This window comes from Sander lucioperca, chromosome 19, assembly GCF_008315115.2.
Source record: "Sander lucioperca isolate FBNREF2018 chromosome 19, SLUC_FBN_1.2, whole genome shotgun sequence".
Lineage (NCBI taxonomy): Eukaryota > Metazoa > Chordata > Actinopteri > Perciformes > Percidae > Sander > Sander lucioperca.
Window position 1 is genome coordinate 16,594,695 of NC_050191.1, and position 72,089 is coordinate 16,666,783.

The 72,089-nt window shown below is 39.8% G+C and overlaps 3 protein-coding genes and 1 long non-coding RNA gene across 8 annotated transcripts; 3 read left to right on the plus strand and 1 right to left on the minus strand.

The window, feature by feature from the left end:
* The first annotated feature begins 1,211 nt into the window (after nt 1-1,211).
* LOC118493924 lies at nt 1,212-19,831 on the plus strand. Its single transcript, XR_004895974.1, has 3 exons — nt 1,212-1,294; nt 2,701-2,702; nt 19,822-19,831. It is a non-coding gene; the product is annotated as an uncharacterized LOC118493924 (long non-coding RNA).
* A 14,737-nt stretch (nt 19,832-34,568) lies between these two features.
* On the plus strand, nt 34,569-38,417 carry LOC116066162 (ALK and LTK ligand 2-like). The gene is made up of 6 exons (XM_031322048.2): nt 34,569-35,396; nt 36,030-36,390; nt 36,871-36,924; nt 37,137-37,217; nt 37,331-37,405; nt 38,099-38,417. Exons 2-5 carry the CDS (start codon nt 36,102-36,104, stop codon nt 37,393-37,395), a joined length of 489 nt encoding a protein of 162 aa, XP_031177908.1. The 5' UTR covers nt 34,569-35,396; nt 36,030-36,101; the 3' UTR covers nt 37,396-37,405; nt 38,099-38,417.
* Nucleotides 38,418-40,567: 2,150 nt separating this feature from the next.
* acp1 (acid phosphatase 1) lies at nt 40,568-58,836 on the minus strand. 5 transcript variants are annotated; one of them, XM_035995395.1, is made up of 8 exons: nt 58,653-58,727; nt 58,295-58,381; nt 57,914-57,998; nt 57,040-57,153; nt 56,856-56,969; nt 50,948-51,009; nt 49,945-50,050; nt 40,568-40,899 (listed from the first exon to the last, which is right to left on the minus strand). In XM_035995395.1, exons 3-8 carry the CDS (start codon nt 57,941-57,943, stop codon nt 40,822-40,824), a joined length of 504 nt encoding a protein of 167 aa, XP_035851288.1. In that variant the 5' UTR covers nt 57,944-57,998; nt 58,295-58,381; nt 58,653-58,727; the 3' UTR covers nt 40,568-40,821. The 5 variants fall into 5 exon arrangements, with proteins under 5 accessions (XP_035851288.1, XP_031177905.1, XP_035851289.1 ...); XM_031322045.2 differs by lacking the exon at nt 58,295-58,381 and having other exon boundaries at nt 57,914-57,987; nt 58,653-58,836; XM_035995396.1 differs by lacking the exon at nt 57,040-57,153 and having other exon boundaries at nt 58,653-58,722.
* Nucleotides 58,837-68,567: 9,731 nt separating this feature from the next.
* On the plus strand, nt 68,568-71,771 carry fam110c (family with sequence similarity 110 member C). Its single transcript, XM_031322590.2, has one exon. The coding sequence runs from the start codon at nt 68,786-68,788 to the stop codon at nt 69,818-69,820; it is 1,035 nt and encodes a 344-aa protein (XP_031178450.1). The 5' UTR covers nt 68,568-68,785; the 3' UTR covers nt 69,821-71,771.
* The last annotated feature ends 318 nt before the right edge of the window (nt 71,772-72,089 follow it).

The window sequence follows — 72,089 nt, forward strand, 5'->3', positions numbered from 1 at the left end:
TCAGGACTCATGGACATGAGTGATTGTATTGCTGTCATCATGGGAAGTTATCTGAGGAAGGGGAGGAAGAGAAAAGGGTGTGTTATATTGGTGCAGGTGGTGAAGTGTGCATCTCTTTTGCAGAAGGCTCCTACATGACAGCTCGAAAAACTGATCACTTCCAAAGACAATAATTAGTGAACAAGAGCAGGAGTCACACATACACTTTATTAGGTAGATCTCAATTGATGCAACCAGCTCAGTATTTCCAGACACTTGAGTTGTGTCTAAATGAATAAGTACAGTACTCAGACAAGTTTGGGCAGTTCCCTTTTTTCTGTGAAACAAAAGATTGGAGTGGACACAATCCTCCGTATAAATCTCTTGGTCGGACTGATGATAAGTTGCAGCCAAATTTGTCAGTTCATGTATCTCAGATATGGCTGCTTTCCTCTGGTTTCACATGCACAACAGTACAGTACATTGCACAACATCCAGTCAGCTGCAGTCCTGTGGGTGAAAACACTTTGGATAAAATAAAATAAACACCTGTTAGAAAGAGGGTTGAGGAGATGACCATAGGGTTCAGGCTTGAAGGTGGGGAACAGTGTACGTGACAAAGATCATGAGACAACGCTGTGAAGTGCATTTAGAACAAACAACTCATTAAACCTAAAGGGAAGATAGGCTGCCAAATTAAGTCATATTGGGCACTTAGATATCAAGTTGGCCAACTGACAACTGGAAAAACAAGTTAATCTGTCAGTAAATCCTAACTGATTAAGTTGATGATGAGCGACTTAGGCTGGTAATTGGAGGAGGAATGTTATAACAGAAAGTAAGAATAACTGTAAGAAACATTTGGAAAGACTTGCCCAGAAACTGACATACTGATCAAGGATGAATCATGTCAATACATTATGGCATGAGCTGAAGCTGAGGTTGACACAGGTCTTGGAAGTATTTATTATTATTATTATTATTAAAAACAGATTTTATAGCTCATACTGTATACCCTCAAAGAGATATTTAGCTGATTTAAATCCAGCTCTGTGTCATGGAAGTGTGGGCAGTGTGTAGATGAACGGTAATAATAATAATAATAATACATTTTATTTGTATTTTCGTTTAAAAACATCTGTAGTCTGTGGGGCCCTCAGGTGGTTCCACAGCCTCGGAGCAGCAGATGAAAAGGCCCTATCACCCATGCTGTTGAGCTTGGTTCTGGGGACTTGGAGGGTGTTTGTGGTTGCAGACCGGAGGGTGCGTGAGGAGGTCTGGGGGGTGAGGAGTTCCTGTAGGTAAAGGGGGGCATGTCCGTGAACGGTGTGTGCCTTCCCTCCGTAGCGATAGTGCACGAACATTGTAGCAGCCATCGTCTGTTGAAATCCGCCGGTTGAAGTGAAACATCCGGCTTCATCTGAATAAGCAGACCACAGCTGCTTCAAGTTCTGTGCACTGGTGCCCAGGAGGGAAGGCACACACTGTTCATCTAAACACACTGCCCACACATAGATGACACAGAGCTGGATTGAAATCGGCAAATTATTCCTTTAAGTACCTTTAATATTATCTTAGTATTATACCGTGTTTATATATGCTATAGCAGGGCCTGCTGTGTGTTTCCCTGTCTGTGTTGTCTTGCAGGTCCCTGGGCGGAGCCAATCAGTGCAACTGGGAGCACCTGACCAGTCTCCCAGGAGTCTTTTAGACCTGGCTGTCTCAACCCGCTCACTCTCTGTCTCTCTCCATTCTCCTGTCACCACATTTCTGTTTGGTTGGCTTTGGCCTTGTTACTAGTTCAGGTTTTATACTGTATGACACCTTTCACTCATCACCTAACCATACAACCATCTGCTGACACACTGATAACACTGATTAACATTCCTCACAACTTTAATATGCTTTTTCTATATGTTCGGTAAGTAAATGTAATACCTTTTAGTTGAAACTGTGTATCTCCTGTCTTTTGTCATGCTCATGAGCCGGGTCATGACAATATAATTATGTTGTTTCAGCTGTTCATTGAAGCTAAATTATATTTACACTTTTAACCCAACTATCCATGTTTTTAAGCATGCAACACTCCATCAAACGGATGTCATGTGCATAATTGTATACCCATTTCCCCAAAATTCAGCCTGACGTATTTAGTATCTTTGGTAACGTTTGGGTCTCAACAAGAAATTTAAACACAATTCTGTAAGTTTCAACGATGTTTGGATGCACAGCATCAGTTTGTAGCCATAATAACTGACCCGCTGCTTGTGATGGTGATCCTATTGGGGGAACTGCTGTATAAAGCCTTTTGTGGCTCCAGAGGGAGCTGCGCAAAATCTACTAAGTGATGCCTCAAGTGATGTCACTTGACACAGTAAACTAATTTACGTAGACGTTTAATATATGAAAAACATTTCAACCTTTCACCTGCAAGCTATCCTCACAATCACAAATGTCTGGCCTGAAGTCAAGCTTCTCTGTCAGGTTCTATTTTAAACCATAGGCCAAAAACAGTCATGGGCAGTGAGTTCATATCTCGAGTTCATAAAGGAAATGACCTCAAATTATTTTATTTATTAGTTTTTTCCGTCTGTCACAATGTTCTCTTTCACTGTTTCTATACAGTTTATGTTGGCTGCTGCTGTGGTTCTCAACATCTGTGGTTGTATAATCTAGATGTTGGCCAGGACTCTGTTTATTACAATGTTATGCCAATAAAAGCAGTTTCAACCACTTTTCCACAAATGTACGGTTGTGAAAATTCATTCCTGAAGAGCAGAGCAGAGCTTAAAAATGGATTAACTTAAATAATTTTCTCTTTCATACCAAGTTTACATGTAAATTCTACAATGTAAACAACAAACATTCATACATTTTTTTCATTTGAGATTTGAGGTGAAAATACCAAAATTCTAAATGAAGTATGCTACATAAATTCACATGGGGTTAGTTTTGTAATAATATAAAACGGGTCGCTCGTAATGATGAACCTATAGAGAATTATCACCTTAATTTGCAGCTCCCTTGTTTTTACAGAGTCTATAGTGTGTTTCAGTTCATTGTTTAGCTGTCCGGCCCACAACCTTGCTGTTTTGGTTTACTTTTACTGCTCTCTTCGTGTCATTTAGCAACAAAGCTTAAAGAAGAGTGAACATTGGACTTTCATTCATCAGGTGACCTCAAAAATGACTCCAAAGGAATGATCATATTGCTCTGTAACCAAGGGGACAGGTTTCGTTCAACATTTACGATTTTCTATTTCACAACATTAACTACATGTTTGAAACTTAGACTGTTAAATAGAACGTTCATATGTTTAAAATGGCCACCGGGCATTGGTTTCACGACATTTAATAGAATGGTCATATATGTTGTTTTGGGAGTCATTGGCAATTGACCTAGTGTGCCATTTAGATATGAGGACGTGTTGGACATACTGTGGGGATGGTGTTGCAATGTACCAGAGAAAATTATTATTAATACAGGAGAAGGCCTTGCATTTAAAAAATAATGTACATCCCCTCTCCCCACTCCAATCATTTCCATACAGTCCCTTACAACACACAGTAAGAATTAGTGTACATCATACACAATTATATGCTGTGATGTATATTGATGGCAAAGATGTTATACTATGTTATCAAGCATTTGAAGTTAATGGATCCTTTATATTGTTGACACATTAGCAAACACCTAAACTATCCCACTTGCTTACAACTAGATAGTGTGTTTAAAACATTTATTAAATGTTCATATACTTATAAATGCTAATAGGGGGAAGGCAGTTGAAATAAAATGTTAGCCCGTAGCTTTGAGCAGTGAAAGCAGCATACTTTAACCTGGTGGTAGTGGTGGTGTCATGTCGCAGCATCTCTCTGCTGGTTGAGTCACACTGTGACTGGGCATGCTCTGTAATACAATAAAGAGGAAAGAAAGGGAGAGAGGGGAAAAACTGGAATAACTGATACAGAGTAATAGATGACTCACTCGGTGTGTGCCTATGAATGAGTCACTGTGATATACATGATTATATAGATATATTTTATTACACATATTCTGCATACTGGTGATGTAAAAAGCCTGGTACTGTCTGATAAGTATTAAAATAAAATCATTACAGTATGATATACTTTTATTTATAACAGATATTTATCAACATGATATATACTAAATATAAATTGTAGTAATTTAACTTTTATCAATGTATTTTATGAAATGCAATATGTCTCAAGGATACAGCCTAAAAGCCACAAAGAACTTGAACTCAGTTACTTACTCTCAGTGAGTCATCGATCAGCCTGTATGATTTACTACAGTACACGTTCAGATAGATGATGATCACCTTCTTTCATCATGGTTTACTTTCGGAGTAGCTACTGAAAACATCAGTTATAAACATTATTATTCCAACATGACAATCCTCTGTTAATAATATTTTCTTACATTAATGTCATAATAAAAACCCTTAAAGGCGAACTCAACAATTTTGCTTTAATGGTAACAACTTTGAGAGCTATTTAATTGCTATTTAAGAGCTATTGTTTTACAATCAATATGAAAACATGTCAAAATGTATTATACAAGAAAAATTAAATTAGTATACGAGGTATGACAGAGATTTAAAGATAGATACTGATTTGGTGAGCCTTACTTAAAAGTGGCAGTTTACTTCAAACATTGGGGTCTTTATAGAATGAGTTCCCAAAGGACAATCACTGGCTGGTCTACAGGTGTTGTACCCTGGCATGTAAGTGTTTACTTTCAAGATCAGTTACTAAATTCAAGAAGTGTTATCACTGTAATGCAACAAATGTCTCTCAAAATAGATGTGTGCACTTTTTTGGAAGAACACTTATTTACTGGAGTTCAGTATTTTTCTGAAGTCCAGATGAAGAAAAGTAAAACCTGTCAACTACAATCAATTAAAATCGCTAGATTTATGTTTCAGGTGAGATTCTTAGCATACTCCTCAGGGTTCCTCCCCAACAGTGGCTGGTACCTCTCTGTTACAGATATTCTGTGGCATTGTGGGAAGCTGCAGGTCATATCAGGAACTCTATGCCAAGTCTTCCACTGTGGGCCTACATTCTTACAGCACCAAGACAGGCGCCTTGATCCAGGGACCTAATTGTGCAACTACAGTAACAATAAGATTGTACTAAGATTGTGATTAATTGATGTTGCTGTCACGTGATTGGCTGATTAGATATTTGCATTAACGAGCAGTTGAACAAACGTACCTAATTTAGTAGCCAACAAGTGTAAATGAAACTTCTCTTTAGATAAAGCCATTGTATAATCTAAAGAATTTAAGATGTCAAAGTTTAGTTATTAAGTTCATAGAGCAAGGCACTAGTTTATCAAACAGGCAGATTGCTGTTTGTTTGAATATCTTTCCAATGAGATTCTGCCAAGTGTGTTAGACTTACAACACAATGTCATAAATCAATGGGTGGACGCAAACGCACTTACATAAACAGATAAAAAATATCTGAGGTCATTAACTATGGTATTTATCAAAGGAAAACCCTAAACCATAAGGAAAATGAAAGAAAGTCAGCCTTACATGCAGTCATGCCCAATCCTAAAGGAGAATAATAGCAGAATGCATATCAATGGAACCAGGAATGGAGGTTCTGCTGAATAAAATAAGCTTATTAATGTCCATTGTCACACATATCCGTCTGTCTGGACAGTGTGTACACCCAAGGGAAAGTGTCTCCATTGTCACTTATGCCAATTTGGTGCTCCTATCTGAAATGCATGAATCATAGCCCATTATTGTGATGAATTTTAGGACTTTGTCACTTGGAGTGAGAAGCCTTATTTCCTCTGTGCAGCTGTAGTTAGTTCTGTCAGAGAGTAAGGGAAGACAGGTTGAATCCATCGCTTTACAAACCTCCTCAGTCCACCTTTCCTCCAAAATGTCTTGTTGACAGATCAGTGCTTTAAAGCTATAGTGCCATAGTTTCTGTCTCCTCCATGAGAAATTCTAAGTAATGACAACTAGTCTGCCGTGCATCCACATGACACAAGCCTTCTGTGATAGCGCTTCACCCCCACCTGTCCTCCACACAGTTGCTAGTAGCCAAGGATAACACGGAGGATTAAAAAAACATGATAAACGGAAGAAGAGGTAATTATTGTTCCTTGAGTTTCTGTGTGCAAAAGTCACCGGACGACACCTATTCTAAACACAGCCATGCTGAGAAATACAGAGATCGTTTTGTGGAGCCAAAATTAGCTTTGTATCAACTCATTTGGCAATGGCTTGAATGTAACGGACGTTCATTATTATAAAAAAGTTACGCACTAAAGCTTTAAATTGTGTATGACGAAAAAGAGATTCTTCATGGCTTGGCTGAACTGCATATACACACTTTTGATTTAATGACCATCTCGCTTTCAATTCATGCTATGACTCATCGCGTCCCTTATGCAGTGAGAGGAGGTGGGTGCTGGAGGTTGGTGGTGTAGTCGCAGCATATTGTGACATAGATGCGCTGTAATGCAGAACGTCACAGTGAGGCCCAATGGGAGGGGACAGTGGCACTGTCGGTGGTGAGTCATGTAGGAAACCCTGAGGTGGCGTGTACATGTGTTGTCTTGAGAGATCTACATACAGTGGCCCCCATCCCTTATTTGCATACATTTTAATTAGCGACGCTGACAGATGCTAACCGACAGGTTTGTTGTTTTATATTTACATACTGACCTGTTTTCTTGGCAAGCCCTGTGTTTTTTCAGGAAATTTCAAAATGTCTAAAGACTGAACATAATAAAAGCAATTCATATGGGCAATATTGAGTACAATATGGCAAAACAATATATTGAAGCCGTCTTCACCGAACGCATTTACATGTGCGCAAGTATCCCGGTTATGTGATGCACATAAAAACATCACATCCTGGTTTGAGAAACCTGGATATGCTTCCTGCAGTTCTTTGATAGAAACCAGGACACGGTGGCATGTAAAGACCTTATCCAGGTTTCCGAACAGTCTTTGTTGGTTGAGAACAAAGTTGAAGAGATGGTGAGAAATCAAGACACAACTGCACACATTTGATCAGAAACCTGGATACTGTTATAATCGTCAATACAGGGATTTGAAGGAAGAAAAAAAAACTAAAAACCACAATCGGACTCAAAACCGGGATACAAGTGCACATGTACTGTAAATGCACTCATATGTATCAGTTAGCTCTGAGTGGTGGCCAGTCATTCTTAACTTTTGACCAAGAAGAAAATGTTTTGTATTGGCCAACAGAAAACTATTTGGGTTAAATTAAGACTCTTATTTCAAATCATTTTATAGATAGTACATTTAAGGAAATTAAAAATCGCTTTCTTGCCCAAAGTTAGCGGAGAAGATTGATACCACTTTAATGCCTGAGAGTGGTATCAAGCTTCTCTTCTCTGCAAGAAAGCTAGCAAGTGTAAATCCCAAAATAGCTGGCTTTTCCTTTTAACTGCTTGACGGACATACAGATACTCATTTTTATATTTCCCTATTTTGGTTTGTTTGTTATTGTGTTCGGAATATGTTTGGATTCACAAGTATGTTGTTAAGTAGGTTATGCCTACATTTTACTTTTACATAATTTGTTCAATAGGATTTTGGGGTTTTAGAGTGGGATTTGATATTATAGCGTGTGTGTATGTGTGTGTGTGTGTGTGTGTGTGTGCGTGCGTGCGTGCATGTCTGCATGTGTGTCTACCATTACTCCTCCGTTGTGCAAATACTAATAAATTACAATTATATGTAACACAAGCCAAAGAACACACAAGCTCTCACTAATATTGAACAGTGTGAGAGATGAAAAGAAATACGTTGGGTCGCTGATTGTGTTGTGAAGGAAAACATCTGGCTGAAGATGAAGATGAAAAAAGAAAGGGTGGTGCAGAGGATGATGCGATGGTGGAGCTGGGGGTTCAATGCTGGGGCTGTGGTTATCTATTTCAAACCCTACTCCAGCCCACTTTCACCCATTCTCATAGACCACACTCCCCACACCAGTTCTTGGTACCTTCCCCTCACGGAGGTTGGTCCCTCTTCCCACCCGCCTACCCAGGAGTCCCATTCACACATATGCATACCAGGACAGGGGAAAAACATTATATCCCTGCCAATATATGGTGTGTCATTTATTTAAAAGAAAAGTTAAATGTGTCATAACAAAATATTTAAATTTAGGTTCAGATAACAAGTCAAGTCAGTTTTATTTATATAGCACATTTAAAACAACAGGAGTTGACCCAAAGCACTTTCCAGTCGAGGCAGATGGTTGAAGATATGCCTCAATACAGGTAAACAACATTAAAACAACACGTGTAAGTTAAGTCAGCAGTGGTGGCCTAAAGGTTAGACAAACAAGCTTGTGACATGTCGGTTCAATTCCCGGACCAGCAGGATAAATCTAGGTGTAGAAAGTAAAAAAAACATTGCTTGCCTCTCCCTCATTACCACCAATGAGGTGCCCTTGAGCAAGGTCCTTAACCCCAACTGCTCCAGTGGAGCTGGTCAACTGCCAGCAGGTCCACAATGGTGAAAGCTCATTTCTACAGATGTGGGGGTATGATCAGAGTTGACTCTACCATGGTAGTCACAAGATAGAGTAGTATGAATAGTAGATAGATTAGTATGTGAATAACTGTGGTGGACATGCGAAAAAAGAAAGAATACTTTACTGGAAAGGGAATTTAATTCTCCAGTGGTCAATCAAGCCCAGCTGGAAATTTGTGGAAATTGTATGACGTTGGCCGACTTATATTTGTAGATTGTTTAGTGGATGACCTATTGAGTTCTGGGTTCTGAACCTGATTGAAGTCAACTCCAATAAATACAAGGTGATCATTGAGAATAGGTACAGAGGAAAAGACTGTGGAAATAGTTTTTTTGTCATCCCAAATTGGAACACATATTGATGCCAAGATCACAGGCATTTATTTGTCTTTAGACTTTAAAACACTGTCTGTTCTCTTATGTTATGCAAAAATCCATTTTTGAATGTGAAACAGATGCAGAGGCGGTGAATCAAAGTTGGCTGGTAGGCTGCTGTGGTTCATTATTCACAGATGTGTCCTTGTTCTGATATTACAACACCAGGTCAGTAAAACACTTACAAATGCTCTTAAATTTTACATTTGTCAGTTTAACTGGATTAGTACCCTTTCATTTTTATTTATTCTTGTTTTAGAGAAAAAGAGAAAACTAGTCAAATATGTCCCAAACAGTACATCTTAGTAATATTTGCTTAAGTCCAGGACCATGTTTAAGTCATTGGTACAATATGCAAGTTGTATCTATAGCACTAAACACCAATAAATAAATAATCTATTTCCCACATGCTCAATAGGCTGACTTAGGTCTAAATCCAGACCAAAATACAATTTAATCAATGCAACAGGACCAAGACCACCTGAAAGTGACACATTGCTATCACATCACCTCACTTGTAATCTTTCAACCGCTATAGTAACCACGTAAGCGGTGGAAGATGTGAAATTTAAGTAAATTAAATACTGAGAAATATGGATTATTTCAATCTGAGAGAAGCATGACACCATTGTATGTAATTTGCAATAAAACAGTGGAAAGTGGTAAAATAACATGTTGAACCAAACTGTCCCCAGAGCACAGAGGTAAGCTACCAGCAGGATAATTATAAAATCAATGACACAGCAAGGACAGACTAAAATCCACTATTTTACTCATGAATAGGGTGAAAAAGTCATACTGCAGTAACACATCAGGGTTTTTCCATCTGGCCATCACACCTTTTGTGCCAACATTTAAGGACTTGCACATTGAAGGTGTCTCCAATTAATACAGAAATATGATTTGTCACAACCTTCCTGGATTGTGACAAAGTGAACATTTTGCAAGTGAATCTCGAAAACTTGTATTTGAATACCCTTCATCTATATCATATCGGCCTATGGGTGCACAAGGCTAAAATAAGCAATGAAAGTTAATTTTCATTCATGACAGGACCTCTCCAAAAGGACCAACATGAAAGGGATTAAAAAACAGACATGTCATCACACTGACCCCCTCACCTATAAATCATATACTACATATTTTTTTTTTTATAGTATCTTGATGTGGTAAGGGTGGAAAATGTGTGACAGACTGATTCTACACACGTGTTAATGTACTTTTGTTTTTTTACTTCCACATTATTATTATGTAATATTGTGGCCCTGTCTTATAGGTGGGGCCTGTGTCAAAATCCAGTTCTAACACCTTTATTATTTTAGTTTGCATTGCACTTAAATGGTGCATTTTACTAAATAAGTTGTTTCATCAAATTACCACAAACTAACTGATACAAAGTACACCAACAGCAAATTATTGCCCTGGGGCCCACAATCTGGCCATGCCCAAGACCAGTGCATGCAATCACTTTATTTTGTTGAGCAATAGCAAATGTAATGGTACAATATGTAAGTTTTATTTTGCATTAAAACAACAACAAATTCATTGTCTGTATTATATCATTTTATCTATGTGCACATGGCTCAAATAAGCAATGAAAGTGGATGTTTCAATCATGTTCAGACCACTTTGGAGCAGACAGAACGTCTCCAGCAGCACAAAAGGGTTTAAATGGTAGAAAATCTAAGACACACTCATTCTACGCACATATTAATGTAAAACAGTTGCTTACAACTTAATTCTGTTTTGTCTCTTCCATCATCTTATAACTTTTCTTTTTTACTTTCGTATTTTACAACGTGTAATCTTACTATGATTGGCTGTTTGGAGAAAACAAGATCAACATGACTTCCACACCGCAGGCAGAGACTGCTGGATGCCTGCTCTTCTCCCTATAAAAGAGTAATGCACATTGCTGTCCCATCCAGTTATCTGTCATTGTTATCTGTTGTTGTTGTTGTTGTTTTACTGAATTAAAGCTGACTGCTCCCCACTGATCACCAGGGATAGCCGACAGGAACTTGTCACGATGTTTGATCTTCACATTCAGAGCAGGATGACCCACTCAGAGCAGGCAGAAATGGTAATGGTACATTGTGAGGAATTACGAACCTTGTATCAATGGAAAAAAAACTTTTTACTGAGCCTGCCTCTAAAGACTGTTTTAGGGTGTCTGAAATTTATGGAGGATAATTCTAAGAATTATATAGTGAAAATGCAGTTGAGGAAAATTTAAAAACAAAAAGATAACTTTATTTCTTAATTCATTTTCACTATGCATTTTCTTTATATATACATTCATAATTATGCTTTACTGTTTCCCATTTCAGGATTTTAAATTTAATTTTCACGGGAGGTCTGTCAAGCTTTCGAGCGAGGGAAACACCGCACACCAAAGCGTTGTGCAAATCCGATACCCGGTATCCTAAAAGCTTGGACAGGGTGGTGGAATTTTTCCCTTCCCAAAACCTAAAACCCAAGGGGAGAAAGGCTGGGCGTGGATCAAGCAGTGTGGGAGGCCCCATTTACAACTAGCTAAATGTTGACAGTATTAACAAAAACACATACGTTTGCTCCAAGGCAAGAACACGCTAATGTTAGCTAGCTAGCTAACTAACTCAGCACAGCATTGCTTGGAAATAATGATGGTTCTTTGTTCATAATGCATATATTTGAACGTAAAATAAAGACAATTCCGGCGCAAAACGAACCTAGGGGTTAAATAACAGATGTGTACCCACTCTGTCGCTCTCTGGGACATGTTTTCAAGCTAGCGCGGACCTTGATTAGCTTACAACGCTAGTATTCAGGGCACAGGGAAAGTGGGTGGTGATGGCGCAGTGGATATGACACATGCCTTTGGTGTGGGAGACCTGGGTTCGATTCCCACTGCGATACATCAACCAACGTGTCCCTGAGCAAGACACTTAACCCCTAGCTGCTCCAGAGGTGTGTGACCTCTGATATATAGCAATTGTAAGTCGCTTTGGATAAAAGCATCAGCTAAATGACATGTGATGTAAAAACAAATCACTATTTCTACCACTAAAAAGGCTCAAAATATCACCACACTTCAACGGTAGCATAATGAGGGTCCCTAAATGTTAACCGAAGCATTGAGAACTTTGTAAGTGTACAAACAGTTTATTAAAAAGATAGATTATAAAGACAGTCGCGTTCTCGTATACAGGCGGCCGCAGTCTTGGGAGCTACTGTCTTTCTGCCCCGAATACTAGCGTTGTAAGCTAATCAGTGGTCCGCGCTAGCTTGTTCCAAGCTCCAAACACATTTGATTAGCATGAAAACATGTCCCAGAGAACGATCGAGTGGGTACACATCTGTTATTAACCAATCCTTAAGATGATTAAAGGCAAGACAGAGGCTCACTGACATACTTTAAAATATATATTCAGCATTTGTTAATCGCTAAAAATATAAGCATGAGAATGTTCTCATTGCAAAGTGTTCAAGCTAATGTCTTATGTTTATTCCACAAGATTTATGGATAAGCTGTTTGATTTATAATTATTATAATTATTAGATTATTTTCAAATGTCACTTACCCTGATGTGCATGAACATAGCTGTTCCTCAATTTGTGTGTTTCCCATTTGAATGGTCAGTGTATGAGGCGGCTCACATTATTGCTTGACCTATAGGCTTTAGCTTCAATTTTGATGAAATTATTCTCTCATCGGTTGCATATTATGTCGTGGATATATCCCTTGAATGCAGACTGCAGTCCCTTTTGTCTTGCTCTCTCAGATATTTCACCTGTTCCCCAAAAATTACTAATTATCTCCTTGGGAATGTCTGACACCGGTGCATACATACTGTAACAGACGTGCCAGGCACGAAAGCTTGACAGGCGTAGCAACAGTAACTAAGGAGGGCGGGGCTTAGCGAAGGGTCAATTTCCTATTTCCTTTTAACATATAAGTATGTCCCAATCAACTGAGTACTGAGGAAGTGGTCATCTCTCTTTTAACCTCATCCTTTATCACTTGCCAATTTTCAACCCTTCTGAAGTGAGACATCCAACAGAGTTTTACTGGTGGTTAAACACGGACGTGCATCTGCCTTTTAATTATCTTTCCTCCTCAGGTTAACCCCGGTTGGAGCCAGCCATATTCAAAAACACACCAGGCTTACACTTTGGCCAGTTGGCCAGTCCATCACCAAAAAGGAGACAGACATTATTCACTTATGTAGACAATCCCACCCACATGTCTAGGGAATGTCTGGGCACAGAGAGGATCACGTTTTTTTAATTCTGGCCTCTGAAAAGTGACAGTAACCACTAAGACACAGTGTTTCCTTCTATCCATCCCTCCTCCATCTTTGCCATACATTGTGAGTTCCAATCTCCTCTGCTTAAATTTCAGATACCAAATGATAAAGTTCCAAGGGGTCTGACAAGCGATTCTTTTAAACTTTGGTCTGGAAATAATCGTGAAGCTGTGTCTTTCCCTCCGCTGACGCCCCTGTTGCATCACCAGCCATGTTTGCTCAGGTTTTCGTCTGAGTCCAGGAGACTTTTGTCTGCAAAGACATTTCTGTCACACGGGTAATTTCCCATGACAAGAAAAAGTGTTGTAGGTTACTCAAACATCCATAACCTACAACACCTCCTGAAAGCACAAAGGGTGTTCACCCGCTAGAGACGGAGATGAATGGAGAGATGAGAGGGGGATGTTGGGAGCTCAGAGGCCAGATAGAAAATACCAGAACCTTTCTTCTTCTAAAGAAAGCTTTGTTGCAATATTCAATGATGCACAAGGATGAGATATCGTCTCATTTTGCCATGATGTGACACAAACACACACACACACACACACACACACACACACTGACATATAAGCCTGGGATTCATACGTTGCACCTGATGTTCTTTGTTGAATACAAAAAAATAATGGCTTGTGTGCTTTAACCCACCCAGATACTCTAATAGAATTTACAAGATAATAGCATTGGTGGAAAAACAGAGACCTTAACTTTATTTCCAAATTTGAATGAATGGCGCTACAGGAATGATGTCATTGCTAATGTGATATGCCAAGTGGTTGTCTTAATACTGTAAAACCTTTGATGGCATACGATGACTCAGATCAACTAAAACAAAAAACAAGTTGTTATTGTGGAGAAAGAAACACAAAAAACATTCATTCTCCTCATATCTTTACTATGAAAAACTGTGTTTAAAAAGTTTGGCTATTACCACGTCACTATGCTGAAGTTTGCTCAGTTGTCATGAAAAGTTCCAATTTAAAACTTTACGGAATTCTTATTTAAGTAAAAAGCTTTAACTGCTCAGGAAATTTTTTTTAATTTGAATACCATACACTACTACAATAAACCTTGTGGTGAGATTTTTGTTTCTCAACACATTTGAATTGCCATGATGATGAATGATTGATCCCTTTGCATGAAGTGCATTGCTTGTTGCTCCTGAAAACATGTTCAATATCTTGTCAATCAACTTATAATTTCCTTGTAAATCAATGAAATGAAGCTGATATTTGAGAGGTTTTATAGTTCCCTTCTGGTTGTGATTAATCAACATACTCCTCCATGAGTGGTGGTTTAGCTCCTGTCCTTTATTATCTCTACTCTCACTTCATACAGCTCCCCTTTATCTCTTCAAGTCTGAAGCATACATCTTTCCAACAAGGTAAATGTTTATTGTTGTGACTGGGAAACATGTGATTGCTGGCTTGGTAAAGCAGGACTATCAGGCAACTGTCTTATCTACAGTATGTGACGAGACGCTGTCTTTGTCCTTCTTGCCCAAAGTCTCTCCCCTGCATGGGCCTCTGATCTATGGGCACAAAGTGACTCAGCTTATCTACAGGAGAGACTTGAAAGATGGACCTACGGGAAAAAGAAATCTAGAAGAGAAGGGAAGAAAAGATGAGAAAAAAAAATGTGTACAAAACTCTACAGCCATTTTTAAATAGCTCAAAAAGACATGGTAAATAGTGCTCCAAAATTCTGCTTTGGTTGCTTGTTAATTTGAAAATGAATTTGAAGAGAAAACACTTACCCCAAATTGCATCTGGTCTTAAGGGACCTTTAAAGCGAGAATATGCAACTTTTGAAAGAGAGAATAATATAATCTTCCTGTTACAAATGAAAAGTTAAATTCATTAAATAAAACTTCTCAATTCAACACACTCAGGTTTTATTGTAGCAACAAAGATAGTGTTGTGTAATTGACATCAGTGAGTTGGGTCACTATTTGTATTACTCCTCTCTACCTGTGCTACTATTGTTACAATAGCCTAGATTGTCATATCAAGTGTGGTTACACTGGCTGCTGTCCAGTAAAAGTTACATCGCTAGACTTTGGGAAATATGCTGATTTGCTTTATTGCTAAAAATTAGATGAGAAGATCAATACCTCTCTCCTAAGTCTGGCTCTGTCCAATGAATGCATTCATTCTCGCTTGACAAATGCGCACAAAAAAACAAAAGGTTAAAAAAAGAATTTGTGGTTTTGAATGACTTTTGTTTTATTTCTTCAGTGCCATATTTGAATCCTCTTTAACCTAGTATTTTTTTTTTTTGGGGCCTTTATTTGACAGGACAGCTTAGACTTGAAAGGGGAGAGAGAGGGGGAATGACATGCAGCAAAGGGTCGCAGTTCGGAATTGAACTAGCGGTCGCTGCGGCGAGGACCAAGCCTCTGTACATGGGGCGCACGCTCTACCAGGTGAGCTACCCAGGCGCCCCTAACCTAGTATTTTTAATGTATTTTTATCTGTCTTTTCTACCGGAAGTTACCCACTGCACTATTTGAGGTTCAAGGTTTTTTCTTTCTTTCTTGTTACATTGCATTATTCATCTTCTCATAACAATTGCCATGTACCTGACTTCCTGAGGTGAAATGTTTATGTTGTTCCCTTTTTATCGACCTGTTCATCAATAAATAATGAGGCATTTCTTTGGGCTTGCACTGATGGGGATTACATGGCATATTGCAGTGTTTTTTTCTTCTCTGATGTCAACTGGTGAAATGACAATGAGGACAAGAACAAACAGAGCAACCCTAGACTCTTCTCAGGATATATATAAGAAACATAACATTATTATTAATACGACACCTAAAAACAATAAGATGGCCCTCTGAAGAGCCCCCTATTTACTATATTGTGCACTAGTGTGTCCAAATTATCAGTGTGGAATTTATGCACAAAATTGTGCACTCAAAAATTCCCCACAATGCACCAAAAGGAGGCAGGGGGTTTCCAAAGCTATTCAACCATCCGACAAGCAGTTCTGACAAAGTATACTGGCCACTTAACGGTCCAACAATGCAATGTGCTGCAATTACAGTCGACAATACAACTGTTGGTGATGACGGAAATGAATGATGATTCATGAAAATATTGATTCATAATAACATCCATCATAGTTGAGTTCCTATCTGCAAATTTTAAGACAAATCTGCTTGTTGATAAGTTTGACCATTATAAACCAAGCCGCTTGGTCAGTGGCTCTCAGCGTCAGATACTGACGGACAAGGCACCCTTTAGCGTCTGTATGGGACGAAAGACTGAAAAAACGTTGCTAAAATATTTTGTTCCTATGCTTTCATGGACTCTCTATGGGCTTCTTCCTTGAATATGCCTCCACGTCCCCCCCGATTGCCTGCAAGCTTCTCCTTACTATACGGTGATTTCTCTACTGTGCGACAGAAAGTTGCATGAGATACAAGGTAATGAGAGATAAAAGTGTTTCTTTAGAAATAAACAATGGACAAATAGATGTAAAGTTATTCGCTGTCAAAGTGAGGCCAAAATGAATGGGACTCAATGGAATACTAGCGGAAGGTGATGGCTTGTTAGCCTCAGAAACTCCCCATAGGAGGTACACCTTCCGGATGCTCGCTTACCCCCTTGTAAACAACACTGACTCTAGCCGGTTTGCTGCTTCCTGTTTGGTGCTGGAGGGAGTGCACCCATTGGTTGTTGATAATCTTCACGTAATTTAACTTCACTACAAAGTCTTAAAACTTACGATAATATCAAATTATTGAGATGACGGAAGTGCTGCCCAACTCTAGCAAGACTCTCACGATTTCATTCTGATATTGGTAATTTGTCTGCGACAGTGGAATAGCTTGAAAAGTCATTTGGTGTAAGGTCAGCAATAACAAAATAAAGACAAAGATGTCTGTTACTCCCTTAAATTCCTACATGTCATTGCATGTCTTTGCTGAACTCCCTTTTATCTCAAGTGTGTCTCAATTCAGACTTTAAGTTCAAAGTGACCTAAACCACAGTGATGACCTTTTGATAATATAGAGACGGCAGAAATTCATGAGATGATTTGTATGTCATGAATCTTCTCGAAAGAGAGTGAAGAAACCTCCCACTTTCTACACCCTATGTACCCTTCACACATCTTTCTGTTAGACCATATTAATGACCACTAACAGTGTGTGTGTGTGTGTGTGTGTGTGTGTGTGTGTGTGTGTGTGTGTGTGTTTGTGTGTTTGTGTGTGTGCCTGTGAGCGTGTGTGCATGCATGCATGTGTGTGTGTGTGTGTGTGTGTGTGTATATATATATATAAATGATCCACTGTTATCTATAACCTACTCCTCTTCCCCCTTCCAGGACGACCACCAAAAGTAAAATTTCCACCTTCAGATGGGAAGGGAATAGTCATCAAGCATGGAAAACACAATTCAGAACTTATTTTTTGGACATTTACATAATTATTTATATCTTGCACAAAATATAAAGTGTAAAGACTAAATAACACGTGCACACAGTAAATCAGCAGTATGTTGTAGAACATGAAAAGAGAAGCTGGAAAACGCAGAGCGAAATTGGCGTGTGTTTGTGACCACTAAAAGTGGTTTAGCTATAACAAAATATTACACATTAGTTTCCAGCTGTCAGGATCATTTATGACTTCTACCTCTCTTCTTTATGACTGCTTGTGTCTTGCCATGTAACACAAAGTTAAATTATGCTTGTTGACTTGTGTACTTGCATGTGCTCTTGCGTCAAAGCTCATAAAACTCGTTCAAAGCAAATTCCTCTAAAGAAAGTTTGTGCCCTAAGTATGACTCATGAAACCCCAGAAACTTTCACAATTTTACAGCTTAGGTTTTATTTTAGTAGCACAGGTGATGAAATGATTACACTGGCAAACCCATGAGGGTTGGACACTTTGTGCAACAAAAAACTACCAGGCTACTTCAATATATATGGCACTGAATCATAGCGCAAATTAGACAATATAATGTTCCGTACTTTTGGTTGAGGATATTGTCTCTAACTTCCCATATTACCCTGGTGTGGGTGCACAGCTATGCAGTGAGCACACTTACAATAAAGGCTGAAGACAGCAGTTCTCCTTTTGAAGTTTTTATTTAACCAATTGTGAAACTGCAAAAACAGTATTGGACTACATGGTTTGAGAGTTTAAAAGAAGCAGCCCAAAAAGCGAGCTTTAATAAACGTAAGGCTGAATCCAAAAACCCAAGAACATTAGAAGATACACTGATGCTACATTTACATGTGGCCGGCTATTTTCATAAACGGACATTTCAACCTCTCAGTTTTTAAAAATAACATCGTGCACAGCTGTCAGTTTTCAGAAAAGTGTTCGTTTACACGTACCCGTGTATATACGGTATGTCGTAGATGCTGTCAAGAGCATGCCAAACCTGTAGGTGGCAGTGTAACGAGAAGCTCAAGCCCACGTTAGCCAATCAGAATCCCGAAACAAGCAACAACAGCAACAAATCACTTCCTCTCTCTTCTCTTCCTCACTTCCTTTCAGAAGCGAATCCTCCGTTTGTGTGTAAACAAAGGGCACAAACGAAGGGAAATGTCTCAGTTTTTCAAAATAACCATGTACATGTAAACAGGGTATGAGAGCCAGGAACAAATGCAGACAATCCAGCCCTGAAACAACAGAACACAAGGAAAGGAGGGTGGTGATGAGGGACAGGTGCCATGAGGGCTGACGAGGAGGTGAAACACATCAGGGCGGAGCAGATAATCACAAAGGCGGGAAAACACACAAAGCCGGAAGTAAAACAAGACATGGCACATGAGAAGAACCTACAAAATAAAACAAAACCCAGTAGCATGACACAAATTGCATGATTACGAATTTAGAAAAAGATGAGATACCATAAACAAGAGTCACAGTTATTGAAACAATTTATTAGCACAGTAACAAAGAAACTGGATTGAAAAAAGTATAAAATTAGTTATATATTTCAGTCAATCTGTTCACAGTGATACACACTCTTTTGAGTGTCTAGCAGCGATTATAGCCTAACTATCGAGATTCTAATTGGGACAAAACCTTTTTTTTCTACTTCACATAGATCATAAATCCTTGAATATAACAATGACTCATTGAACTCGGTTGAGAAATTTAAATGTTACTGCTTTTTACAGTAGGGGAGACCAGGGATGGTTGTAACATCTTTGACATTCTTTATGTATCTCAGAGCTCTTCAGTGCATTCAAAATATGATACAAACTAGGTAAATATGTCTGTTAATAAATAGTGTAGCTGTTATCTCATACAAACAAAACATGCATGGTTTAGTCTCAAACACAAGAAGTGAAATGTTACAATCCACAATCCCAGTCACAGTAGTGACAGACATTTGAACATTATAATAAAATTTAACAGTATGTGCAAACTTGCACCAACTTCGACAACTGAATGTTGTGTGTTTGTGCTTGTTTGTCTTGCACTCTTTCCTTTGCTCTTTTACATAATTTGATGCTTTAACGTTGAAAATCAACCCCCATCACTCTTTCTCTTTCAAGACCTAGGCATACTGAAATTTAAAAAAGCCATATAAATACAAATTAAAGTTTGCTTGGGGTAGGTTAACATTTCTAACTAACTAACCCAGACTCTTATAGCCATGAATGCTCGGTTACGTTGTAACCTTGGTCCTCCTGCCGCGTCCAACCGCGTCCACCCAGGCTGCTGTGCCACACTACACCCCGTAACGCCCTGCTGTGCCCTACTATGACATGAACTACTATGACTACCATTGTGATCACTGCTTCACTATCTTTATTATGACTATTATTGCCACCATTCACCACTCCCCCAACTGGTGCCGTCAGACACCGCCTACCAAGAGTCTGGGTCTGTCCGAGGTTTCTTCCTAACAAAAAAAAGGGAGTTTTTCCTTGCCACTGTCGCAATAGCTACTGCTAATGCTTGCTCTTGAGGCAACCACTGTAATAGTTGGGGCTTCGTAAAGTACAGAGTTTGGTCTAGACCTACTCTATCTGTAAAGTGTCTCGAGATAACTCTTGTTATGATTTGATACTATAAATAAAATTGAATTGAATTGAATTGAATTGAATTGAGAGAAGAGACTATTTCTCCAGCTGTAGGCCGCTCAGAGACGGTTGCAATCAAACAATCAATGATTTCAAAAATACAGGAGAATCTCAGGAACAACATGAGTGTATATATCATACACATACATATTTATTTCTTATTACTGTTTTTAATGCATACATTGAAGGAACCGACAGGTTACAGTTCACTGAAATTGTACTTTATATGATTCCACATGACAAATAAATAAATTGATTGATTGAGCCCTTCCCTCAGCAATGGTCTTTTCCTTCAAGTGCTGTGATGAGTCTCTAGACATATTTATTTGGCTTCTAAAATCAAACACAAATTGAACACAATAATGCCGTTTAACCATCTGTCCACATTCCTCTTTTCCCTTATTTTGTTCGCTATCAATGCTTCTCTCAAAATTCTTTCTTCTCCCATTTGTTGTTTTATAGTCTCTCTTTAGATTTCTGTTCACTTCATTTGACCATTTCTTTATTTCTTTTTCTCTGGCCGTTTTAAAGGGAGTCAGTTTTGGTCTGGACAACTCAGCAACAGATATATATCAATTAAATTATATAAATTTGAGAAAAATATGTTGCATTTAGGTGCAAACTTTTTTGTCCTGATTCTGTTACTGAGTGTGTTATTCTGTATTTATTTGCACATACTACAGTCTGTGAGTATGCAGTTCGCCACAGACAATATCCTGTTTCATGCGTGAGGTCAGGTTATCCTGCTCTGTCATCAGGGGAAACAGATGTAATGGGAATACAGCACACCCTGACCGTGTCACATACCGTAACCAGATAATATACTTAGTGTACTAACAGTGTGACTGGTACACCACAGAGCTCCATGAACAAACTTTCAGATGAAAAGGATCAGTTACCTCTCAGGAATGAGGGCTTACTGTGACGCCAGTTTTTCCCAACAGGTTGAACAAATGAATGTGACATCCTGCCTGCAAACTCTTGATGATCCAGAAGCAGAAGTGCCAAAAAAAACTGGCATCAATAAATCAACCAGTGAATCAGTTCAATTAAGGTAATCAACCTAATTAAAAAGAAATATTTATTTATATATACATTTTGGGAGGGACGTCAGTTCTTTCTATCTTGCATTGTGTACGTACTGACATGGCTAAACTGCAACACCGCCCCAAAACTCCAGTTCAATGTTAACAAAGACTGTTTGACGCACATTTCAGTGTCAAGCCTCTTTTTCACTTCCATTAAAGGGATGATTGAATGCAAAACCGATTACCTTGTCATAGTTGAATAATGACAGTTTAGTGGGTAACTAGGACATACACAGAACCTCAAAATCCCATTGACACCTCTTTCCTCTGCAAATCTCACAATTTGAAACTGCCTCTGAAAACGGGCAAATCTCAACGAGCCGCCTAGTTGACGTCAGCTCGGCGGCTCCTCCTCATTTGGCTCTAGTCTCTATCTTTGTCACGCCCAAACATTTACATAGGCTACACCACTGACCTGAGATCAGGTAGTCTTCTGAATAGGTCTCGCAGATCTCAGAAATTGTATACATTGTTTATCTGCTATTTTACCACTAAATTCACTTCTGAGACTTTTTTATGCGAGAAATCAACTATGTAGAGGTCAAATATGGGCTGTTTTACGAAAATTGATGGCTAATTGCAAATTTTGTCCGACTGTGTGTCGGAGTTCAGCGGCCGGTACTGCCTGGGTTGCTGCCTCGCCGCCCAGGCCTGCCTTCCTTCACAGACCCCGGCCTGCTGTGAGGTAGATGGAGCTCCGTCACGGCTGACAGCCCACGGCACTCCATACCCGCGCAAAGTCACCGTTTTTTGGGTTAATGGACTACCAAACGCCGCTGCCCTGATAGAGCTCCAGGGCCTGCAGCTCCCCTCTTCCTGCTAAATGGCCGGTGTGTGTGAGTGAGAGCGCGGTCAGCGAGCGTGTTACGCCAGCAATCTCTTACCGCAGGTTCCCGTTAATCTTATAATGTGTGTAATTATAATGTGTTGAGTTATTTAAACAAATGATCGGGGAAATAAACGCCTCTTGTCCGCGAGTCTCATTGATAGAGCCTGCGGCTGGATGGAGCTCTATCAATGAGAGCTAGCTAGCCTCCTCTTAGAATTCCTCTGAAATTCACAAAAATGCATTAAATTGAAATCGGACACCATTGTTAGCTTTATAAGACCTTGAGGTAGATGTTATATAAGTGGCGTGACGAAATTCAAACTGTAAATATAGCTACTCTAGTTATGCCGGCAGCTGGCAGCCAGCCAGCTCCATGGAGCTCCATGGAGCTCCGCGAAGCCCCGAGTATTCCAGTAGTCCAGTACCCAGGGAAACGGTGATTTCACTGGGTATGGAGGTTGCTGCTTTCTCATCAGACTGTGTGGAGCTCCTAGCTAAAGTCCGACACATCTTACCAAATTTGCAATTAGCCATAAATTTTCATAAAACATATTTGAGCTTTATATAGTTGATTTCTCGCTTAAAAAAGTCTCAGAAGTGAATTTAATAACGAAATAGCCCGACAAACAATGTATAACTTTGCAGTGTCTGAGGCCCTGTTTACACGATGACGCTCGCGGGTGAAAACAAAAAAATATTTTATCGGCTGTGCCTTTCGTTTATACGGCGACAGCGTTTTTGGAGCTTAAAAACGCAAAAAAGTGAAACCACCCTCCAGAGTGGAAATCTTAAAAACGCTCCACCGTCGCATTACCGTCTAAAGGGTAAAAACGCAAAAGTCTGAAGACAGCGGTGTGGAGAGAGACGAGAAAAAGGCGTCCAGGTAGTCTGTTGTTATGGAGTTGGCTACAGAAATTATAGGCTCCTGTTATCTAAAAGATTTTCAATGTAATGGCTCAATATTTAAATGATTTCGACAATGTAGATAAGGTTGTTATAGTTTGATGACCATATGTAGGCTATTCATTTGAGCCAGAGTAGGCTACAACGTTGCGGATGAAGAGAAAGAGAGAGAGCGAGTGGCAGCGGCCAGCGGTCAGAGGAGGGTCTGCTTCAGCCTCTCGCTCTCAAGTAGCGGCTGAAGGGCTCCGAGGCTCAGGATATTGGTAGTGCTTCTGTGGGTGCTGTGGCTTATCACGGTCGACTGTGCCGGTCATCATCAGACAAACATGCAACTCCACCTCCTCGTCTTTCCAGACAAGCTTTTGTCGTTCGCTTCGACATGTTTTGGTTTTGTGCTACTAAGGAGAGAACAGTAGAAGGAAGGTTCTACGTAAGCGCGCGGCCTTGGCAGTGTTGTGTGGCAGTGCCACCTAGCCACCTGGCGTGCATACTACATCGAATTTCACACACTTTTGCGTGACCATATGCACGCAGATTTCCCCCCCCAAAACTCCCATCTAATCGTGGAATAAAAAGTGAGAACGCAATGCCACTTTTGCGTTTTCTCTTCAGATCGTTTCCGTCTAAACGTAGCCTGAAATATGAGACCTGCTGTCTCGTCTCCAATGTGTTTCTATGTGGTTCGCTCAAACCAATCAGCGTGCAGCTCATCTAAATATTCATGAGCATACCATATTTGGAAGAAAAGCTCTTGTTCCAAATAGAGCCATATTCACAGGGTAGTTAAGGGCCTAATAAAATAGCACTCGGGCAATTTTCAGCCCAACCAATGTAACATACCCTATTAGGAGACCTTAAGGAACAGTGTAAAATACCCTATATAATCATTCAATCACCCCTTTAAAGTGGGGCCTTGTATTTAACCTCCTACCTTTAACCAAATGGATAAAAGACGATACCGACATAGGCAACAAATAGTTAAGACATCCGTCAAATGTAAGTAGGGTGACCATGCATGATTCAATAAAAAATCCTTCTGGAAGTGGCTGCCTACAAATAACTTCTTCTTGTAATCCCTCCATGAGGGCCATAGAGGCCCAACTGTATTCTGTCAGAGGATTATGACATCAACCTGATCCGCTAAATAATGTCTGCACTGTGTTTGAATTTCTTCAGTAATTTCTCCATAGTTCAGATAAGGACTATTACTAGCCTCTTATCATCAGAGCACAAAGTTGTGGGTTAGCTTTCTTGATTAGATTTTAATAAAACCGTTGTGTATGTGTGGAGTACTAAATGTCATCTGGGAATCGTGCAGTCATACATTATGGTAGAAGTACTACAGTTCTTCTGAGGAACTGGCTTCAGACGATGGCTGCAGCTACAGTAACTGATCCATGCATCCTGAGTGCATTTTCCGTACAGCAATGGTGAGGCCTTTTCTAGAGAATACACTGTTGTCTTCTAGGAATTAATTAATATATCTGATCTAATACCAAATCAAATCCTAAATGTATTCCATGGAGGGAAATTAAGTTTTGTTTCTTATTGAAACTCTTCCTGTATTTCTTCTCTCTTACATTTTCCATGCTTGACATATGACATATGGATGTATGCTGGCACAAGAAAGCACACTTTCCAAAGTAATTCAATACAAAACCATACCATTTATTCTCCAAGGGAAAATTCCATTTACAAAGCTCTCACTCTCTCAAACATTTACAAACACTGAGCTGATGCAACCTCATTTCTCTCTCTCGCTCCTTATCCTTGCCTTAGTCTTTTTTTCTCTCAAGCTTTTAGATCCCATGTCATGGATGTTGAGTGATTGGGGCCCTGCAGGAAAAGTGTGTTAGTATCAATTGCTCCAAGAGGAGAAGAACATCTGGGATGAGCTCCTTCGCCATCAAACATACAGTGTGAGTTGGATGCTGGATACAGAAATGCAATATAGCTTTTCAGGCATGCTGCGGCAGATTATAAAAGGCCAGTTAGATATCTTGACTCTCAGGAGACGTTGGATCATCAGGCGATGAGACATGAGTAATCATGTTTGAATACCAAAGAAGAGACACTGTGTGATTCAAGCGCTGAGATCAGGGGCTACTGTGAGGATGCTCTCAATGGCATACATTTCCCTTCTAAAGTACTGGGTATTGCCTCAGCACAGTTTTCTTGTCTTTCTGTCATCTCTTCAACTCTCTTGAATAAGTAAACATGGTAAATCTGCTGTCCCGGAAATTGGGAGACACTGGAGCATTCCGCCTAAACAAACAAATTCCACAGTGTTGTCTCATTTGTTTTGCGAGACTCCGCTACTAAACCAACAAACTATCCAACACGGCTTTCACTCATAACACCCTTACTGTCTTGCATCTTTACATTTCATACAGATGTGGGAGACACTTCAAAGTTTGCTGAATACAGGGCGCAACAGTAATCAGCCATTTGTATTAATAGCGTGCTGCAAACATATGTTCTCTCATTGTTGGCCAACGACAGGATCCCAATCATGTCTGCAGGTTCAGCCCAAGGATACCACACAGGCACACAGTGGGACAATAATCAGATAATAGCAAACACACATTAGTAGTTATTATGCATAGACAGGCAACAAAAACAGAAATCTTCATGATCAAAAGATACAGGCAGCCAACAGAACTGGCTCAGGCAGGGATTATTTTCTTCTTCCTAATGTTTTTGTTTTGGAGCTGGCTGAGAGAACATGAGATCCATGCCTTTACTCATACAGCATTTTACTTTGCGATTTAAGATCTGTCTGGGCCTGTATTGACCGCTTGACTCAATGAATTTACTTGATATTTCAGAATATATGCATTCAAAACCGGGAGAGAAATTGTAAATGGCTAGTGCTAGTATATTCACGCAACCTTCTTCTGAAATTCAGTAGGCTAACAGCTGCTTGCCAAGATGACAGGGATGATTGTGGTCTCCTTTCATTATCATCGTCACAAATGGTTCACAAACTAGAAGGACACTTGGAGAGTGCACACCTTCGCCAAGGCCAATAGTGTTAAAATATGGTTGTGCTTAGCAAAAGCCTTATCATCTCAGCTGTGCATAGGCCTACTTCTAAATTGGCAAATACTTCACATACTTAACACACATTTGTGAAAACCAAAAAGCATTTTATTATCATGTACGTATGTACAAATATCAAATGTTTAGACTGAAATAACATCACGCACACGGCAGCTTTAGTGTCCAGGCAAACCAAACACAGCACATAATATGACCTCCATATCATCAACCACTGCACAGCAAGAAGTTAATTAATGCTAGACAGCCACAGATTACAGTCATCGTGATTCCTAACAGAGTTTAACAGAAGAGCCAGCAGTCAGGACCACAATTAAAATATGTTGCATAATGCACAATTTGAGGGTGACACTGCGTAACGCTAATACTATAAATATAACATGATAATCAAAAGTCACGCCACGCCAATGATTACTAATGCCCGTGAAAAAAATATTTGTGTATCTTCCCAGTGATTTGGATACACTCCAAAATGTAATGGGTTCTTCCTTGGCCAATGCTACAAGATTCCACCAAGTTTCATGAAAATATTTCTGAAATAACTTGAAACTGACAAAGTAATTGGCATCCACTATTGTTTATTCCATATTTAATAGAAATCCGATGTTGCTTTTGATTTTTTTATTCAACATAATATTTTAAATAATAAAACAAATGAAAGTGGCATGGCCAAAAAGGATGAGACCTTTAACCTAATATTTTATTGCACAGCCTTTAGAGGCAATCACTGCAATTAAACGTTTTCTGTGGCTCTCAATGACACTCTTCCTGAGCAAACTGCTCCAGCTGTTTGATGGGTGCCTTCTCCAGAAGTTTCATCTCCTTCCATAGATGTTCGATAGTACTCAGATCAGGACTCATAGAAGGCCACTTCTGAATAGACCAATTTTTTGTTCTTATCCATTATTGGGTGCTTTTAGCTGTGTGTTTTGGATCATTATCCTGTTGGAGGACCCATGACCTGCAACTGAGAGAGATTTCTGGCACTGGGCAGTACGTTTCGTTCCAGAATGCCTTGATAGTCTTGACATTTCATTGTGACATGCACAGATTCAAGGCACCCTGTGCCAGGTGCTGCAAAGCAGCCCCTCCTCCAAGCTTCATTTGTCTGTGAACATCTAGCTGATGTGACTAGCCAAAATGCTGCAGTTTTGACTCATCTGTCCAAAGAATCCTCCCGCAGAAGGTTGTGGCTTGTCAATATGCATTTTTATTAGGTTCCAGTATGGATTTTTATATTTTTCTTTCACAAGTGGAGTCCTCCTGGGTTTTCTGCCCTGAAGCCCATTTTTGTTAAAAAAAAAAAGCGATTGATGGTACGATCAGAAACTGAGCTACCTTGACATTGGAGTTTAACTTATCTCTTTGGCAGTCATCCTTGGTTCTTTTTTACCATTCGCACTATCCTTCTGTTCAATCTGGGGTCAATTTTCATCTTGCGGCCGCACCCAGGAAGGTTGGCTACAGTTCCATTGACCTTGAACTTCTTAATAATATTTGCAACTGTTGTCACAGGAACGTCAAGCTGCTTTGAGAGGTCTTGTAGCCTTTCCCTTTACCATGCTTGTCTATTATTTCCTTTCTGATCTCCTCAGACAACTCTCTCCTTTGCTTACTCTGGTCCATGTTCAGTGTGGTGCACACAAAGATACCTAACAGCACAGTGACTACTTTTTTTCTATTTAAATAGGCTTAATGACTGAATTGTTTGAAATATTACCAACAAATGTGTCCAGGCCATTTTAGATTATCTTTGGAGAATAAGCAATAATGAATCTCTCTTCACAGCTTCTTTGCTTTATTCTATGACATGCCAAAGGCATCCAATGACAAAATAGCTATTAATTTCATGGCTTTTCAGGAGGAGTGAAGCATTATTTCAATGAGCTGTAAGGGTATCAACAAATTTGAGCACGTCTGTTTATGCTCACATAATCCAAATTGTATCTCTGCTTTTCCAGGAACGAGTGCTTCAATACAGACCTGCAGTGATTATGGTCATATGATAAAATGTATATCTTTTTTTTCAAGCCTCACACACTGGTCGAAGAGAAGGGCATTGTGCTCTAACAGAAAGTGTCACATTAAGACAAAACCTGATATAGATAGATAGATAGATAGATAGATAGATATGCACCAGATGTGAAGACATCTTCAACAAACTCCTTCATATTACTAATTCATATAACTAATGCAGAAGAATGACCTCTGAATTCTAGTGAGGCATTAAGATAACACACAAGACTGAACCCAAATGATTAATAATCCCCTTTATAATACTAGTGCAGTGCCCGTTTGGAGTGCGTGGAGCACGATTGCATTAACTCATCATTGTGAAATTGTGTCCTTTACTGAGACAGTGAAAACAATGGCTAACTTCAGTGAAGTTTCAACTTCAGCTGCCATTATCCAAGGGTACAGATCCTGCAGAGGCTTTTGCCACAGGCTGCTTACTGATGTACAGTACATGCACTTGAGAGGCAAACATTACGTATGAATTGTGGAGAGGAGGCATGCATTTACAAATTTACAACATAGCATTTGGTGAGAATCTGTCTTGGATGCATTTACACTTTTTTTTTTAAATATCCGATAGCTGTCAGATGATACACAAAGTGTAAATGGGGGCTCATGTATTGGGGTTGAGGCACTGCAAACCTACTTTAAAGTGCCCATATTATGAAAAAAATCACTTTTTCTGGGATTTGGGGTGTTATGTTGTGTCTCTGGTGCTTCCACACACATACAAACTTTGAAAAAAATCCATCCATGCTGTTTAGAGTGAGATACGGTTTCTGAATGTGTCCTGCCTTCAGTCTCTGGGTGAGCTGTTCAAAATCGGCACGGCTTGTGATGTCACAAGCCGTGCCGAGCAGGCTAACCTCAACCATTAGCTCGTAGCGTTAGCGTTAGCATGCTAACGCTAATGCTAACGCTAGCATGCTAATGCTAGCATGCTACCTCGTTCTCAATAGCAAAGCACTGCTACAACACACACAAGTTCACCATAATCTACAAAAGAACTACTTACATGTGCGCCCTCATTTAGAAGTCTCCTAGCTAATCCTGCCTTGTAACTGACTGAAGTTGTAGAAACAGCCTTTCTTTTACTGTCTATGGAGCTAGCTAGCTGACATGATCTACATCTGAGCTACTGGGCATGTGCAAGTGCAATCAAAGATAGTACAGAAGAAGAAGAAGAAATGAGGTCTCACTCTGTAGCTAAAACAGAGACCAGCTGAAAAGAGGATCTGCAGCAGTGAGAGAGAGCACTGCAGTACAACAAAAATATGGTGTTTTTTGAAAATGAAACCATGTAAACCTATTCTGGTACAACCTTAAAATACAATATGAACCTGAAAATGAGCATAATATGGCTGCTTTAATATATTGCCTATGTAGTTGTCAACAGACAGTTCTTGCTGACCTGAGGAAGAGTTGCACGTGCTGTTTTTCCCAAACCGTTCTCACTCCCGACTCATCACATACTGACGCTTGGTCAGTGGCCCTCAGCGTCAGATACAGACACACCAGGCACGCTTGAGCATCTGTATGGGACGCACGTGCTGTAAGATGACATAGTATGAAGAGCAACAATGGTAGGGAGTAGTATTGAAGACCAAAACTCTGCATAAGGAGTTAGGTTGGGGTAGTGGACGGGTGAAAAACCAAAGGACTTTTAATCTAGACCTGCTAATGAAGTGTCTAGAGATAACTTCTGTAAGAATGTGAAGCTATATTAATAAAATTCACTTAACTTAATGCACGAACATCACGGTCATCGAATATGTGCTTTGAACCACAATTTTCAAATCCATGTATTTTGTTTGTGTATTTTTCTCTCCCATTGATCTAAATGCACTTGCAGACTTCATTTAAGGGTGGCATGAGTTTAGTCAACATGGCGCAAAATTAAATGTTAAGAGTCTTTGGCAATTAGGCCCATTGCAACATTAAATTTATAAGGTGAATAGAGGCCATGGATATACCATGGCCATGGCATGAATGTGCAGAGTCAGTTGATTAGATTGGAAGAGAGAGAGAGAGAGAGACAGGGAGAGAAAGTGAGAAGCATAGAAATCTTCCTGAATTAACTTACACTAAACTTCATGTCACTTAAGTAACCAAATTAGTAGAGTTTTGACTGAAGGTCTTGCTCTCGATTCCCAAATAATTGGCCTGTAATAGCACGATGCGCACAAGTGTATTTAATCACACAACAGCTGCACTCCATTCAAGTTTACCAGTGGCAGCTTAATGAGCCACCACAAAGGAATGGAACCATCATTAATGTTATTTTTCCACACCTTTGTTTTTCCTGCTCCGAGAAGTCTAATTGTTCAGTGCAGTATGGACTCATTTATTCATATTTTTATTGTATTTGTGACCTAGAAAAGTCAACATAGAAAATTATTTTTGCCATTAATATAAATCGATATACCTCCGGTGCAGAGGTACCCCAAAACTGAATATCTTGTCTTCACAGCAAGAGTTTGTTATACGAATTGACTAAGCAAAACTGAGGCCCCCACTCCTTGTCAGACAATAAAAATGTCAAATCAACCAAAAGAGTGGTCTCAACTAGTGAAGATCCTGTGCCAAAGGTCAATTACACTGACAGCTTAGTTGTTATTCCTGAGCAGTGAGCTAGTCCACTATGATGCAGAGGAAAGAATAGTTTAAAAAAAGAATAAATTATGCTGTGTAGATTTAAATATTTTTTTGCGTGTTATCATGATTTGCATATTTCCATCCTTATGTGAGACTCACTGAATGAGCTGCTTAAAATAAGACAGTTATTGTTGCATGACTTGACCTAAATTGCCCTTCCAATAGCACTGAGCATGTGTTTTATTTTAGCTGCAGTAAGTAAGGAGTTGTGCTGACCGCAACCCAGTCACCATCAATTGTCAACCATAATAAAGCAGTAAAGAGGCTGATTTATCTGAAGGTACAAAGTGTTAAAGAACACTATTTTGACCCTCACTCTACTGGCTCCAACCGCTAATAACAAATATGTGTATCTTACATGGAGGAAAAATGTTTACTTTATATTTGTGGATTTTTTCCAACCACGAGAGGAGGAGTAGTGTGTGGTTTTGAATTCCTATTAGATTGCAAATACTGTACAACAAAAGAAATTACTTCCACAAGACATTTTATAATAGTTTCTGCATGGACTGATGTTTTATTACTTGTTTTGAAGCCCCATGCCTTTTCTAACGATGTAACATGTAAAATATTAAGCAGCTATACTAAATATTTTATAATAACAATAACCAAATGACCATGTGTAATATGAAAGGGGTGACAAACTCACAGAGAATTGTTACTATGGAGCTAAGAGCATTTTAGCCACAATTAGCTCGTTGTTGTGGTTTTCCAGCACACAACTTTACTTGCAGCTGTTTTTAGCTAAAAACTGAAAACACCTGATGATTAACTGTCCATCACCAAACAGCAGACAGACACAGTAAGCGACTAGCTAACATAGCAGCATATTTACGTGTTAAAGAGCCTGATAGTTTTCTCAGGAATACAAAGTAAAAAAAAATCTGAGCTAAAAGGAGAGTGACTCCAAATTAATTCTAATGTATTGCTGTGTTATTAAATTTTAAAAATTAAAAAAATTAAAAATGTGTTAATAGAGATTTGATTTTAGTATTGAAATGAAAACTTGCAAGACTTGTGCTGCTGCTTCTGGCAGTTTCTCCTCTTTTTAAGCACATTCTCCTCCATCCAGCACCAGATGAGAAACACATTTCTTGTTGGCTCAGCTGTACCAAAGTTCTTTCTTGATTGCAATTTTGCAATAAACTAATTTTTCATTTTTTGACAACATATGATCATAACACTTTGAAGTTTGTTGAAAAACATTTTGTATAAATTGCATGTTTGCAGGGTGAAATTGTCCAAGTGAAAGGCAACATTGAGGATCAAGCCAATTTCTTTTAAAGTACACATGTTGGCAGGTGCATGAAAAATCTGTTCAGAACCTCTAGACTTGGCATATTTTATTCTGTTGTCTACTTTGTTGTTCAAGATATTACTTGTGACGCTCGTTACAACTCCTGGTTTCATCTTTTACATCTCTCTGGGAGACAATCAAGCATCGTCTGCACTTGCTCATGTCATAAAATACGACTGATCAGGCAATGTAATTAAAAAATTAAAAAAAGAAAGGTTTTGAGCAACTCACGTTAGCAGTTGTTGTTTACGCTATACGCCATTTTCCCAGTCCAAAATAGGCGATCTCAGAATGCGAATGAACGGACTCCATAGGAGGAAATGCCATTCCTATATGAGGCTCCTTTTTCAACTACAAGGTCAATGTTGTTTTTCACTAACGACAAAACAACTAATTATCCGTGCATTTATATGGAACTAAGCTTTAGGAGCTTTCCATCTTTATTCTCCTCCCTCGACTATTTTTGACTGGCTCGATGGACGGCGACCGGAAGAACAACAGCTACAGTGAGTTGCTCAAAACCTTTCTGTTTAGTAAACTCAGTGGACACAAACAATGCTCGAGTTCATGTGTAGAGACCCTGGTGATACTTTGAGCAAAGTTTCATGTTGCATCGAGCCTTCTTAGTGTTTTAAAAATAGCTATTTTGAGGCTAGCATAAAAGTGCCCCTAGCACTCCCATTCAAAAGGCCAGTTGACCGAAAAACGAGAATATGGTAAATCTTAAAAGTGACGCTTCCGTCCTAAATATGCTTTTAAACGAAAGTTTGACTTGGGTACGTTCACAAAAAGACCCTAGGTTGCATTTTGGCGAGAGTTACGCTTTAAAGCAGGGTTTCTGCAGATTTCACCAAGTCAAATTTAAGACTTTTTAAGACCTTAAGACCATTATGTATGAAATTTATGACCTATATCATAACATAAAAAAGACTCCAGCGCCCGTACACCCAACGTTCCCAGTTCAATTGCTTTCTTGCATAAGAAGCAGTAGGCTTCAAATACGTTGTTAGCAATTGGCTTTAACCAAGACCTAAATTCAAGCCCAGTATCGCTAAAATTGCACTTGTCCATACATGAAGAATAAAATCTGTTTTATGTCTGTGGTACAATCCGAAAGAGATTAGCGCCAATAACACGAAAGCTGATTGGCTACATAGAGGTGCATGAAGTAAACTAGGTTATACGTCTGTTCACAATTTCTGCTGTTGTCTTCACATTGTCAAACTTTTCAGAGAGTACACGAGAAATACTGATCTCCAAGACAATTACAGAGCCAGTCAAAGGTGAGGACAACCCACTGAACATGTGCCAAAATACACAGTTTGAATAGATATTCTTCTGTCTCAACTCACCAGCTTGCCAGACCATTTACAAGAATAGTGACAATAATGAAAACATCAATCTTACTTTGTCTTTATTGGCCAGTTGAACTCATAATTTCCTGTTTTTGTCCTTTCATTTCATGTTGTGGTGTAAATTGAGTATGTTGATTTATTTCGCACAATGATGGCACTTTCCTTTTCCATCTATATGTAACGATTTCAAGTGTAGAATCCATCCAAAATGCTGGCTAAGTCTTTGTTATTATCACAAGAGGTATGACTTATACAATTATGAACATTTTGAGGATTTGAATGTGCAGTGGTTGCAGAATGACGCCCCCTGCTGAAACATCTGCCTTTCATTGTAGAATATTCCAGTGAATTCAAGAAATATTTATTTATATTCTGATATTTATTTGATGAATGAAAGAATACTTGCTCTTTAGATTCAGCAAAAAAACATAAAATATCTCTTTTTCAGAGAAAAATTCCTATATCAAAGTCGTAGATGCTGCTAATCATTGCACTGGTTTCTGCGCATCAAAGTGCAGCAAAAAACAATTCTATTTTCAAACCACACAGCTGATCAATGTTATTGGATATCTCATTACAAAAAGTTGGATCTATTCCCTGTGATCTACAAAAAAAACATGATAAATCATCCTTTTGTGTATCACCAGGAAAACCAAATATCCATATTTTTCGTCATCGTTTTAGTCGATACAATTCATCAGCATAGTGTTCTGACAAAGACAACCTGTCTGCCATTATACCGGAAAGCACTAAAGTTCTTCGGAGAAAATACAGAGCCTGTTCAGAGAAGAAATTTGGAGACGCGCTGTCCTTTCAGCACCAATGTTTTACACACGGCAACAACAGTTTGCAGTGAAAAAACCTGAGATTTTGGTGAAACACGTTACATTTGCGGTATTCCCGTGAAGACTGCAAGCAAGTTTAGACATTTTGAAAAAAAAAGTTTTGAGGAGACTATATGTACCTCCTTTCGACTTGTGGCGCTGCATTAACTTTATTTTCATAGTTCTGAAACATGCTGACGGTGTTTTTATTATAGAGTAAACTACTCATGTCTCACGTCAGACAGATTCGAGGGGTGGGGGGTCAATTGCACGCCCAGGCTTAAAGAAAGCTGTACTAATCTGAGGAGAAAACTTCTGTAGGCTAAAACTCAACTACGCTGTGTGCATTCGGTTGTTTTAACCAGAAACTGCAGTGCAATAACTTTTAAAACCCGTGCGTAATTCATTTTCAAAGAATGATCCTTAAACGGCGGTGCGTAGCCTAATTGGGTTTCAATTCCCATGATGGATGTAAAGTGCGCAATGGCTCTAAATGAAGTTATGAGAATCAGAAGGATATGGGCACGTTTCCACTAAGACGCCAGTATTTGCACAGTGTACTGTGCTGATTTGACATTTCATTGGAAGTGTTAATGGTGAAAACGCTTCCTGTAACTGCGTATCGCACAGATAAATGGAGTAACGGAAAGGAGGGGGCGCAGAGAACTTTACACGGCGTTCAAGTGATGGTCAGTCAACTCAAGTGGACTTTCCGCTTCAGGAGTGCCAATACCGTCTTATTATTATCACAGGCACAGCGGAGTAACCCACAAGGGACAGGTCACCGCGTCTGCGAGACAGAATAAAAAGTGAGCTGGCCCGCTACTTGAGCAAGGACGCACACGGGACTTGGACCACCGGATCTTTCAGCTGTTTGTCCACTCTCTCCATACAGTCGACCGGTGTTCACAGGATGACAACAGATGTTCAGCGAATACTCATATGACTTCAGAAGCTTTGACTTTTTTCCTACAGAGGACCAGGCTATACGGGGACATATTTCGGACTGGACACAAGCAGGAACCTAAAGTTGCGCACAGTTCTTTCCAATTATATCCTTGTTGAACGCACGCAACGTAATCACACAGTATTGGAAAAGGCTATATCGACCTGAAGGTAATTACATTTTTATTATTCCATCACTCATTTCTTCCCCGAATTACTTAATTTGGTCAACTAAAAACATCATGTTCTTCATATGTGTTGATGCTCTTACAATCACGTGTAGTATTTGTAATTTGTTCTTAACTCTCTTTTGCAAAAGAAGAAATCTTGATCTCATTGACATTTCCTGAATAAATAAAAAACACTAAAGCCACAATAGAGTCATCAAGACATAGACTACAGGCTAAAACACCTGTAGCATAGGTAGGCTACTTCTAGCCTATTTATTTATGGCCAAAATAGCATCCAGTGAATTGCCTCTACATCGATTTCTAAAGAATGTATAGCAAAACTGGCTACAATATGATGCGGGGTTGTGATATAAGCTAGTTTAGAGAACGAATAACGTGGAAGTGGTGTGTTCTGTGTTTTTACTTGTTAAATTAATGCAAATGTGAATTTCTTTAAATTAAGATGAAGCAAAATAGCAAGACGTGGAAAGCTTTGTGACTCACAGTCGAAGTATGGTCTGCAGATCAGCAGTTACAATACTTCTTCACCATGTTCTCAGCGGGTCTAATGGTGATCTGGCTCATTAAATGACATCAGAAGCACTTTGACATCCATGCTCGATCTCTCTTGCAGGTCTCCGGTTCAACTTCTTTCCCCAGAAGCGTTGGAGAAGGAGTTCACTTTTTCTCTCTCTCCACGGGAGCTATGAGCGGACTGCGTAAGCACGTCACTATGCGACTGGTGCTACTGATATGCACGCTGACCGGCCACTGCAGCGTGAGTGCGCCGTCGGCGGCTCCGGCGCCTGCTGCAGCCGGCCGGGGCGCGCAGCAGGACTTGATGCGGATGGTAGAGATCGTAAAACACGTGGAGGAGAGCCGTGGTCGCCACAGCGCAAAAACGGAAGCCCCGTTAACATCAAGGTCGAGGAGCTCTCCGGTGGAACCAAAGGATTTACACAACATGAAAACAGACAGAGGGGATCAGACTGTCGGTGAGTGATGGCTTGTCGTCGGGGCGGGACCCATATGTTCTCTCTCAAGAGGATGATGTAGCCTATAATGAAGGATGTAGCCTACTGGGATATGTCTAATATTCAGATTGCCAAGTCATTGTAGACTGATAGAACTAACACGGGATAAAGTTAAAGGGTTGTTGCACCCAAATTACCAAACACATTTTTAACCTACCTTAAGTGCTGTCTAGCCATACAGATATTTGGTTGGAGGCAGAAATCTCAAAAAATGTAAAATTTAAACGAGAAGCATCCTGTTGTTTCATTATGATTTCCTGTTTTCTTGTTTTTGTTTGCCTCTAACTGGATATCAAGGTTTACCCAGGTTTTAATTTACGGTACAAAGGCATTCCTGCTCAAGGTGATGTGACAGATGCACCCTGAGAAAATCAATTTAGGTAATAATGTGCTATTTTAAGGCAGCTAACACTTCTTGTCCCATCTTCTCTCTTTCCACAGCCGTATTCCCCAGAGATCTCAGAAAGAAGGAGAAATTCCTAAAACATATAACAGGTAAGGCTACTTCTGTGTCACTGGTGCTTGAGTGTCAAAAGTTAGAGGAGGAATGTTCTGAAAGAAACAAAATGTTATGGGATGGATGAAGGCAAAAATACAAAAAACTGAATGATAACCTCACATACTGTGACTATGACTTTAAAACAGATGTCAGTGCTAGTGGCTGCAGAGCTGGAAATGTTCTCACAGTCTGCTGTCTTCCCTTTCAGGTCCACTTTACTTCAGTCCCAAGTGCAGGAAGCATGTGTACAGACTCTACCACCACACCAGAGACTGCACTATACCTGCATGTAAGCCCTTACACGATGAGAAATGACTCTCTGTCAGTCCAATGTCAAAACACTTTTTGTGTGAAAAAAAAATCCACTCATACGCAATGTCTCTCCGGTTCTTCTCTTCTTAGATTTCAAAAGATGTGCGCGGCTTCTCACCAGACTAGCCGGCAGCCCGCAGTGCACAGAGGGGTAGCACACACAAGGTACTGTAATATATTCACATTTTATTCAAACAAATGATATGTGCTGTTCAAGGATAAAGAGATGTGTAAATAATTTTGAGTGGTTCTTCTTAAAATGGTCCATTGTATCCCTCTACTCCACTATATTTCAAAGGGAAATATTGTTATAGTGACTAGTTACTTTGATGATTCATATTTTACATACTAAACATGAACACTTTATAAAAATGATGCATTGTTTGAGATTCAACTACCCAACAGCAAAAAACTGAGAGATCACCTTGAGCAGCGACAGCATTAACATGCTGCTTACACATGAATGCCAATAATAATAATCCAATAATATACTACTCAAAAAGGGGCCATTCTACATCAGTAATTTCACTTTTGACACGTTAACTCTATTTTGCTGATATGTCTGTACTTTCATGTAAGTAAAATTCTGAATGCAGGATTTTCATTTGTAATTAAAGAGTGTTTTTACATTGTGCTATTGCTACTTTAAGACAGAAGTCTGTGCAAGTAACGGCTGAAGTTTACAGTGTAAAGATCTAAATGTTCACAATGGTGATATGCGTGCCGTGTCGGTACACACGTGCCTTTGCAGCAGCACAGCGAGTTTGATTTATTGAAGTTCTTTTTGTAAAGCAAATCATTTTGTCTAGTGCTGCTAAGTTAGTCACTGCGCTGAATTTGACTTCCTCTTCATTGCAGGTTGAAACCAAACACAAGTTTTACACGAGAAAACAACTTGGGAAAAGGACAGTAAGAGGGAAGCCTAAAATACTCTGACCAGCCCCAACTGACATTAGGCACAGTATTGCCCTTCAGTGAGGCCTGCTCTGCTAAGGCATGGATTACTGCCTCTCACCGCTCTGGCTGGGGCTCGATGGTTGGCTGTCACCACGAGGAAGGCAACCAGCCAACAAAACCAGACCAAGATAAAGATAGTGAAGCTGAAAAGTGGAGAAAGAAACAAGTGGCTGAGAGAAACAACCGTGAGCCAATTTTCCTGCTGGCATCCATAAAGATGTTGCTAAGACAAAAAAAAAGGGATTGCATATTTTAATTCTGTTTATTTCCTCTAAGAAAAGAGCAAAATCCAAATGTACTATTTTTCGTAAGAGTTGATTTCTTCTTCTGATTGGTTCGCTCTGTACGAGTTGTTATGGGTTGAGCCCATCCTTTCTACTGCACTGCAGCTCTCACAGTCCCATGGCATCAGTCACGGCATAGTTTCGCCCACTTGTGCTCCCACTGAGAAAGAACTGTGATTAAATTATTAATTACATGAACATTTCTCTGCAAGACATGTTAAAAAAGGAAGTGGTGGTTGTAAGTCACAGCCCTCCTGTGGATCTTGGTAGAGCGTGGTAAAGTCTATATTTATATATTATTTGAGTTGTCACAAGGTTCCACTGTACAGACTATAGGCCATATGAAACAAGAGAAATATGATGTACATACTGTAAAGCAAAGCATAAGGATATCCACCTATCTACCATAAATTAAAGTGACTGGCATTTAAATGTCATTAAATGGCTGTTAAATACAAATATATCTAAAAATGAAATATATTTAAATAAATTATAAGATTGGTACAAATATGAATGGTCTTTGTCTTATATGTTCTCTTACCTCCCTGTCTTGCAATGTGGAATGCTTCTGCGACTACAGATCTGGTGAATGTCCCACTGCAGTTCAGCATATTTCAGTCATAAAAACATTCATACTGGGAAATAAGCTCCTTTAAAATATGGACAGTTCACCAAATTATAAAACAACTTATTTTCTCACTTGACTCCATTGAACTTGTTTTAAGTTTTGAGATTTGTGTCATTTAGGTACATCCTGGTGGTTGACTGGTGGGGTTCCCTGTTTTTCCTTTCTGGTTTCTTTTTTTTAACCAAAAAGAAATGATGAATGTTTAAAAAAACTCCCTTTCCAAAAACAATATCCTGATAACTCATACAATCCATAGACCTCACACTAGAACACTTTCACTGGAAGTACTTCATACCAAAAAAATAGAACATTGTTGATAGTTTAAGTTGTAGTTTTAAGATCCTGGTTTATGTATGGATTAAAAAAGATTTAACGTGCCAATTAGTGAGCTTTAGAGGTGCTGGTAGGCACATTTTGTTGCCGTGAGACACAGCAGGGCTACTGACTTCCCCCTGCTTACAGTCTTTAAGATAAGCAAACCGGCTTGTGAATGTTTATTTGGCATATTTAGCGTACATATGTGAGTGGTATCAATCTTTGTCATCTAACTCTCTGCAAGAAAGCTAATAGTCATATTTCCCAAATGTCAAACTATTCCTTTAACTGAACTTCGTAGCCATAATTTGCTTGTACCGGAGTGGATTCGTACAGGTTTGGTATGAAATATTAACTAGCAACTACTTTGTGCTTGATTTCAGTACTAAATAAAGCTCAGATTGGACCACATTGTGTGACTAAGACACACACAACTCACCAAGACCAGAAAATAGATACATCTGCCAAGACGCATTCCATCTTTGCTTCACATGCAAGTTCCGTCATAGATAAGGCCCTATGACTTTAAGGAAAACACCCTAACACTAAATTATTCAACAATTGGAAACCCTCCAGTCACCAGTTGGTTCATCAAACCTTTGACTCCACCTTTGTTTAATGATTTACAGCCCTTTCTCAATGATCTATCACTCACTAGGGTGAACCACAACTTCACTGTGTGGAGATGAATCACACTGAATGCAATTTGTATTGGCTATCATGGGTTTACCACCAGTAAGTGTTGGTTGGCGCACAGCTGGATAACTTTTGTGTATGAAGAGGAGTTGAATGTTACATTAATGGGAAATGAGTGAAAACAGATCCTGTTTTCCTATTTCCGTTTTTAAATACTTATGAGATATACGTTACATCTAAGGATATCTTGGGGTAATAGGTCAGAATTAAGGAGCTGTATACCGAACAAGCAGTATAAAGAAAACAACCTGTCTAACAAAACATCCAGGAAGATTAGCATTTAGGCTAGCATTACTTTTGAAGCGTGTCAGCCTTTGACCTGTAAACCTCAGAGATGTCCAGTCATGCATTATGGTCTGCAGGATATCTTCATTCATATAAATGCTTTAACATATTCAAAATGTAAAGATTAATGATTTGTGTGTAAAAATAAGTCTCTGACAGTCATACTCATTTATCTATTTTATTAATCACTTGGATTTACAGTCTACAAACTTGTCCATGCAGCATCTTTCTAAATGTACACAATATGTGGTTTGTATAACATTTACTACACTGAAACAAATGTGTTTCAAAAAAACAAATGTGACATCAACAAGAGGGTTATAGTGATGAGTGCTTGTGTGAAACACTCAAAGCATTTTTGGTACATTTTTCATGGTAATCCAAAAGCTTCAGCAAAGATTGTTTAAGGTCAGATGTTAAGAGTTCATCTCCAGGAATGCTTTGCAGCAACGTACACACTGTTCGTACACCTTTTCAAAGTCTTTGTCACTCCCCTGAGAAATAAAACAGAAAAAAAGAGAAATTAAAATATGTTTCAGCCAAGTACTGATAGCTGAATCATTACATACATCTGTTAGATCTGTTTTGGGGTGCAACTAAACAAATATCAAATACAGCTGTAGCAGATATGTAGGGCCTGTTCTGTGGTCAGTTTTTTTTACTTAATAATTACTATATTTTCAGCTCCCCTTCTGAGTGCAAAATTGTTGTTGTGGCGAAGGAATCAGATCCCAGACTGATGTCACCTGGCTTCAACTGTACACTTAGTGTGAGCTTAAGCACCAAACTCAAATTTGGATAAATAGCACTTCCTCAGGGAGAAATACAGTGCCATGAGAAAGAAAGTGGATCTTTTGGAACTACCTACATTCATGCACAATTCATCCACAAAATGTAGTCTGATCTTCATCAAAGTCACTATAATAAGGCATATTAAATTATCTTTACTGTTTTATGATGCAGAAGATGTAAACTGTCAAGAAGGATAACGTGAACCCTTTGGAATTAACTACATGTATGCACAATTTAGCAATAAAATGTGATAATTTAAGTCACTGTAATAGATAAACACACTATGTAAACTAATAACACTCAAATAATTGTTCCATTTTGTATAGGCTTCGCCCTCTAAGAGCTGTCACTATTGGGTTAGGGCGAACCTGATGTAGTCAATGCCACCTGCGACACAAGGTCCACAAGCTACGTCTGCAGATACTGTATATAACATGAGTGGACCCGTTGTTCATCTCCCAGTTTTTCTTCAGCGCTAGCTGAATGAAGACTTCTAACTCCAGCGGTGTCCGCCTCTGCCCCGGCTGCCAGACCGGCTATATCCTGCCGGAGGATCTCCACCCCTGGTGCGAGTCCTGCCTTGGCTCCGATCACGCCAAGGCGGCGCTCTCCTCTCCGGCCTCCTGCCCGCTTTGAGTCCGCCTGCCTTCTAAAGAGCTAAAGCGGCGGGCGGACGCCGCTCTGGCGCTTCAGGTCGTCGGTGAGGGGGATGGCAGCTGGGCAGACCGGCAACATGACACCCTGGACCCGCCGGGAGAGGACTCCTTCGACAGGCTCGAGTCCGATGACTTGATTTCCCCCAGAGGATGGTTCTCTCTTACGTTTTCCCTCTTCCCCCCTGGGGAGAATGGACCTCGAGACGGGGATCGACACCCTCCCTCTGCGGCTCTCCCCGTCCCCGGAGCAGCCAGGGGCAATCTTCCCCTCTGCCACAGGCGGCTCCACTCTCGACCGCCAAAGCTCTCTTCTTGGACCTGCTGGACATCATCAAGAAAGCGGCGGACCTAAGAGGCATAGCGATGCTGGCGGAACTCCCAGCCCCTGCTCGCGGCCTCCTGAGTGGAGAGGTTTATACACAGGAGCCGCCGTCCAAACGAGCCCCGCTGTGGCCACGCTTCTCGGAGCTTCGGCCATTTGTGGAGGAGGCGTTTTCCCAGCCCGGAAGGCTCCGGTTTCCCGCTAATCACCTTTTACCCGGGTTCACGGCGACATGGAGGCGGGTTTTCCTTCGATCCCACCTCTAGAGCAGCGCTTGGCGTCCATCCTGCTTCCGAGAGCCACCTTCTTCGGGCACCTCCGTCCCCCCGAGACCAAGTATGTGCGCAGATTACTGACCACTCGCACCAGACTGCAGCCCAGGGCCTCGCGGCACAGAATAATATCGCCTTGCTAGCTTCTGCTGTCTCCGCCATGGCCACCACTATAGCCACGGAGATTGGCAAGGCTATGACCGCCATCCTCACTCTGACGACGGCATCCACGGTGGCGTTGTCTCGGATCATGGCGTGGCAGACTGTGGCCCAGCACAACATCTGGCTCCACATGTCACAGCTACCCGCGGAGGTGAGACGTGAGCTCCTGGACGGCCCCATAGTTCCCAATGGGCTATTTGGGCCCCGCCTACAGACGGCCACGTCCCATATGAGCCAAGCAACCGAGGAGGCAGAGAGACTACGGAGGCTCGGTTCATGGAGAGCGGCACCCCCACCACAGCGCTGGCACCACGACAAACGCCCTAAAAGGAGACGCCCCGCAGCCACTGCTGTGGCTGCTTCTTCCGGGACCTTAGCCTCTGCTCCTCCGCCCCGCCTTCCTTCCCCGCAGCGGCAGCCTGCTCCACCTAGTCGGCAGGCTCCACAGGGCCGGAAAACCATGCGGGCGGCTCCCATCTGGTCTAACCCGCCCCCCGAGCCATCCCGCAAGCAGCGGCGACACTGGCAATGACGGGGCGCGGGGAATGTTTGTTTCACTCCAGTTGAGAGCGGAAACCACAACGGCCCTTTTAAGGGCCACTTCCCTGTATCTAAAGAGCAGTTTCCCCTCAACCAAGCAGCCTTTGTTCCCATTGAACATCATGCTGACAAACAAACAGTCGTTCCCCACACAAGCATACACTGGCCCTCCGCTGCACACAGAGTCCCTCCACTCTCTCGTTGTGTAGGCAGCAGGAGTGAGCGCCCGCTCAAAATAAGCGGCACCGCGCAGACGCTCCTCCCGCCGCCGCTGAGCGGGATTGCCTGGAGAAATTAGGCTTGCCCCCTGCCGTTGTGCGCACTATCCAAGGGGCCAGAGCCCCCTTTACTACGGCATGTTACGCAGGGCGGTGGTCTGCTTTCCAACGCTGGTGTGTGGAAAAAGGTGCAGAGCCCACATCGTGCCCCCTGTCCCTCGTGTTAACTTAACTCCAAACATTAGTGGATAACGATTTGGTTCAGTTTACAGTCAAAGCCTACGCGGCGGCCATTTCATCCTGCCACGAAAGCTATGGAGAGAGGTCGGTTTTTGCGCACCCACTGGTGAAACGTTTTTTTGAAGGGGGTCAGGCGACAGAAGCCCGCTGTACGCTCTCTCACACCCCAGTCGGACCTATCCTTGGTGCTTCGAGCTCTGGGGAAACCCCCTTTCGAACCTTTGGCACAAGCCTCTCTTAGGTTGTTGTCACTGAAAACGGCGCTTCTCCTTGCTCTGACGACAGCTAAGAGGGTGAGTGAATTATGCGCGCTGTCGGTTTCACCGTCCTGCCTCTCTATTAGAGGGGACGGGAGCGCAGCCACCTTACAGCCAAACCCTTCATTCATGCCGAAAGTCTTAAGCTCTTTTCGGTCACGGGTGTTTTCCCTCGAGGCTTTCCGCCGGCTGTGCCCGGTGCACGCGTTATCACAGTACGTTTTACGCACGGCAGACATCAGGCAAACACAGCTGCTGTTCGTGCACTACAGAGAGCACTCCTGAGGCGCGGCCCTTTCAAAACAGCATCTTTCACACTGGCTATGCGAAGCTATCACTCAGGCTTACAGTACAGAAGGGGCGGAGCCCCCTCAGGGCATCCAAGCGCATTCTACGAGAGCGCTGTCAGCGTCTGCAGCCCTTTTTAAGGGCATGGCTGTAGCCGACATCTGCGCAGCGGCCTCCTGGGAATCCCCATGCTCATTCATCCGTTTCTATCTGCGTGATATGTCCGAGTCCTCCATGACCCACTCGGTCCTATCCACACTCAACGACAGATGATACCCTGCTGCAGGTGTGTTTTGCCTGCGGTCTCCATCCCTCCTGCACTTGTGGCAGAGAGGAATGTGAGTACTCCATAATTATTAATTATCATAACAAATATTAATCATAACAATTATCACCAATAATGCACTTCCACAATCATGACATCAAGTATTAGGCCAATTAATAATCATGACAGGGTTTTTATTAAAAATTAAAATAATATATTATTTGATACATTGACCTGTCAGTCCAATTAGGAGAGGAGTTGGTCTATGTCCCGCTTGTGGACCTTGTGTCGCAGGTGGCATTGACTACATCAGCTTCGCCCTAACCCAATAGCAACAGCTCTTAGAGGCCGAAGCCTATACGAAATAGAACGATAGTTACGAATTGTAAATCCAGATTCTATGAGTATAGGCAAAGCCCTCTAAGAGTCGGGCCACCTGCTCCACTAACAATGGCTGAAGAAAATGCTGATGTTGGGAGATGAACGGGTCCACTCATGTTATATACAGTATCTGCGGACGTAGTTGGGGCCCGTGCTGGACGCAAGGGCGGGAAAGAAAATCTTCACGACTGTGCATGCGCAAAAGGGATAAACCCAATAGCAACAGCTCTTAGAGGGCTACGCCTATACTCATAGAATCTGGAGTTACAATTCGTAACTCATTTTCCTAATTGGCATATTTATTAAATCTCAATATCAAAAATTCAAATAGGAAATAGTGTGGGAACCCCTTCACAATTGACCTGTAAATGTGAATGCTCTATTATGTTACTGGGACAATATTCTGTGAAAATAAAATATTATATTTTGTTGCAGAAACAGCTTACACTTGGAGTAATACAAAACAAATAGCCTTAACATCATCCTTAAACTGAAGCATGGAGTAGAGATCACCATGATCGGTAGTCGTTTAAGAGGAAGTGTCATCTAATGCTTAATAGAAGTTGGGAAGTTGGAAGTTATATTCCCATAAACACAGTGAAATATAAACTACAAAATGTCTTAAGATATAAGAAAAATAATGTTTCAGAATGATTAGGGTCAAATGAATTGAAGAGAGCCATTCATGGTCAAGACATTCCTGAAATATCAATATAGTTAAACCTTTTGTAAGGGGAAATGGCCTAAAATTCCTCTTGGCCAATGTGGAGATGTGACCGTTACATGCAGAAAACATTTGGTTTTGATTTTACTGCTGTAAAACTTACTAAAAACAAGGGTTCACTTTCTGTTCCAACCTGACTTTGTATGTTGAAACAAATTATTTAATAAAAACACCAAAACATGCAATTGTTTTTATGTTACCATTTCAGGCATAAGTAGCGTGTCCCTTTTTTTGTGAATTTGAAGAATATCAGATCCGGTAAATGAATCACCGCTGATCCAGAATAGCCTGTTAGCAACACAAATTACAGCTAATGCTGGTCATTATGTCACAATGTCATTAGTTTTGCAAGTATTTGATCATAAACCAATGTACTAAAATGTTGACCTGTTGATGGTGCTAGATAAGAAGTCAGAAGACCAAAGTCATTACAATTCATCCTCTGGGGAACATGGGTGACTGAACCAAATTCCAAACAAATCCATTCAACAGTTGTCAAGATATGTCAATAACAACCAAAAATGTCAACCTCGTGGTGGCACTCGATGATAGGATAAGAAGGATATCATCATAGTCGTTAAAATGAACCCTCTGTACAACTTAAAATATATATATATATATATATATAAAATTTCATGACAATCCATCCAATAGTTGTCAAGATATTTCAGTCTGGCTTAAAATGGTGCCATCCTTATAGCCATGCCACTAGCATCTAAATGACAGCCACGATAAGTAGTCAAATTGTGGTTGGTAGGTATTCAGGGCCTTTAAAGCTAAATTTAAAAGTGTTTAATCATAAATTATGAATTAAACAGTCAATTATGTGTAGTAATGACACTATCACACTATATGGACGAGAAAACATCTGTCTCCATTTATCTTGACACATTAATAGTGATCTGGCTCCTCTTTGCTCACTTTGCTGTCTTGCCATGTGGCGAGGGACCACAATTCAATACTGTCAAGTATCCAAACCACATCGACTGTAAAGAACATTCAATCGCCCCTTTTTCTGGCAAAAAGCTACCAGTAGACACACTTGTGCTGATCGCCACATAAATAAAAGTGGTGTTCAAAGCCAAAATCTGAGATAAATTATAACTGACTACAGTCCCATCAACTGTTGTCCACCACAACCTCCACATCACTGATTATTTGATGACTCTTTTAGGGTTCCACATAATGTAACTGCAGTTGGACACACATACATTATCATAGGGCCAACAGAGCTTTGGCTACACATCTTCCATCAAAGCCACTCAGGAAATTAGTACTTTTTGAGCTGCATTATTTTTTATTATTTATTTTTTTTGGTGGGGGGGTAATTACGTTTACTCAGTAAACATAATACAACTTTTTTTTTGCCACAGGGCATCGTTTTGTCATTGATTACATGCCACTTTGCAGTAATACAATAGAGACCTTATTTATTGATATTGATTGATTTCAATATCGATCGGTCCAACACCAAAGATTCTTTTGTACCTTAAAATAATGTTTCCAAAATCGTTTCAGTGGTTCATCAACTCGTTCGAATGAGACATAAGAATAATGGTAATGATAACAGTAATGGACAATTCCGCCTCCAACCTGTAGGGGGACCAAAAAGGAAAAGTGCTTTGGTGCCTACTGTAAAGGTGCTGGTTGACAAGTAGCTAATGCTAATGCATGGTCTATAACGTTAGCTAATTCTTGGTGGGTAACATAAGATTACGACATCGTTCAACATGCTCAGTTATTTTTAGTATGATTATTTTGACCAAGGTTAACAACTCTGGGCTAACCCACAAATTCATCAGTAACGTTAACTGTACACATAGACGACTAATCTAATGGTAATTTAGCCAGCTCGCACACCACTGTCTGTCTGCCTGCCTCACTCTCCCGGCGCTGCCAGGCTTCAGTCGGGATGAGAGTTGACAACAGCCCCGGCCCGGGGACACATCCACAGACAGCCCCCAGCCAGCTAGCCGCCAGCCACATTCATTACAGTAATCCAAACCAGGTCAGCACTTAACTCCGGTGCTAAGGACGCTAACGGCAGTTTACTGAACCGTCGGGAAACAGACTCAGGCACCCGAGTCAGAACAGCGGCCATTTGTAACATTACACCTCTGTTGGAAGGGGTGTGTCGCGATTCTGCCTTGACACAGGTTCGTGGATCTGAGTGTTGTGATTTTGGTAAGTTTAGGTAAGGATTGACCGATACTGGTTTTTCAAGGCTGATACCGATTATTAGTAGTTAATGAAACTGATAACCGGTATTTGGAACCAAAATGCATAAGTCAAAATAAAGATTTTGGAATGTTACAAACTCCAACACAAAACTTTGTTTAAATGCTTTAAGAAATGATATAATAAATTAGAAACGTTCAACATAATCCAAAGTAAAAGATAGTCAGATAGTGTTGTGGGCGGGACATAAGTCAGACTCAGTGGTGAGTGAAACCGAAGCAGAGGGACAGACACGTGGTCAAGTGGTTACACAATTAAAATATATGAAAACGACATTATATAAAAACGACATACGAAACAGGCTGCATTTAGTGCACACACATGATATGCTCCGTAAAGTTCAGCTAACACATGGCTAGCTACTAGCATTAGCGCCTGGTGGGCTGTATCACCGAGTATACAAATTTGCGTGTAATGTAGAATGGTCGGCATTTGACAGTCACAAACTCCACCAACAGTTAGCAGTTAGTTGGATACAAGCACCCCCATTTCTGCACCAGGCAGTCCGTGTTAACACAGCCCACCTCCACTAGTCTTACCCGGCGATAGCTGTTGTTCAGCAATGTTTCCACAACAACAAAAACACAGCAGTCTCTGAACTTGCGTTGGGAGTTTTGTTGAAGTTGGATGTAGTCCAGTTTGTTGTCTAATGAGCAGACACTTGCAAGCAGGATTGATGGAATAGGTGGCCGGCTAACGTTAGTTTTCCACCCGCAAACTCGTTCAACGTCCCCTGCTGATGATGTCCCTTTACCGGCCAGAGGCTTCGAGCAGCACCGCTAGTCTCCATAGCCGGCGGGCGAAGCTGTGTCGAGTATTCCGTCCGTAATAAAGTGTCCTGCATATTCTCCGATCTGTACCAATGTATCCCGTTGGTACACGTGTGCTGTAGTTTGAATGCACATAATTGTTGTTCTAAAATTTCCTTCGGGATGAATAAATCTATCTATCTAAAGTTTTGATGCTGAGAAGCCACTAAGCTACGCGAGGATTTAAGATGGCTGGCACTCGTTTTGTTTCGTAAAATTTCGGAGAATGCCGGAGTCCAACCCCCTATGGACGGGTTGGAAATATGCTGAAGTTGGACTGCAGTCCATAGGCTCTGGGCAAAAAAGCCTCTTATGACGCAAAATAACGATTTTTGCGTCATAAGAGGCTTTTTTCCAGACCCACAATACAGAGATCTCTCGTCTCAGGGGGACATGAGGGAGGGAAGCACGGTCATTCAAAAATACTACCGGGTTTCTACTGATACAAAGCTTAATGCTAAATCGGTGAAGTATCCCTTTAATTCACTTTATCAGGCAAATAAAACGGCGATACAGATAATCTGTAAACTGCCAAAAAAAGGGCAGATAATTGGTCTATCCCTAGTACTGGGCTCAAAGGGTTCAAAAGCATATTTATGGTTAATGTTTAGCCATTTATATAAATTGAGTTAACAAAGAACCAACAGTACTGTCATTTCACCGTTAGTCAACTCGGTTTTGTTGTGAGAGAATATTACATATTATATTTTTTTGTTATTTACAGACACAGGTCACTATGCACAATCAAACTGTTTTAAGGTTAGTTTAAAAAGCCCTGAAAAACAATTTTCTCAATCAGCTACCATGAACAAAACTTTAAGAATGGATTAAGAACAGAACTTCTCTCGCTAGCTAGAGTGCAACACTATGAATGTCTTCCAGTAGAGTCTGAACCCCGCCCTCCAGTGTAGCCATTCAGAGCAACTATGAACACTCGATTTACAAAGCGGTCGCAAGAATTAGCTCTGATCAAGTATACCCACACTGCTTAACATTGAGATGGTATATACACCGTTATCTTTTCTGCAAATACATGTACAATTGATGACAACAGTGTCAAATGTGTCAACACATGCATTTTGTGTTTCCAATCTCTTCTCCAGATTGTCTATTTAGTCTATTACCACTGATTTCCCCAGTAATATATTAACCCAATATGGGGATCATTAGGATAAAATAAGAAGCTTTTGTCATTATATTACAATGAATACAACACAATTGTGAATGCCCCTCCCAGCGGAGCTTAAAAGAAACTATAACTATATTGCACACATCTGTACAGTATATAATAATATAACATTACAATCTAACATTGGAGGAATCATCTTAATTATGATTCAAAATTCTTAACATGAGAATTTACTTGAACACTTACATAATACGGGTCTTCGATGATGAGCTGCTTCTGTGGGTCATATGAACCAAGAAGCTCAATCTTTGAATGGTGGTTTTTCACAAGTTTGGCTTTCCTGTTCAACTCACTGTAAAGACAAGAGCAAGCATGTAACTCCAGGAGAACAGAAGAAAAAACACTGTCACCTGTCACCACTAGACCAGAATAAAAATCAAGTAATATTATACAGTGTTTTCAGATATGATGTGGAACATCTTTCTTACCCTATATGCAAAGCTGCCACGTTAAAACTTCCAATAATGGACAGAATATAACAACCACATGACAATGACATCCAGTGACAGTGATTAACCTCCCCCTAACAAACAATGGTATAAGCTTAAATGAACTGAAAAGAAAGTGAACAGTTTAAACCAATGCAATTGAAAAACTAAAGGTCAAACAATTAATAAACAATTTCAAAGTGACAACAATGAGATAGGTTCTGTTAAAAGAAAACTAAACATGGACAAAGTTCCTTTTGTCTAAGACAGGGTCTCATTTTCTTAGTCTGGTCAGCTTAACATTTGTGGAGAAAAAAACATAATGTGGGAGAGAAAGGGTGAAAAAACCTGCCCAAAGAGCAAAGACGAGGCATCCAAAGAACTCAGTAAGCTGCTTACAGATCAGATCTGCCATAGGCATGTGATCTCAAAATGATCCCTAAACGTTCAAAGTATCAAAAAATATCCCTCCCCCTGACCTTTGGAAAGAGCTTAAGAAAGAATATTGCTAATTAAAAGGGAGGCATGTTAGTTAGTTATAGCTCAATGTTACCACCATTTTGATGTGCATGTAAAGGGGTAGAACATATAATTAATGAAGACAGTAGACAACCGAGTATGACCCTTTTCAATGCAAATGTGTGTTTTTGATCCCAGGCAACCATTAATAAGTGAGACATCACACCAGTGTTTTTAGCGACTCTGCAAGCCACATTCACAGCAATAATAAACACTGCTGCTGCGATCTCAAATAACCGTACCTTAAATTGTTCTCATCCATGCAGAGAATGTAGTCAAAGCTCATGAAATCATCCTTGGTTACCTGGAAGTAAAGGAGAAATACAGGACAAAACAAGTATTACTTCTGGTTCTGTGTGGGAACACTGTACAATTCATTGGTACCGCCAAAAATGAAGTAATTTTCTTTTTTTTTTATGCAATTTAGATATGAGGTGGAACATCTATCTTATCCTATATGCAGAGGTGTTATGTTACATACTTCTAATAATGAACAGATTATATAAATCTTATAATGACATCCATGGGAATAACTTCTTCCCAAAGCATTAACAAACAATGGTATAAGCTTTTGTTTATACCTTCAGAGAGGATTCAATGACATGCAGTAAAAATCAATCATTTCTAATACAACAATAAAGATAGTTTGGTCATTTAAAGTTATAATCCTTACATTTTTCATGAAATCAAACAAAATGTTTTTGATAATATTTATGGCCAGCAATTTTTCAGGGATAGACAATGCATTTACATTCTGTTATTATCACACTACATAGAAGTTTTCATTGTTAGCAGTGCCATTCCTGCACTGGATTCCAATTGCTTTCACAGGAACGAGGGATTTACAGGAAACGAGGCATGCAGGTAATCCATTGTTAAAGTTTTTATTTAATTAAAGCCAAAGTTTATTGTTTGCTTTTTTAACCCTATTTTAAGGGTTTCCTGTGGAGTTTTTTTTTTTACCTCTAGTGCAGAAGGACTTAACAAAATTGGCTTTGAAAATGTTTTGAAATGAGGAAAGAAATGTATTTGTTAAACCTCAAACACATAATTTGTTGGAGGAGTAACACTGAAAGTAAACATACACGTTGTTTTGTTTGTTTGCACACCTAACTCCTCAGCAAGGTAACCAACTTTACTGTGACCTGCTATGTGGCAAAATGCTTGCACCGTGTGCAGCATGAAATGAAAAAGTATTAACTGAATTCGTTGTTAAAATGACTGCACTGCTGCACTGTAAAAAGATGCATGTTGATGCCATATTTCTAACAAAAAAGCTGCTCAAGGAGTTTTTGATGTAGTATTAAACCCCAGTTGCTGTTACTATGGTAACTACAGCTTTTGCCAAATCAACCAGGGCTGAAATCTTAAAGATAACAACTTTAACATGATTCTGAACTCACAAGTAACTGGTGAAAGGCATCGCAGCTGCACACGTGCAAGCATATGGAGGGGTGTTTAGCAAAGTGATTACTGTTCTCAGATGGTGATGATTTAATGGAACAAGCGGAAATAAAAAAAACAGGCAGCACCCTGAATAGTTTTGAGAGTCAGTTTATAGGAATGCCAAGATCAAGGCAAGGGCAGCAGGAGCCAAATGAAAAAAGAGGAACAGAAGACAAGAATAAAACTCCTGCGATGCTCTCTCACAGAGACAGCTGTGACCATTCATGTAACAGCATGAAAAAAAAAAAAAATTGAATATAAATAAATATATACATTATAAATAATAAAAATTGAATATATATATATATATATATATATATATATATATATATGAACACACAGAGTGGTGGTGGTGATAATCACAGCAGCTGTTGATCTCTCTGCTCATGTCTACCTTCAATTGCATCTCACACACTAACTGAAACAGTGAATGAAAAAAATGCTTTCTGATTTCTGAAATATCTGGCTGGGAGTGAGCTGAGAGGCTGTTACTGTAAATGAGGAACGAGGAGGGAGACACACATAACAAGTTCAGAAGATAAACCCCTGAGAAAATGTGAAGAGGCAATATTGTAAAATTGTGTATAATTTATCAGTAAAAGGCGACTGGGTCCTGCATGCTGACTCACTGTCACGGCTTACTGGGACACTTGAATATAACAAAGCCATAGATATTAGTAACACCTGTGTTTTTACTAATACTATGACAAGTCAAAATGTCAGCTGTGAAAAAGGCATATTGCCTCAAATAAGTTATTTAGAAAAAAAACGGTTCTTAAAAATACTTGGCAATAATTTCCTATATATGTGAGGTGGCAGTATATACACATCGAATACATTGTTTATGACCCAGTCTAATGTAGTTATAAGGTAGTGTTAGTTTTACTTGTTTTTAATGTGCTTGTTTATTGTAAAGTGTCTGAGAATTATGAAAAACTATATAAATAAAATGTATTATTATTTGTCAACATCTATAACTCTTGTGTGCATTCATAAGTGAAGGCTGGTGTAAAACAAATAATGAATGACTGTAGGAAACAGTTGTAATGAAATATGTCTCCATAGAAGTTATAATTGTTGACAAATATTACATCATTAAACACTTCAGTGTCCTTATATCTGCATAATTATAGTATACATGATTATAGTGCGTTATAAACCATTTGTTAAATGTGTTTATACTGCTTATATATGCTAAATAGGGGGACTTGTAGTAAAGTTACCAAATATTTGAAAATCAAGTTTCAAGAGTCTATATAATCTATGTAATATATGACATCAAATGACAAATTAAATGACAGTCTAAAGAGCAACCTTTGGCTGTCTCTGGCTTTTGTTATAGTTAAAAAATTGGCAACAACTCAATGATAACACATTGATAAGTATGACATCTAAATTTCAGCTGTATAAATCTAATGTTGGGTTGTTAATTTCTGATAAGAAAAGAATTTGTTATGGATTACTTTAGAGCATGTTTGCTTTATTAAACATGTTTGTTGATGTGGTTTCCCAGCATCTCCCAGGCTGCTAATACTCACAGCCGCAGAAGTTCAGTTTAGTTCAGAAGTAAAAACATTTAGAGGAATATAGGAAAATAGAGTGTGGGAGCAAAAGCCAGTGATAGAAATTCAAGGGTGATAAAGGAAAAAGGGAAAGAGCAAAAGCTTGTCAAAGCTCATTGTGTGGATTTAGCTGGGTTAAAGCCATGGGTTGAGCCCCCCCATCCTCGCTTTGAGGAGATTAGACGAGGGTCTGACTGAATAGTTTGCAGAGAGACAAACCAACGAGACAGAAGATCTCATGCAACCTCCCGAGTTCTCTCAAGGAAACATAAATAGAGTGTTTTAAGGACACAGAGGATAGCTACCACAGCATAAGGCCTTAAGGTCCTACATGGAAAAACATCTTGTTGCAATTTCTGTTGTGTTTCAGGATTTGAAACACGTGATATGACAACTGCTAGATTGGCTCCATCAATATTTCATACTCACAGGTGCCATCATTTTACACAACAGTATAGGCACAGGCCTGGCCAACAGGTTCACTTTCACAGACAATCAAATACACATAACAGATATGTTCAAGATAATAGCACAACTGTCAGTTCATATCAGAAAACCTGTAAAATAATGAAAACTGCCATTTTGGTTGCCATTATTCAGTGATACTTCTGTATTCAATACGAGCAAAAACACACACAACAAAAAAAAAAATAAGTGGCTTGCCACCTTTCTTCCATGACTACACTGTAGAAATATCGTGGTTTAAGTAAAACTGAAGTAAAGCTGAAATGTGGAGGGCAGTTGCTCTGCCATTAGATTGGCTGCAGTTCATATTTTAAGACAAAGTTTAAACCGGTGTCTGGAATGAGACATGTGTTCTCATAACCCTATTGTTGTGTGGGGATGCCACGGTGAGGAAATTTTACCACCGATTAATAAACTTGTGACAACTGTGATGACCCTCCCACTGGGTGGCTTTTGTCATTTTCCCTGTGAGCTGTTTAAGAGACAGTCTGAGTGTCAGAGGCGTGGCAGGAAGATGAGCCACACCTGAGTCCACTCTTCCTGATTGCCCTTCTCTTCCTACTTAAGGGCTGGAGTTGCAGTTCAAATGATCTCTCTGTCCACACAGCCAGCAGAGTTTGTTTTTGGTTGGGTTTGTCTTTTGGGTTCGGTTTAGTTTTCCACACACACTCACCTTCACAGATGCACTTACTACACTACTGAAACTACTGAAATACATGTTTCATACTATTTTATAGTAACTAGTGCAGTGCCTGTTGAAAATGGGCCTGTTTGGAACGGGCTGATTGATTGGCCTGTGGTATTGCTGCTTGTAGAATTCATCAAAACCAAATTGTACCCCAAAATTACTTACAGAAGGACCCCAAACCACTTCATATGCAACTCCCCTGTATACCCTACTACTAACTTACTGATTTACCTGACCGAGAATGTTGCAGATTCAGAATGTAATCACAAAATATCACAATAAAAATGTGGAGTAATCAGACATTAGCGTCTGACTCATGGCACTTTGCACATTTTTGTGGGTCTGAGGTGTATGTTACATTTTAGCTGCTAAAGCTCTGCTGCTTTCTTCGACTCTCTCTGTGTCTGGTCCTGCGCTGTGCAGTGTGAGAGGGGGAGTGGCCAGGAGCTAGACCGGCAAAAGCCAATGTGTGCTTCTTTTACCAATATATATTTAACAATATCTTTTGCATTTCTAATCCAAACAACGTCAAACTTGGCACTGCACTTTATCGTGCCCGTAGCAAGACACCTGTCAAGTTCGAGGTTCGAGAAATATGCGCATAACACACAGACAGACGTTCCTGCAATTTATAGGTAGATATTTAATTTGGGTTAAATACATTGGTTTTAATTTAATCCTTAACTATGTGTGGTCTCCCTTCTTTTGTTGTGAATTTGAGCTGGTTCTGTATAGCGCTTACTTTGATCTCTGGCCTCTACGGTCAAGCTTCTACTGCAGAGCCGGTGTTCTGTAGTATTCCAGCTGTGAGATGGCTGCCAAAGTTTACAGTTTACAGATTGCCTCATAAAGGTCATCAGGTTTCCCTATTAGCATTGTGTTTAAATCAGAAATATTGCATACAGGTGCTTTTCACTTTGACACAAAACCCTCTGCCATCATCTTGTCTGTGAACGTTCCTTACGCTCTATGTGACTCCTGATGCTGTGCTGTGACTTGCTGCTGCTGTACAGAGCAGACACTTTCAGTTCATAATTGTAGCATCCATCGTCTGACTACGTATTGATAACACGCTTAGTATTTTCAAATTAGAGGTTTTCTTTACACCAGTTGTGTTGGTAATGGTATTTGTACGACTTTTCCCTCGCAGTTAAAAAATAACTTTACACAAAATGCACCTTTTTTAGTTTATAAATTATTTGTCCAGTAATTTTATTACACCATTAATTGATCCCAGAGTCAGGGTTTAAATAACTTTTCATCTATGATGGGGGTAGCAGGATTCATTTAGGGGCCATCCACACAGAAACGCTTTTTGGTGTAAACGCAGGTTTTGGCCGATCGTCCAAACAAATCCTGTAAACGCACTGCCTGAAGATGCACTTTTTTGAAACCTGGTCCCAGGGTGAAAAAATTCGAAAACGCCGCCCTTGCGTCTTCGTTTGGACGGCGAAGTGGCATACTTGCGTATCGATGATGTCATCGCCACACCCCTCGACCTCTAGCCTTCGACGTCTTATCCCGCGTCTCATAACAACAACAACAACAATGGCGGACTACATGCTTGTGTAGTTTCTGGTTTCCTTGCACTAGCCATTTTCGTCATTTTCTTCTTGTGTTTGGTTTCTTCTTCTACTGTCTGTTTGTATACAGCGCGCAAGCTTTATGCGCATGCTCCGTCTCTTCTTCGCCGTTTTTGGTGAATTTCTGTAGCAGAAACAGCGCCACCTATAGGCCTGGAATATGAAGTAGAATGTTGAGTCATTTACAAATGGATCCGTTTGGACGCTAATATTCTTGAAACAATGCCAGGGAAGACGGGGGGGAAAAAGATCGTTTTGGTACGTGCAGACAAATCTTTAATGAAACAGGAGGCTTAAATGGAAAATCTGAAATTGAAAATGTAAAACTTATTCCCTATTATCATTCATACACACATAAACATAAACGTGAATGAGGTGCAAGGAGCCACGGGACATCTTGTTGTACCTGTCGGGCCCTGTGGCTCGTCTCAATGCCATGCTTCCTTAGGCAGGCCAGACCACGGGCATCCGGTGAGCTGTCTATATTCCAGTCAGATGTGGCACCACTGTCTATGACCCACTGCAACAACAGAGAACAAAAAAGGGGGCGCTAGCTACTGCTAAGAGAGATGTATAAGTGGGGGTCGTACCTGCCTGGCCACATGCTTCATGGACACGCCATGACTCTTCATGCAGGCTTGACCGCGGTGGTCTGGAGGGTTTCCTATCTCATAGGTGGAGGTGGCAGCACTGTCTATCCTCCACTAGGCAGAGCAGAGCACGGGGAACAATGACACAGCAAAAATGATTCACTCTCAAGTACAGTCAGATACTGTATGTGGAAGGTGATGCAGAATTTGCAGCACAATGTTGTACTCTTGAGGACAGGAGTGAGACTGAAAAGTCGGAATTTAGGACAAATGTTCTGAAACACATCCTGCCCTCAGTCATGATCTTTAGAGGCTGCAGCTGGGTTATTATGTATTATTAGGCCTAAAAAATGATTAACTAGTCTACTTCAGTAATCTTACTCCAGTTTAGACATTCTTATATCAATATATATATATATATATATATATATATATATATATATATATATATATATATATATATATATATATATCTCAATAACCAGGTGATGTATAGAAATATCTTCTTTTTTTTTTATATAGTTTGTAATTATTACCCTACTAAATCTCCATGGATAGTGTTTTTTTTTATTATTATATGCCACCAATAATTACAGTATCTGTTTCCCACCAATATCAGTTACTAACAGTGGAAGCATGCTTTGAAAAATGGTAAGCAGTAATATACAGAACATTTCATTTGCAACAAATGTAGTTTCTATGTGCTTAATGCTTTATTTCTGGTGCTAATTTGATAATTGTGATTTTGAAAAAGCTCTCTTTGTAAATATATTAGCCGAAGATTGTCAGTATATGTTATATTGGGCCAATTATAATGACCTGTATTATAAATACTGTTTTGTACGATGTAATAATACATTAATTATGACATTACCTTATCAACAACGCCAGCATCTGTTGCCATCTTCCTAAAGACTGCTTCAGCAATGGGGGATCTGCAAATATTCCCTGTTCAAAACACCATGACAAACTTTAATGCCATGTTTAAAAAAAAAAAATGTAAAAAAAAAAACTGCAACGCTTTTGAACTGAATTTCCAGTGAATACACTGTATCAAAATATATGGTGCTACATCATTACACCAAACGTTAACTGCAACTTCTGAACTTGTTCAGTCAAGTTCCACATACGTTTTGCAAGGGCATAGTGTTGACAGGATTAACAACTACTACAAACACTTTGCAGATAAGTAAGAGTCAAACCAATAGACTGTGTATGAGAGTCATAACCGAGCAACTTTCACGACGGACTCTGACCTGTCACAACCTGACATGGTGAACTTCCGGGATGCTGTGTCACCCAAACTGCTCGCGTCCAGGTATTGTAACGTTACTCAGCGTTTCTATAAAACACACTAAACTGTTTTACATTTTAAATTACCAGTTTACTAATTAAAGTGGCTAAAAGGTTTATATAAAAGCTCACCGCAGCGACTTAGCTATTGTTAGCTAAAACATTTCAGCTGACGCTCTTAAGTAAACCTAACAACAACTAAAGAAACTACTAAAGTCTATAAAAAAAATGGTATTCTGATCGTATGTGATATTCGTTTTATACTGCCAAACTCTAGGAAGATAACATGAGCTTATTTGTGGTAAAATGATGTCTCTTACCCAAGCAAACGAACAAAACCGACTTCGTACCAGTGGCCGCCATGTTGTTCTGAAGGGTCCTATATGACGCCGCAGGTGGTGGCCAACTAGTGCCTGAGCAAAACGTTTTGAAGTTTGAAAAACTCGTGTGGATTATTAAGGTATTATGAAAATGCTGCAGATATGATAGTCATTGTTTTTAAGTGCTAAATGTGTTTTAATTTTAGAGAAATCCCAAAATTAAAGGGGAATACAACCTAAATATAAATTAAAAAAAAATCCAATATGTTATTTCTATGGCCTAGAGAAGTTCAATCAATATTTGTGAACATGAGCTAGTCTCTCTCAAAACCAGAAACAAAGTTGTTACCGTCATAATCCTCCTTCAAAAGGCGACAAAGGAATAAGTAAATAAGTGTTGCCATAACAAACTTGTGATGTCATCAAGTACAAAATCTGGAGCTGCTCCAAATGGCGTTTTTCCATTACATGGTACCTGCTCGACTCGCCTCGACTCTACTCGCCTCGACTCGACACACCGTGCGTCCGTTTTCCATTGCAGATTTTAGTACCACCTCAGCGTGGCTGGTCGTCGCCAGCTCGATGCACACACCAGCGCACAAGTATAACATCAGGCCACTTGAGCTTGTTTTACAGTTCTGTGGAGGCTCCACGCAGAGCTTTCGCCATAGCCTATGTAATATGTGGCCTGATGTATACTGTCAGCTGGTGTGTGCGTCGAGCCAGCATGTGTGTGTGTACTTAGGATACAGCGAAAGCTCTCATATCCGCAGAACTGTAAACAAGCGGCGCCGTAGTAAACTCCCGTGACCTGTGTGTTGCCAGAAGACACATTTTATTTCAGAAGAAGCTGGAGGCAGCAAAAAAAACAGCTGGCTAAACTGTTTAAAAATAGCGGGTTTGTTCAGGACACCCCGTCTGTCGCTTTCACGTCACCTTTTCGGCTCGCCTCAGCTCGCTTGGAACCTCGACTGAGGAGGTACTAAAGAAAGTACCTGTTAGCAGGTACCAGGTACTTTTTTCCGTAATGGAAAACCAAAAAAGGCGAGTCGAGGCGAGTCGAGCTGGTACCATGTGATGGAAAAGTGCCAATAGACAATGAATGGGAGACTGATTTTGTTTTTGTTTTTTTATACCTAAATGAGCTTTATTCTATTGTAGTGTTCTCAGTCCTGAAACAGAAAATGTACTAATATACTAAGAACATTCTCATCTATAACATGTATTTTCCAATTCATTGTTTGTAAAAAAAAAAGGTCATGAGAAAATCCTGGACCTAGACAGAGTAAGACATTCCTAACAACAGACTAGAGGGTGTTGTAAAACATTCTCTCTGTTGCCTGGAATGTGAGCTTTTGCCTCACATTTATGGAAAAATCCCAATTGCCAACTGAAAAAGAGGCTCAGTAATTCTTGTTTGATGTTGATGTAGGTTCACCACACCAACAGAGTCTGCACTGTCAGTGGATGCACATGGCCACCTTGCTAAAGTGTGTACTGCCCTCAGCATCAGCATCTATGGCGACAACATTTTTAGAGTTAAACACTTAATTTTCCGCATTCTAGAAACGTCTATATTTATGTTCATGCAGCAGGTGACAATTCAAAATGTAAAATAATAGCTTAGATGTGTTTCAGCAAGATTCCTGCTCATGTTCATAACTTTCTGCACATTCAAAACATATTCCACATATCTGTGTTTCTGTGTTCTTTTTTTCCCAACATTTTTAACAAATTTGCTTTTAAAAAGTGATAGCGACAAAAGCGACCATTTGGGGACATGTCCCCAGCGTCCCCAGTGTAAATGACAACAATGGTTCCTACTCTTTATCGGACACAATAAAAAAGGGGGTTCCTTAGAACTATGACAAAGTTACTCCAGTCCAAAAACGTCTAATGAAGCATACACCCAACACACAGCAATAAAAAACCCAAAACATCAATCAAATCAAACCCCTGCCCTATCACTAGACGCACATGTATCCGCGATTGCACAAGAAACAGCTAAATTCCTCGCATTGACTGGTTTAATAAACCACTCAGAACAGTGCAGAGAAAACATACATATTTGAAACAATGTCTCACAGAAAACAGCTCTCTTACTTCCAACAACAACAATAACAGACATACTACAACTACATAAAAAAAAAAATTTATGCACAGTGCATACAGGATTACGGCTGCCGGCGCCACTGCACAGAATTATTAGCCATAGGCCTTAAAACAGCAGCAGCTTGTTTCAAAGAGCACCGGAACTGGATCTAATTCTGGGTAAATCTAGAACACCTTTGCCTAACGACCTATTGACATGGTATCTGTAGAGAAAGCAACATAATAATGAGAGAAGAATGGTTTTATGTTTTTAATGGCTGTCTTAACTGTTCTTAAGAGAGCATTAACTTGTTATTGGAAAACGTTTCCACATTGACTGTGAAACCCAGTAAATAGCAGCTTGGCCATAATATCTCATTAGTGTGTCCACATTCTCAGAACCTTTTAATGCCGTTTTCACAACTCTATGTGGTCAAAAATGTGAATGCAGGCTATGTCCTCGAAATGAAACCAACTAAAATCAAATAACACAAAGTTCAAATTCCACGCAGACTTGTTCTCTCTCACAATCAGCCTCCACCTTTACTGTGCACATCTGCAGCACACTAAAAACATTTACACACCCTTTTCTAAACTCTTACAATTACGGTCAAAACCTCCCAAGTCGAAGTTCAAGTTTGAATTCCCTTCTCTCTTTTTGTGTTAGGAAATATAAATTGTATTGATAACTGGCAACTGACATTCAGAATATACTTTTCTTGATTAGGTTAAACATGGTAGGCTTTGACATATAGTCAATCACAACCATCACCTGGTTGTCTTTATCTGACTTGTATGAATGCACATTACAGATGTTCTTCTACAAAACCTATCCATCTACCTATAAACACTTCCATTTGATGTCACTAACTATATCCACAGGGTTGTCAGGGAATCACTGTCTGTTGTTATTGCTGGCGTTTTTTTTCATAAATGGTTTAGAATTTTTGTCCTATTATTGTAGTCAAACGAAAATACTTTATTTATCATCCAAATCAATCAATGGAAGCAATGTATATGGGTGTAAAGGTGTTGCTCTATGAACCAAAATGTTATACCTGGATATAAATAGTGCATTGTAACCAGATCTACGTGCAGCGTATGTGTTGACTAGTGGCAGTGTCCAGCATGAGGAGCAAAAACTTGACAATTGGAGCCTAAAACAATGGGGCTGATTTCTCAATTAAGATAGCCATTGCTGCAACCGTAGCTGGCATTCCCTGCATTACAAGAGGCAGCTTAGAGGACCAGAAAGCCACCAGGCAGTTATGAGAGCCATGTTTCTGAACCAAGACGTCCAAGAAGTTGTTTTTCTCTTGCACATAGGCTACAGTTGAATAGGCAGATCATAGTCTGGCAAGCCCAAAGCTGGTGCTAATGTGAGAGCAGCCCTCAAGTCTCTCAATGCAGATGTCATGTTTTCAGTTAATGGAATTGGTTCAAGTGCAGAGTCCAGAGTTGCATCATGAAGGACCCAGCAATAATTGATCATGCCAAAGAGGGAGCGTGTCTCTGTCTCTGTGCTCTGTCTGGTGAGAGGAGCCGGTGACCATTTCTCAAAATGTAGCCCAAATAGTTCACTCTTGGCTGACAAAACAGTAGTACGGCAAGGATGCTGTGCGACCTCTTTCAGTCAAACATTTCAGATGGAGAATAGAGTCTGTTTGCATTCTTCCTCAGAAGCAATATGCTTCCATCAGGTCACACGGTCTCTCTTTACCTTTGGCATTAATTGTAGAAATAATAATGACAATCAGGATGCAATGGAATGAAAAAGAATGCTGAACACAACTATGTAAAATTTAGAATTAGCATCAGTCAAAATTGTGCGTGTGCGTATGTGTGTGTTATCATGGCAACATGGGGTCCTCGAGACACCTATTGTAGCAGAAAACTACGACAGAGGCAGTTTTAAGTACTTTGCAAGGTGTTTATGTCTGTGGGTAGATTTTGCAGCTGCAGCAATTAATATTAATGTTACATGATGTCACTATTTTAATTAAAAACACATTCAGGCTACAGAATAAAATCCATCAACATCTCAATGTACGCTGGTGAAACAACATCGTGCCTCGTGATGTCCCAACCAACAATATATTAATTTGATGAAACATTTGTAGCTTGTGCTGAAGTGATTAATATCTATAAATATACAACCACCTTTCTCATAGTCTTACTAGAATTAGCCAAAAAAGAGGATAAAACTCAGACAATTAGACAAAACAACCAGCAACAAATAAAAGCTATGAACACTGCAACAATGCCTAATGCCTAATTTTTAGCCTATTAGGGTTAAGAAATTAAACAAGACAGAGACACAGAGCAATGTTTAGCATTCACTTCAGTCATGTTTCTGTCCACCTGTCCAATAATCACCCTCCTTTTAGCTCTGTTTTGGTCTCCACTAACTCATGAGGGAAATGTTAGGCTCTTTAGCTGCTCCACTGTGTTCACCAGCTAGTCACTACCTTCATCTGTCTGTGGTTTTGTGCTTGGCAGGTAGCATACAGTGGGTTTATCACAGCTTTTTCATTAAAAACAGCTGCCAGTTGCAGCTGAAAACGACAACGAGGGAGCCAAAACAGTAAAGAAATAAAGTACTAAATCCGCTCTATCGCATAAAAGAGCTGAGAGGAACTTCAGAGTTGAATGGTTTTCTGTGGATTTGTCACTACGAGCGACCCCTGTCATTCATTTGATCATTGTTAATGTCAAAATGTGACACCCACCAATGTGTGATCACATTTGTGTTTAGGTATTCTGTTTGTATAATCAACATGTTTTTAACAGTATGTACACAATACATTCTACCTTGTAGCCAGCAGGGGGCACTTTAGCCTTTTACTTCGCGCTAGCACAGTCTTTACAGTGAGATGTTGTTGGCGAGGCTAAACAAACCGAAGCGAAGTTGCCCTGTCATATTAATTTCTCCTGTCTGGTTGGTAAAAAAGTAATTTAAGTAAACTATCTAGATTTTTCTATATAAATATGTTGTGTAATATCAGAGTAGCCAGGAAATTATCATAAGAACATATTGATGTGGTTGTGTGTAACTGAGGATTTTTTCCGGGGTCGTGTTTGTTACAAGATGGTGCCGCGTCAAGCTGTAATATTCAAGTCACTTCAATCAGAGTTTTATTTTTGGCCCCAGGAACATTTGGGTAGATCATAATATGTGTCTAATGTGTTATATATAATGTATAAGATTGTTAAAATGTTTAGGTAGATACATTGCAGAACATAGAAGCACCTAAAAAGTTAAAAACATTAAGCTCATGCATTGAATGGTCATATACAAATAGTAGCAGCATGCTAGGTTTTATTTTGAGGTAATATGAGACAGCCTAGAAGTGTGGCAGCAGATATTGATATTTTATTTTACTGAACCAACAGAATGTATTAATCAGTAAATAGACTGAATGCTGAAATGTGTAAATAGGCAATGTGAGTGATTCTGTATTTATTTGTAAGTCTTTTTCATACAAGATACAGTATGACAATGCCTAAATAAACATGTCAAAACAATGTAGTAAAAGAAAAAAAGGTTTATATTGCAAATTGTGAATAAATTGATTCTGATGAGCACAAGCAAAGTTTTTGTCTGCAGAATCTATTATTTGTCCGCTACATGCCAGCCGCTACCTAGAAAAAAAACAGCATCTTTAAATTTCGATAACTTTTGATGTCAGTTTTCCAGTCTGTGAATAAAATGTATTCTCCTCACTGTGTTAGATGGAAGAAGAGTGTGTTACTTTCTTCAGGGCCAAAAGGAAAAGATTAAGTAAAAGGAAATTAAAAACCTCTGGTGTACCATGAAAAAACAGTTGTTTTCTCAAATACAGTAAGATGAGCTTGTGATGAATAAACACTGACTAATTGAGTGGGAGGTGACATTATATTCCTGGTAATTAGCACTGCATGCATAATTACCAATTATCAGTTACTTTACATAACAGTCAAACAATAACTGCAAGCAAAAGATGCCTGCAGCAATTATATCTCATAATTTGCAAGTCCTTTTTAATTGGGTTAGCCAGTTTCATTGACGTCTCAAGGATGAATGGCAATTATTGTGAATGACTAAATAAAAACACAATTAGCAGATGATGCAGTGTCACATTAAAGTGTAGAATATGTTTTTCCAACTAGCGGCATGAGTTACGAATTAAATAAAGGTGAGAGGGCTCAGGGGAAAAGGGACTAATGGTGACAATGTTCATGTTTACTCTGCTCCCCTCCATCCCTCCCAGAGTTTGCTCCCTCTATGTTTTTGTCCAATTAATCAGAAACTAATTTCACCAGTCAGTCCGACAACATGCTAAATGATTGCAAACGCTGTCATTGCACTTAGTTTCAACTCTAACATTTCAAAAGATTTGTGAATATATATATATATTATATATGTAAACCGTTACTGCTTATTAAAACCTTGATGTATTTGGTTTGCACATGAACTCAATGCGAATACTGATGATTATTGTGCAACAGAAAGACACAAAATTAACATTTTGAGATGCTTGTTTTTGATTGCCCATTTTTATTAGCCACACAAGCAACATTGCTCTAGGGATGGTAATATTGGTCAGTTGTTCAGTGAAATATCTCAAACAACTGCGTGATGGATTTCCATAAAATTTTGTACAGACACTCACTGTCCCCTAGAGGATAAAACCCTGACTTTGGTGATACCCTGACTTTTCCTCGATCATGAGGTTTACATTTGAGGTTTTGAGTGAAATGTCTTAACAACTATTTGATGGATTGACATGAAATTTGGTACACACATTCATGTGCCCCTCGGGGGGGAATTGTAGTAACTTTTGGTCATCCCTTTTCATCTACTGCCATTATTGGGTCACATTTTATGACCAAATACTTCACAAAGTCGCTAGCTACAGACTCGTATTGTTCAGACAAGAAGCCAGATTAAACACTGTATAAGAATGACTTGCTTATTGACACATCGTGCATGCCTCAGCCTAAACACCACACCTCAAAATCTGTGAACTTGTCTCAAGGAGATCATGATTAATTTGAAGCTTGGGTCAAGAAAGGATAAAGTACAAGTAACACGGCAGAATCCCCAAGTGAACAACTCAGTCGGATGGAAGCCAATCCAGAATAATCCAAAATGAAATCATATACTGGAAATAAATAAGTGCAATCACCACAAGAAACAGATGTGGTATGATTGTTGTGTACAAACATTGCAAAATATGAGTCCACTTAAATGATTTCAGAGAAATCAATAAAAACGCCTTGAAGAAAAACCTAGTAATCTGATATTTTTAAGGTTCAGTTTGTAAACAGATGTTTCAGATTCTAGTTCAGTGAATCTTTCCAATAACACAAAGAAGCAGAGAACAGGGAGTCAGTTGTTACCTCTTTACTTTGCATTCAAACCTTGATCTTGCGGCTATCATAAGCCAACAGGGTTTCAACAGTGTTGTGAGTGTTGTGCTTGAGATGTTTCTAGTCTGAAGTGAATATTATAAAAAACATGTCTTCAAGTTTGTGTAAATCCATGCTCATGCTGCTTTCTCTCTCTCTCATCTAAACCCTGAGTCACACGTACCTATGTCCTGTTAAAGAGACAGTCAGAACATGTTTTTAAGCTCATTAAGGGAGAAAGGAGATGAATGGAAATGTCACGATTGACCATTCATTCCTGTAACATTGGTCTAGTTGGGTTTCAGGAGCAGCATTGCCTGTGGGACCTCTTAAGTTTTTTTCTGTTGAAAACCCTCAGCTGGGCCTGTGGTAAAGCTGTGGAAAGATGCCAAAATGTAGTCACTGACTCACTCAGCAACATGTGGTGTGTAGAGCCAAGCCGTGCTGAAAGGTGTCTCTGTTGCTGCAACCTCTTATTCTGTTGCCAAAGTATTTTATTTTGGTTGATTATCATCAATCATAATATTCCATTAGACACAAGTTGCATATTTGTTTTATCAGTACCACTATGTGATACCACACTTTAGCGAACGTTAAAAATGTTCACACACATAGAAAATTAGACATGTATGTTGCCATTATCACTTGTGATTTTAATGTGTATGTTTATTCAGGTTACTTATATGTTAGTCTGGATCCACACCAATTCATTTACTGGATAATCACTGGAACATACATCGCCGCTGGATCTTCCAACGGATGTCCCTCACCTTGCAAAAATCAACAATCTTCGAGCTAGGAAGCTATTCACTGAAAATGGCAAGTTTTGAAGAACATTTGGATCGTGCAACAAGGCAGGCCTGCTTGGTTCTTTCGGGGGAATGATTGTAAAGATTTACATGTAATGGTATTTACTATTTACATGTTAGTTGAACAAGCATGTGGGAATGTTGGAATCTATCAGTGTTTTTGTCTTTGAACTGCTTGTGCGTTTGCTTAGACCCAATTAATATTAGTATTGCTAGGCCAGGAATGAATACTGGTTGATTGCAAAAATGTCAAGTAGTCTAGGGCAAGGTTCGAGTTATAATCTGAGCTTTGTGGAGAGTCTTTAAATTAACTAAAGTTAGCTGAGATAAATAAAAACAAATAAGGTTTCAAGTATGTTTGCAGCTCACGCACTTTCATTAACAGGCATAGAGCCTAGAACAGAGTGGCGCAATATTGTACTGCACACCTGGTGGCTTTGTGGTGAAGTGCAGCAATACTGTCATTTACACAATAGTATGCTACTCCATTCACAAGAGAATGGTGCGTAGTTTTGGAAAACATTTTTCTTTTAGCCTATTTATCTCGTTACCACAAATAGTACTGATTGCTAATACATCAAACAAATGCATTATTTGTAATTAAAATAATGATTGCTGGCAATGTACTGACGACTTCCACAGCACTAAGCTCCCACTGGCTCTCACGTTACTCGAACCCTGGTCTAGGATGTTGTTTTAAGCCTGTAATTGTTAGGATCCAATTACACCTCACAATACAGTTAGTGGCAGTGTTTTTTTTTCATCCAGTAAGATACAGTTACTGAGCAAATAGGCCTACAAAACCAGAATCTTCAAGTACAACGTTAAATGTTTTGCTATTTTTTGCTTTTTGGAGATGGAGATACATGTTTGCTACAAGTAACATGTCCGGTCTCTCTTTCTTCACCTTGAATGTACTTTAGCGAGCGATGACGAGCGAGCTGTACCCAGCATGTTGTTCGCCGGTGTAACAGTTAATAGAGGTCTGCAACATATTGCACTACTAATAAATATGTCCCGTAGATCCCAAGAGCTCGCACTCAACACTTCACTTCCTTGGGTGCTCAGATGTAGAGACAGACTCCTTTCATTTTAGTTAGATGACTACAATCTGCCTGCCTTAACAATAACAATATCAGTGGGATACATCATACAGACTGTGCATTTTTTTTCGACGTTTTTGATGCCTTTTTTTCACAGTTTGTTTTTTCTTTTTCCAACGTTTTAAATTTTTTAATTTTTCTTCTACACATTTTCAGTGCTTATTTCTACGTCCCATATTTTCTGATATAAAACAAAAATTTTAAACGGGTCAATGTGACCCGAAGTCAACACAAGGGTTAAGTTTGAATAGGCTGGGGGAAAACATTTATCGCACAACATTTGCACTGTAATGAGCGGCAAGACTGGTGGATGAATCAGTTTCTCTGGTGAATGAGTCAAAAAAGGTAACAGAGAGTACTTTGACGGAAACCAGTATTCTAGGTAGGAGCTCATGTAAGATTTTGTCCTGTATTGAGCAACAAGGATAAAGGCCCACATTTCCTCTAGGAAAAGAGAAAAACAAAACTGCAGCAGTGTCAGCTTTCACTGTTCTCACCTGTGATGGTATCAGGTGTACTTTGAACAGGTTGGTGTTTCGTTTAAACTAGCCTTGCACAGGGTGGGTGGGGTAATACGATGTGTGTTTGAACAGACAAGGTAAAGTCTCCTGTTGTAATACGTGCTCAGGCAAAGAACGGGCATGAATGGAATCTTTTACATCTAACACTGGAGAGACCGTATGCTAAAGGATTACCCACTCTTTGGAAATAACTGAATTGAATGTTAACTTAAACCACAATGGAGGCAACCAGTGATACCACAAAGATCCTGGAGAAGGGTCCTGAATACCTTCGAAAGCAAATGGAACTGGAGAGTGAGACAAAAGGACGCATGAGTGCTGTGGAGAGGCTCGCTGCAAGCAAACCAAAATATGTCAAAAGCCAACAGGTGGTCAACTCAACTCAGGAGCCAGTGATCAGTCTTGGATCAGCCTCGGTGAGTAGCACTGGGTCTTCTAACCGGAGCTTGAACCATTGTGGGAATCTTGTCATAGGGAGTAACTCAAGAGAGGCTACATGTGGTGCACAAATCAACAGCTTACCAGGGCAGGTACGTCGGTCCAGCTCCAAAAATCGACGAGACTCGCTTCTGCTTTACAGACAGAAATGTGAGTTACTGAGAGGATCAGAAAATGACCGGAAACATCCTATAACACGCAAGTTGCTCAGCTCTAAAAATGTTTTATTACCTGAGGCAACAGATAAGGAGTGTGAAGCTGAGTACAACAAGGACAAAATCACCACACCTGAGGGAACAGCAAAGGAATGCAGCTCACAATCAGAGAGGAGGAGGAATGGAGTAGCAGAGCAACATAGCACAGAATACAGTGATCCTGGATCTAAGATGACAGCGGGTGTTGTGAAGAAATCTGCTGGGCTCCTAACGGTTCCTGAGTTTGAAAGCAGGTCTGGCAAAGGAGTAAGTCGTTCTCACTCCGACATCAGCTCCAGGTACTCCAAGAACTTTGCAGACTTTGATGCTTTTTTCAAGTACTGTGGGCTGGGCAGTGAGGTTATTGAATCTTTTGGGAAGGACAACTTCTCGGTGCGCTCAGATGAAATTGCGATAAACATCCGGAGTGTCAGCATCTCTACATCAGACGACGGCTTCTCCAGGAACAGTGGTGACAGCGACGGACTAATGGAAGACAAGCTACATGAAAAGATACGTCAAGAGACGTCAGTTATTGAGCGCAATGCAAGGATTATCAAATGGCTGTACAGCTGCAGAAATGCTATAGAGACCGGAAAAAAGTTAAGAGACCTTGATTGAGATTAAGACAGAGGCCATATGCTTAAGTAAGACTGTTGTATAGATGACACTAACTCCTGGCTTTTGTTTGTGGACTGACTTCTGGTCTCTGTGCTGTCATTGTGTCATTGTGTGCCAATTTCAGCAGACACTTCACAGAAAAAAAGGTTTAGCGTGTTTGCTCTGTTAAAACTTGCATAAAGCTAGCTCTGCCACATTGGGGCCACATAAATTGCGCAGAAAGCCCCACATCACACACATAGAAATACAAAAGCTGTCCTCAAATTTTCATCTTAAACTTGTATTTTAAGGTCTAATAAATGTGCATATGTGCACACTTTAATACAGGAAATCTGGAAGAGTAGGCTACATAAGAACACATTTTGGTTTGCCAGGTTGTTAAACAAATCCTTAGACTGTTGTTTTTCCCCTCTATTTGATAATAATGCAGTTGTCTCAAATGTCATTATTCCATTAATAAATGCTTAATAATTTGTTTAATAAATTGATTTTGTTCAGTTCTGCTGCAAGGTACACTGCCGTCATTCACCTCAACACAGAAATGTTTCTTTTTAATGGCTTGTAACTAAGCTATAAAACATAAGTCAAATATAGTATATTATCCATCTAATAAGCTATTGGTTATGAAACATTTATAAAAGGTTTTAGAAAGTGGCACCAGCATAAAGGCTTAAAGCTGATGTGATGGCATATGAAACATTTCAGGGGGTCCAATACTCATTATCATAAATGATGTTCCTCACTACAATCTGAAATCCTATCTTATCTCAGTTTAGGATGACATTTAGGATTTTTGGTATTACAAAATAACCACTGCATTTAGGAAAAAATCCTAAATTTTTCTCCTATTCAGAAATATTGTGTGGAAGGGCCAGACCTTCCTCTGCAGCGCTGTGGAGATAGGTCTGGCAATGCGAGACTCAACACGGTCTCACCCCTATTCGTCACCAGGGTCTTTAGCATTAAAGTGCCCTTAAATCATAATTTATGTAACCTACTTCTTAAGATCACAATCCAATAAGTGTATACACGGCATTCCTCTCCAGGTGAAAGGTGTACATTCCATCACACGCACGCGCACACACACACACACACACACACACACACACACACACACACACACACACACACACAAACCAGGAGCAGAGAGATCTGCTCCTTTCATGTATAATTGTGGTCAAGCATTTATTGTTAACAGTAATAATACTGCATTGTTAAATTTAACTACAGCCAGACAAAAAGGCTTGTAGGTTGTGGTTATTTTCCAACCAAAGAATCAGTTACTCGCTGAGTTCTGTGTGAGAGGAATGTACCTAATAATCTGATAGGCTTAAATCCAGTGACCCGATGTAACTGTAACTCTGCTTCTCTCCCAATCTCTGTCTGCTTTATCTCTTGACCACTTTCTTTCTGTCTTTTAGCCAACTTTCTATGCTGATCAGAGGCTGTAACATTAGTGGGGGAAAAGCAACGGACAGACTATTGAAGTGGAATTACCCACTCAGAAACAAACAATATTTATGTGCAGTATATGCTAATAGATACTCATTACTCAGCTGCACCCATGTTGCACCCATGTTGTTGACACGCCTTTCACTTCTCCAGAAGCCTGGCTGACTGTTTCACATCAAGACAAGTCATGTCATGCCCTCTCCTCTTGTTTACTGCCAGCTACTTCTTAAAATGCAGTTGATAATTTAGTTAGAAAAGGGACACTTATCGTTTCATATGTGGTTCAACCTACAGAAATGTATTGACTGAAAATGTAGACTACTTGCATTGCTAAAGGCTTGTAAATGTCTTCTTATATTGGAATTTGTATGATGTAAAAGTTTTAGTATTACTAATCCACCACTTAAAACTTGTTTAACTGCTGCCTGTGTAACACTGTTTTATACGGAAGTACTGCAAAAGATTGCTACAGTGAATAAAGTTGCAATTTTTCTCACAAGTAAACTGTTACTTAAATGTATGTGTCTAGGATTGACTGTATAGATATAATACAATTATTTTTTATGAATAGTATATATTAGTGCTTAACGATTAACTGCATTTGCGATAATATCGCGATATGTTAAAACGCGATTTCCTAATCGCAAAGGCTGCGATTTGGTCACATGACTCGCGAGAGCAAATCAGTCTGCACTCTGCAGAGAAAGCATCAACTTAGCACGCTAACGCTACGCCGTACCTTCCGCTGATTTCTGTCATTCAAACATCTCTGAGTTGTAGTTTAAAACCTTTACAGCCATTTTAATAAAATGAAGGG

What these genes read in the sequence shown, in the direction of transcription:
- LOC116066162 (XM_031322048.2), top strand. Translation starts at nt 36,102, where the DNA reads ATGAGCGGACTGCGTAAGCACGTCACTATGCGACTGGTGCTACTGATA. An exon ending in CAGAGGGGATCAGACTGTCG is followed by an intron (nt 36,391 to 36,870) that starts GTGAGTGATGGC and finishes CTCTTTCCACAG; the next exon opens with CCGTATTCCCCAGAGATCTC. An exon ending in ATTCCTAAAACATATAACAG is followed by an intron (nt 36,925 to 37,136) that starts GTAAGGCTACTT and finishes CTTCCCTTTCAG; the next exon opens with GTCCACTTTACTTCAGTCCC.
- acp1 (XM_031322045.2), bottom strand. Translation starts at nt 58,695, where the DNA reads ATGGCGGCCACTGGTACGAAGTCGGTTTTGTTCGTTTGCTTGG. An exon ending in GGTTTTGTTCGTTTGCTTGG is followed by an intron (nt 57,988 to 58,652) that starts GTAAGAGACATC and finishes TGTTTTGAACAG; the next exon opens with GGAATATTTGCAGATCCCCC. An exon ending in ATGGATGAGAACAATTTAAG is followed by an intron (nt 50,051 to 50,947) that starts GTACGGTTATTT and finishes TTGTCTTTACAG; the next exon opens with TGAGTTGAACAGGAAAGCCA.
- fam110c (XM_031322590.2), top strand. Translation starts at nt 68,786, where the DNA reads ATGGAGGCAACCAGTGATACCACAAAGATCCTGGAGAAGGGTCCTGAA.